A 70,399-nucleotide genomic window follows, 5' to 3' on the forward strand; every position below is an offset into this window, starting at 1 on the left:
TCGTATTTACTGTTGTCCTGTTCTGATTGGCTATCCAACTTGTTGGCTGACGAGAAAGGGCATGTCGTCTGGATGTCCGGATGGACGCGCGTGTCCGGACACCCGCGTAGCCCTTCCCGTCCTCCACCGCCATGTCCCCACTCGCCTTCGCCCTGTCCATGAGTGCTCTCTGGCTCTCCGCCCTGTCTCTGTGTTCGCCGGTCCTCCCCCTGACCCCCTCCTCTCTCTAACTCTCCACGTGAGTGACACACGGGAACCGGGATGAGCGGATAAGGACGAGCACGCCCCCAACGCGCCCCGACCTGCAGCACCCCCGTCCGTCGCCCCCCCCCCCCCCCCCCCCCCCCTCGACGCGCCGTGTGCCCCGTCTGACTGCCACTGGCTCGCGCCCCCGGCCGAACAACAAAAACACTTGCAACATGAATGCAACGTAAGACTGAAAACAAATGAAACATTTAGAAACATGCTCTTGCAATATATGTGTGAAACACATGAAACATAAAAAAACACTTAGAACTTGCAACATGAAGCCACCTGCAGCAACATATAGGACTGAAACAACTAAAACATTTAGAACATACTGTTGCAACATATGCGACATCCATATAAACAACGATTGCAATATACGTCTGAAACACTTGCAACATGTGCAACATCCCCGTTCTACTTTTGCAACGTCAAGATGAAACAATTGCAACATACATATAAAATGACTAAGACACTTGAAACATACATATGCAATATAGTGAAGGGGAAGGCTAGGTCGGTCGATTACGCCCGTCGGGGTCGGAGCCGTCGGCGAGCCGCGGCACGCGAGCACCACCGGCGCCGTCCGCGCTCGTGGGTGCCCTTGGCTCGGCCAGGGAAGACCTAAGCGCCACGACACATGCGCCCCAGCGACCATTGCGGGGTCAGCGGCGTGCGCGATATTGATGGGAGACGGACGGATGGACGACGAGGGAGCGAGCGGCACAGCTGTCTGGGATGGGCGCGCGGCGCGGCCGACGATGGGGGTGTTGCCGCGCGGGGCGGTGGGGCATGGTGCGGCATCCAATGAGTGCGCGGTAGGGGAAGAGGCGCGATCAATGAGCGGACACGTTGCTTTGGGGTCGGGCGGATAAGTACGAAGGAGTGTGGTGGGGGTGGGTAAGCACGAGGGAGTAGGAATTTTGTTTTTTTATTTGAGGCCCGCTCCTGGGGAGCCGCGTTCGGACGGGAGTCACGGACGAACGCTCGAGTTGGATCATTATCCGAGGAGAAAATGGAGTTCAGGTCCGGTTCTAATGCAAGATAGAAACTGTCTATAGGCTCCACTCCTGAGTTCGGAGCTCGAAGTCATCTGTTTTGACAAGCTTTATGCCCTCTGTATCTGAAGGACAAAAAAGAAGTCCGTTTTGACAAGCTCAGGTCCCATTTTAGGGGCAGAAATATTTATACAATATATACAACTCAATCGATTGAAAGGTTAATTCTTGCCCACTCGCTCTGATCTAAGATATGTACAAAATAAACGTCAGCTCATATGCGATAATTTGGTCAATAATCGATGTCCTACAAATTATATAACCCACCTTCTCTGATGTCATTGATGGTTTAACTCAGTCTCCCCTTGCTTCTCTCCAATTTGTGTCATTTTCAGTGTGGCAAACTGGCAATCATATGCGCATAGCCTCGTAGAGTCTAGCGTCGCAAGGCAAGGAAGGAACGAGGGATTCGTGGAGCAAAAGGTCTTCCAACGTTTGCTCAGGCATGCGTTATCACACCCGGGATCGCGTATCGATCGGCCGGCGTATTCGAAACGCATCGTCTCCTTGGGGTCCTTGCTCCCTTGCGGTTCTGGACCGCACCTCTGCCGTCGTGTTCACCCGGCGCCGTTTTCGTTTGGCGTCAGGGAAAGCTGTGGGGACATCGCCGCGTCCCTATTGATGAAAACGACTTTCTGATCATCAAAGGATTGCTTCTTTCAGTCACCAGTGACACCGACACGGCGACACTGACATTTCTTTTTTTCTTTTTTTACTTGACAACCACCGCCTTCACGTCCCAGTTCTCCGTTTACAATTCGCTCGCTTGCTTAGGGCTATACCAGCCGTCATTAATCAGTGCAGCTATTTTGGGATCATTAAGAGGTATGCATCTTGGTTTGTTACGTCAGTTTTTCTCTCTATGGAAAAACACATCTCCGGTAGGATCTTACTTCCTCTGGTCACAACTCAGTTAATTTGGTTACACTGGGTCAATTTTTTGTTGAAAAGTACCTTTTGTGCTGATCTTTAGGTAGTAGAAATGGTGCCACTAGATTTGCATCAAGAGACAAGAACTAACTACATAAAAGTATAACTTGTTATGCTTCTTAAATATATGTACAACGAAAAAGCACTAGTAGGAAAATTTTGTTTCGGAGACCGGTTGATACCCAAAAGATCAAGAACTTCTATCCTGCAAACAGAATCGGTAATGCTCGGTTGAAGGCGTCCGTCCAGACGGATAGATCCCAACCCGCCCGCGCCGCCCGTCCACGTTGCGCGCCACGTGCCCCACCTGCACCGCCCGGAAGCGCAATTCGCCGCCACAGCCTGGCACTAGACGCTGTCTCCCCACGTCAAGCGGCTCACGCCCCTCCCAATCCGTTCTCCTTCCCCGTCAGTTGAGTGCCAGGTGCGGCGGCCGGCGGGGCCTATCGAAACATGGCGCCGCGGGCAGGATCTAATTATCCGAGGTCATAGTCGAGGTCCGTGCCACCGATGAGCTCCACACCGGCGACCTCTGCGCCACTCCGTGGTATCGAGCTCTGTGCCCGAATTTTTTACTATTTGGCCCTTTTTTCAAAAGTTTCTCTCAAATAGACCCCTGGCGGAAACAATTCCAGAAATGGACCCTTGGCTCGGCGCCAGTCGGCGCCACGGTCACTGGCGCCGAGCCCCTAAATATCTATCGGCCGACCCTTCTTCTTCCCCATCTCACCCTAGCCGTCCCTGCCCGCGTCGTCGCCGCTCCACCGCTGCGCCCACGCCCACGCCCGCTCGCGCCCGCGCCCGCCCGCGCGCGCCACGCCGCGCCGCGCGCGCCACGCCTGCCCGCCCGCCCGCGTCGCTGCTGCTCCGGCGGCCGAGCACGCGCCGCGCCGCTGCCTCCGCTCCCTCGCCCGAGCCCGCACCACGCCGCTGTGCCCTCGCACTGTTGCCCGTTGGTTGGCTGCAGCGCCGAGCCGCCACGCCCTCCACCGCCGTCCTCGCCTTTGTCTCCACTGGCGGCCTCGGCCTCGCCCCGCCTTGCCCCCTCCACCGCCGGCCTCGCCCCGCCTTGCCGACGTCCACCGCCGCCCTCGCCTCGCCCCGCCTCCCGCGCCCGTCGAGCCGGTCTCGCCGCGCGGAGCGCCGGGCACCCCGCGACCGCCGCGCGCCACCTCTGTCGTTGGCAGTGCCACCGCAGGCCCGGATCTTCGCCTTGACCTACGCCCATCGTCCGTCGACCCGAAAATGTAAAAAATATGAATATGCAATGTACCTATTTAGTTGGTGTTTGTTATTTACTAGTTATACTGTGATGACTTAGTTAGTTGATTTAGTGAGATATATATGTAGATAGATAGAAACATAGATACATTAGTAAATAGATATAGTTAGATAGCTACTTAGATATGTAGTTATATTTGTAGTTAACTACATATGATCTTGCTATTTAGTGAGTATACTATAAATATATACGTAGTTATTATCATGATTACTTAGTTTGTAGTTAGAAAGTACTTGTTAGGTACTATCTATTGTCTAATTTGGACTAAAGGACATGCGTTTTGTTACGTTTTTGAAATAGATGGACAACCTAGTGACCATATATCATGGAGGCACGGTTGAAAGCGATCGTTATGGATATGTTGAGTTTCTTGACATGCAAAGCGTGCCTGTGCTATTCAATGATAGGCTTTCATTTAGTGATATGGTTGCAAGGGCTCGGGAGGAGCTGCATTGCTTTGGAGATGATGATATTGCAGTTGATGGTGTACTGCACCTAGGTTGTCCTCCAAACATCTTCAGGCGAATGATTTCAATTGGTTGTGCGGATCAGTGGGATAACTATGTGAGATCGGCTATGAAGAGCCAGCTGCAATGTTTGGACGTGGTTGTTCGTCGGGTGTTAGTTGATCCAATCCCTCATGGGTTTACCCCAGTAATGGATCATCCGGCACACATCGACCCTCCCATTCCGGAACCTTACCTGCATGTGCAGATTGCGCCTACGGTTCCTGATGCTCAATCTGCCCCCAATGCGTTATTTGAAGATGGTTGTCATACTCATGTTTTCGTGGCAGATCCTCCTTATGAGATCCCTTTGACACAGAATCATCCGAGTAAGTGTCTTAACCGTATGGTTTTTGGGAGCTTATCCCGTTCCTTACATCTATTTGTTTTATTCTTTTCTCATTTCTGTAATGACGTTGCAGGAGAAATTCCTGAGAATATGGATGTGCCCCATGTTGCTGCGCAAGTGCACTTTTCAGATGGATTTTGTGGCTCCAATAATGTTGAAATTATGAATGATTCGGAGCCATATGAGATGGCTAGGGCTCTTGATTCTGATGATGATCGTCCTGTTGGAGAGCTGACGGAGAGTGATGTTGAGATGATGAGGCGTATCTTTCCCGACCGCCGTGATCCTAGAGTTCATGAGTTTAGTGATCTTGCTCATTCTGATCTGGTGTTTGTAGAAGGACGTGATGATGAGCTCCTAGAAGCTCCTGAGGCTGGTACTAACATGGTAATTGAGGAGGGGAGGGTGTTCAGTGACCTCCCTGCTTTGAAGAGGTGGTTGCAGGCTTTTGCAGTGATACGAAAGAGGCCTTACAGGGTATTGCATTCATATGTGGAGCGCCGTTACACAGTTGTGTGTGACAAGGAACGCTGCCCATGGAGGGTTTGTGCAAGGAAGCAACAGGTGACCGGAAAATGGAAGATCATAAAAGTTATTGGGCCACACAATTGTGCTGACCATAAGCTGACACTGAGGCATCGACAGTTGACATCTACCCTCATTGCTAAGCGGTTGATGGGAATTTTGCAGAGAGAACCCAACATAAAGGTGAGAACAATTATCAGGACCGTTGAGGCGTTGTATGAAGGATATGTGATAACTTATGGTAAAGCATGGAAGGCTAAGCAGCGAGCGTGGAAGATGATATATGGGGACTGGGAGGATGGGTATGAGCAGCTGCCAGTTCTTTTCAATGCAATCAAAGCGATGAATCCAGGCATGCATTATGAGTACATCCCAAAACCTAATGCATGGAAGGATGGGAGGCAGATATTTTTTCGTGCCTTCTAGTGCTTTCCTCAGTGTGTCGAGGCCTTTAGGCACTGTCGTCCCGTCTTCTCCATTGATGGTACGTTCTTGATTGGCAAATACCAGGGCACACTTTTTATAGCCATATCCTGTGATGCGAACAACAAGTTGGTTCCTTTGGCATTTGCTTTGGTTGAGAAGGAGAACAATGACAGTTGGGGATGGTTCTTGAGGCTAGTCCGGATACACATGGTTGGCCCTGGCAGGGAGGTTGACGTCATATCTGATAGGCATCAGGGCATACTTAATGTTGTGCGAGAGCAGTTAGAGGGGTATGCACCTTTGCACCATCGTTGGTGTACTCGACACCTTGCCGAGAATCTACTACGGAAGGACGGTGTCAAGAAAAACTTTGATCTGTTCCAGGAGGCTGCTCGACAGCTTGAGGACAAGTACTTTAGGGAAAACTTGGAGCAGGTCAGAACCGCATCAAATGCAGAAGGTAGACAATGGCTCACAGGTTTGATGAGGGATTTGGAGAAATGGACAAGAGCTCATGACGACGGTGGCTGGAGGTACGAGTTTCAGTGCAGCAACATGGCAGAGTCATTCAATAAGTTGCTATTAGAGATACGTGGTATGCCCATGAATGCAATTATTCAATTCACCTTCTATAAGCTTGTTGCCTGGTTCAACGATAGACACGCCCATGCATTGCAGTTGAGGAGTGATGAAGAGATATGGGCTCCGAAACCAAAGGCGCACCTAGAGAAGGTAAGAGAAAGGGCTGGCACACATGAGGTTGCATGCTTTCACCACGCCATAGGAACTTATCAGGTCAAGCATAGGGGTGGTACAACGTCCGATGGTGAGGTCTGAGAGTCGAGGATACATGTGGTTGTCCTCTAAGATTTCAAGTGCACTTATGGTAAACCAAGGCAATACCACTTTGTATGTTCGTATTTGGTGGCAGCAGCTAGGCATCGCAACTATAATATCGAGAGGAGGATACCTCACAAATTCAGTGTCAACACGCTTGTGAACACATGGAGCCCTCGCTTCGTGCCTTTTCGAGACCCTGGAGAGTGGCCTCCATATGATGGGCCGAAGTACATTGCGGATCCAGCTTATCGTTGGAACAAGCGTGGATCAAGGCAGAGGACGAGGCATAGGATGGTTATGGATTAGATACCCAGAAGAACTAGGCGTGGGAGAGAAACTCCATTTGTTACTGATCCCGAGCAGCACGAGTGCAGCAAGTGCGGTAGACTTGGCCACAACTCACGAAGTTGCCATTGGCAGATTAGTGAGGTAGGACTATTGGTTTATAGTATTATTTTATATTTGTCGTATCATATATTTAATTATGCATGTCTCAATTTATGCTTGTATTTGTGTCAATTACCTATACATTTATAAGTTCATGTTTCATTGTACATTGCAATTCTAATTCATTCACTTTTTTTGTAGGATGGAGCAATTCCACCTGCTCGACCCGACGTATGAGGAGACCCACCGAGGACGTCTCGTTGCGCTGGGGCAGGTAATAATCTATAAGTTTTATTCGTACATGTGTTCGTGAAGTAACATGTGACTATGTTATATTCGATGCAGGACCTTCCGCACCTTTGTTCTAGGACCCACAGTGGGTTCTTGGACATTCGGTACGACGATAGGTACACTTCTTTCCTGCAAAGAGCTAGCCTGGATGTCATCTCCTTTTAGGTTCGTCGTGGGTTGCCCAAGTTCAACTCAGCGGCGATAACTGCATTGGTAGACAGGTATTAAAGTGAATCATTGCCTCTATTCATTGCCATTTGTTCATGCGATTGACTTTTTGACAAGTAATCTTGCTTGGTCTTAAATATAGGTGGCGGCCGGAGACTCACAGCTTCCACCTACCTTTCGGGGAGATGACAGTCTCGCTTCAGGACTGTTAGAAGATGCTAGGCCTAAGGATTCATGGGAACCCAGTCACCGGGCAGTGCAGGTCAGAGGGATGGAGAGCACGAGTGGAGGCCTTCCTTGGGCGTGAGCTTGGCGAGCAAGGGGCTCGCACTTCTGGAGTTCCCATCTCATGGCTACGTACAGAGTTCGCACAGTGCCCCGAGGAGGCAGATGAGGAGACGGTTGGGTACTACTGCGGGGCATGGATCCTACACCTTTTTGCTTGCGTTCTCTTTCCCGACGCGATGGGTGACAATGCGTCCTGGATGTGGATCCACTGTCTCAGTAACTAGGACCAGACGGGTCAGTACAGCTGGGGCTCTACAGTCTTGTATTTTCTATACCGGCAGCTGTGCGAGGGGTGTCGTCGGTCTACGACGAACCTGTCACTTGGTGGATGCGTGTACCTGTTACAGCTGTGGATGTGGGCTTGTTTTCTAGTTGGTCGTCCAGAGGTACTGGCTCATCGTGAGTGGTTCTAAGGTCAGCCTCCAAGTCGCTAGCCGACGTGGGCATACCTTTGGGACCAGGTCAGGGTTTCGCACACGAGGATAGACCGGGCGTACATTGAGTACATGAACGAGCTAGATTCGCTGACAGCGTCTAGTGTAAGTAAATTTTATTTTCTATGCTGCTTTTAAAAGGATTAGTATACCATCTAACATCTTATTTGGACATGATGCATGTGGAGTGGGAGCCATATGGTGGAGAGGACACACTTCCTTTTCAGCTGAGCAACGTATGTGGGGCCGATGACTACTTCTATAGGATGAGGTGCCCTCTAATCTGCTTCTATGCTATCGAGTACCACCTGCCAGATAGGGTTGCACGCCAATTTGGAGTGAGACAGCTTTGGCCTATGCCTCTGTTCTCGACTGGCGTTGACTTACACAAGTAAGTGTTTTGATATTTCAAATGTCTCATGATGATGGTCCATTTCTTATAATATGGTGCCACGTACGTGGATTAATGTAACGATGACATACGTGCAGGTTGGATCGTCAGAGGAACAAGAAGATTTTTGACTGGGAGAGGCACCACCAGTCCTACATTGAGGAATAGGAGGAGATGCACGACAACCTGGACGACAACAACGAGCCGCACATGAACCGTGAGTTCAGGTGGTACCAAGCTTGGTACCAGCGTTCGACAAGGTGCAGGCTCAGGCTATAGTGGACCGAAACTGACTACGCCGACATCGAGTCCTCCGACGATGAGGACACGACGTACGACCGGTCCACTCGTGTAGGAAGGCAGGTGGAGGCAGGACCGATCTTGGACAGAGTGGTAAGCCAATCGACTTATTATGTTACATTTAGTTACATAAGAAAATAAAACTAAATGATATTTGTTCAGAAGTCTTATTATTGAAAACTTTGTTGCAGGGCAATACACTGAGAAGCTCAGTTGAAGAGATTGAGCGCGTTCGGCCTAGAGTCAATGATGACTACATACTTGGCTTCGTAGATGTAAGATTAAAAATATTCTTTCAAATAAATCATTAATATGTTATATTCTTTCAGTTAACATAGTTTTGTACAACAGAGGCTGTCACATCATCTACGTCATGCGGCTGATCGTTGTGGTTGCAGGACAAACACGACGCATGACGTGTACAATCCTTCCGCAGAAAGAGGAGCCTTGGGTTCCTCTAGTCAAGCAGCTACAGGGGACAAGGAGGAGGACGAGGAGGCCGACGACGACGATGACATGGACAAAAGGCACGATGAGCTTGGGCCCTCTCAGCTCCATGACCCTCCATCGACTCATCCTACACCGCCTCTAGGCACTAGGCGATGCTGTCCGCGTGACCCTTACACTCCAAGCACCAGCGCTCTGGGTCACAAGGGTAGGGGCAAGAGTAGGAGACAGTGAGGGACGTGATAGGTGTTACTATGAACTCGGCGCCAGTGACCGTGGCGCCGAGCTCGGCGCCAGTCACTCTGGCGCCGAGCCAAGGGTCTATTTCTGGAATTGTTTCCGCCAGGAGTCTATTTGAGAGAAACTTTCGAAAAAAGGGCCAAATAGTAAAAAATTCGGGCTCTGCACTGGCGTCGAGCTCAGTATGTTTTATGTGTTTCAGATGTATGTTTCAAATGTTCCAGATCTATGTTGCAAGTGTTTCATATGGATGTTGCAAAAGTAGATCGTGATATTGTATATGTTGCAATGGTTATACATGTATGTTGCAAGCTTCCGTTTTCAATGTTTCACCTGTTTTTCCAGACGTATGTTGCAAGTATGTTTATTTGGATGTTGCATATGTTTCACACATATGTTACAAGTGTTTTATCTGGATATTGCGTATGTTTTTACAATGATTTTAAGTGTTTTTTCATGTGTTTTTACAAGTGTTTCAGATGCATGTTTTAAATGTTTCATCCGTCTTCAGACGTATATTGCAAGTGTTGCATCCGGATATTTCAAAAGTAGATCAGTTGTTGTATGTCCCTCCTCACCTTCTGCTGCCTCGTCTCGGTGCCGGCTGGGCATTCGCCACCCCTCCCCCTATTCTCAATGCTGGTGATGTTCGAGGCGGCATGGGCCTACGTGGGCACGAGAAACGGGCTACAGGTGCGAGCGCCCTGGACGTCTTATCCTTTCAGATGGACGCTAACAAACCCGAGACAGAATACATGGTTCCTCCTGATGCAAGTAAGGGCCTATTCGGCTGCACTTATTTACAGCGCTCCAGCTGTACCATTTGTTTTCTAACTACTGTTACTGTCTCACGTTTGCTGCGGCTGCGGCTGCAAAAGAGTGCAGCTGAACGGAGCCTAACTTGTCTTGGCATAGCATTTCTGCGGTCCAGGCTGTAAGTGTATTTAATTAATTAGTGCGCAGTTTAGTGGGGGTAAATATGAAAGATTGAAGCAACCATGTACATTTGGGTTATCATAGGCTTAAATTTAGGATCAAAGGAAGTAGTGTCGGCTACACTTAAAAGAGACATTTTTATTTGAAGAATCATTAGAATAAAGATCGTTTTCTATATCTTTTCACTTTTCAACCGTCTCTGAAAAAATCGGCGCATCTAAGAACTATTTCCATATTTCAACAGTGGTGAGTTGGTACCCTTAATTGAGGGCCGCCATTCATCTGTACTGGTGTGGTGGAGGTGTCTTGTCCGAGGTACAAGTTAATTACAAATCAAATACAATCACATATGAAATTCTTCTAGTACTTGTATTCGCTAAAATCGGATAACCTAGTTTGACAAAGGGCCCGTGTATCAATTTTTGCCGTCATTCCTCACTTGTTAGGGTTCCACCTGGTAGTTCTAGGGATCTCCCAACACCCAACAGTCTATCTCTCAACAGAACCATTAGTGTGTGTTGTGTGTTCACTAATTGAAACCACCTGCAGTCGACCTCCACTGTAAACACACAATGACTTCGTGCGACTATAGCTGCTGGTCTGGTCATGTGCCCAATTAATATGATGGTCATGCGTGATTACGAAGTTTAACTGTAGTTGTAAGCTCGCCATCTAGTCCTAAGGCGACATTTGGAGCATGCCAGCGACAGCGAGCCCCACGGCTCTGGCGCTTTTCTCTCTACGCCCCTACATACAAATAGAATAATAATAGATTCAACTATCCAAGACCAAGAACGTGCTTAGGGCCTACCTTTGTCGAATTTCATGGGCTCATGGCGCCTGTTGGCATCGTGCCCACTAGTTGAGACTTATTAAAAGAGAAATCCGGTTTGTTTAGACACACACAATAGTTCGTATAACGAAGATGAACTCTGGATAATGGCTATACGTATTTTGTTGTTGGTAGCTCACGCGTTGTCCAGTTTAAACATATCTGATTAGCATAATGGGACAGGGATATCAAGGCCATGTTTGGATCCAAGAAAATAATAGTTAGCTACTAATAATTAGCTTATTGAATCAAAACATGTCTAGTTAATAGTTTAGCCAATTGTTAACTGAATACTCAACTAACAACTATATATTTCACTAGTTAGATCAAACTAGCTAACATCAACTAATATTATGTGACCTATTAGCTAGCTAATTGTTAGCTGAATACTTAACTAACAACTATTTTACTAGTTGGACCAAACTAGCGAATAATAGCTAATATTAGTTGTAACCTATTAGCTAGCTAATTATTAGCAAACACTAATAGCTAATTATTAGCAAACTTGATCCAAACAGGCCCCAAGTCTCACGTGCCACCTAAAAATGGTCTAGTGAGCCATCAATGGCAGTGGTTATTGTAATCTATAAACTGAGATGATGCTAAGCATAGCATCTCTGCTACTACAAAACAAGATATCGCATACTTCATAAAATAAAATAAAATAAAAATTTAGGCAATCTAAATTTAATTACTGGAAGTTATTTTTTCTCAAAAGAACGTGGATTATAAGAAGACACCCACCACTTTACCTACCAAGATCCATCCGAAGAATTCCACGGTGATCTCTGATCTTGATGGAGAATAGCCGTCAATAAGTATATAAAACTTGGGAGCAGCCTCCCACAAATTCCCAAGATTACCTGGATTTCTTTACCAAAACACCATTAAAATTCCTACACACTGAACCATTCGTACAAATACAACACACCATACACCACACGTACACACATATACATACTCCACACGGCCACACGTTATACTCCTACGTACATACGGAGCCCCCCACCCGAAAGGCGCCAACGAGGATATATTTAACCGCCCCAACCACGCACCTTTTCTCCTCGCCTCGTCACCAAACCTCTGCTACCTTCGCTTGGCTTCGCTTCCAACCCCATCGATACTTCCGAACAAGCTACAGCCTACGCTACAAGCTTGACCCGCCACGTCCTTCCATGGCCAATCCCCAGCCCCAGACCGAGGTCCTGACCGAGTCAGTGCGGGTCAACAGCACCGAGGTGGAGGCCACGCTCAGGGGCGGCGAGCTGGCGTGGCGCCCCGCCGCCGGCGGCAACGTAGAGGGGCAGGAGCGGCGGCTGGAGCTGGAGTCGGAGGTGCTCGGGTGCCGGGTGGACGGGAGGAAGCTCAAATTCGCGACCTTTGCCGCGAGCGGCGGCGGTAATGGGAAAAGGGGAGGAGGGGACAGGAATCGGAGGAGAGGGGAGGTCATGGTGGAGATGGAGAACGAGAATGCCGCGTTGCGGTGGGGGGACGTCATCAGGGATCGCCTCGCCTCGCTCGGTAATCAGTATCAGCTGTTACTCTGCTACCTGCAATTCGATTATTTTAATTCAATTCTACTGCATCCTACTATGTTTTTTTTTTAAATCTCCTGCATCTTGGGAATTGTGCTTGGTTCATGATGTGATCGATCTGGTCACACTACGATTGGAGTTTTGGCATTCCCTGGACGCCTGGTTCTTGATCGGGTAGGCGGCGGTAGTTGCGTCATGCGTGGTGGACTTGAGGAGTTCGTTGACTCGATTGGATAGCTGGGAGAGGGGGGGGAAAAATATGCTCCTGATAGTAAGGGGAAAACATCAAAAACAAAACCAGAAGAGAGTGTCCAGCCGCTTTGGTTTGCTTCAACGAAAATAATTTGAAACAATTGGTTCTAGATTGTAATGGTCGTATGCGTGCACAGATCTTTCTTATGCGTGAAACCGTGCGGTTGAATAGCTGTTCTTCTGGGCATGATCTGGTCAAAGCATCAAATGTACAACTGTAGCAGTATGCAAGGTGCCAACTAGTCGAGTCCTACAGAGTTTGAAAATTCTCCATGGATTCTTCTTCAGTATCTGGTCTACTCAATTGCCACGGTTGGCTTCAAATGGGCATGTTGCTGATGGTGCACATCGCACAAAGCTTGCATTTCAATTATTATCACCTCGAACAAGTCAGAATCGTGTATGTCTGTCTAAATGATGCATGTTCATTTTGTACAATGCAGTAGTGATGTTATGCCTGTTCATGTTATGCATACTTTGTGCAACTTTATTTGTTCTTTTGTGAGATTTGGTTAAATGTTCCTCTCAGTATCACCCATTGCCATTTAACATCACCCTTGAATGTTGCATTAGCTATCATATTGTAGGATGCAATGGTGTTTTGTGTGTCAACTAACTTAGTTCATTTCTCCCCTTAAATTAATTACGTCGCATGCTATTCTAGTTCATTTTACCAAGTTCTGGGTCGATCCAATGACTCAGAACATGGGATACTTGCATCTCTAGCTATCAATGCAAAATATCTGAGCTGGCCCTTTTTGCTCAGTTATTCATCATTGATAGTGCTGATCTAGTGCTCTTTTCTCCTGTATATTTATGTTCCATTTCTGGTTGGTACTAGTTCTCTAACTCCTTTGGAAAAGCATAGTAGATTAACAGCTGAATTAGAACACCAGTTTTACCTACTCATGGTCCCTTAGGTATTCCTCCTGCAATATTGCCACAGGCCGGCCGAAGAAATTGTTCATTATAGTGAACCCTTATGGCGGAAAGAGAAGCGGACGGAGTATTTTCCAAAATGAAGTCCTCCCCCTCATTGAAGCTTCTGGCGTGCTTTATACGATGCAAGGTCTGGTGGTCTCTGTTTATTCATCGTATTTTTGGGATTATAAATGTGGTGCCTGTTACTCTGTATCTAATTTCAAATTGTGAAACATGTTTAGAAACCAAGCATCGCCTTCATGCCCAAGAGATTGCACATTCACTTGATCTTAGGAAGTATGACGGCATCATTTGTGTCAGTGGAGATGGTGTGATGGTAGAGGTTAGCAAAGAACAACATTTTTTGTATGCGAATGCAATTCTGTGCAATTTGTTATGCTCTGAAAATTCGCATGTTTTCAGATATTTGAGCACTGTTTGATTCTATTTGTTTTCTTGCTATGTTTTGGTTCTTTCTCTTATTGTTATTTTATTTTGTTTTTAGGTTGTCAATGGTCTCCTGCAAAGGGAGGACTGGGAAACAGCAATAAAAGTGCCCCTTGGGATCATTCCGGCAGGTACATTATCATAGCAGCTCCTTTATCATATGGATGTAATGATGCATATTAGTGAGTAGTACTGTGTCTTCGGTTCATTTTCATATGCAATCATTACAAAAGCTGTTTAACCAAGATTAGTTGTAGCTTCTAGCTTTTTCAGTTTTTGTTCAGATTCTAGCATTTATGTACTTTATTGTCATTAGTGCTCTGGGCAGACTTTTCACACAATACAATGTGCAACAGGTACTGGAAATGGAATGGCACGATCTCTATTGCATGCTGCTGGTGAACCATTCTCTATATCTAATGCTGTGTTTGCAATCATCAGAGGTCAGTATTTTCTCCTCGTTTTTCGACACCTTTCATCTAGCAGCCACATCATCTGTCTTCATTATCTTGCCCATTTATGTGTTTGAACAATTGCTGATGCAGCTTCTATCTATTACACAGGTCATAAACGTGCACTTGATGTTACTTCTGTTGTGCAGGGAAATACAAGGTTCTTTAGTGTCCTGATGCTTACATGGGGTATGCAGCATATAATCTCTCTGCTAATTCTTTGAAAACAACAGCTGAGAACATAGGCCACCTTCCTCAGAGATTGCTCTGTCACTTTTCTTTTGCTGCATTAAAATTTAACTGACAAGCCTGAAAATGATCTACGAACTGCAGGTCTGGTGGCTGATGTTGATATTGAATCAGAGAAGTATAGGTGGATGGGAAGTGCTCGCCTTGAATTTTATGTATACTTTCTACCCTAAAATCTTATATCAAGTAGTTGATTTTCCTTTTTATATCTGTAACTTTGTCTCTTTTTTATATATAACGGACTTAACAGAGAGGTGCTGCAGAAATTAGATGCTCTTTCTGGCTGATCTTGCACCAGCTTGGCAGCATCGAGACAGATGCATCTCTTGCTTTAATACTTAGTTCCAAGCTCTAACTGTGGGAAATAGCTTATAGCTTTATTTACTTAGATGTGTGTGCATGCATTGCAGCCATAATAGATGCTGAGGATAATGATATCGTATTGCATAAGTCGCTGTAGCAGCTTTATGGCTTCATGTTACTCTGTCTCAGGGTGTTTTTGGATCTGTAGAAGCTCACACTGTGCTCTGCCATTTTCAGCTCCTACTCCGCATGCTGAACCTGCGACGGTACAATGGGCGCATCCTTTTTGTTCCAGCACCAGGATATGAAGAAGTTGGTGATCCTGTGGATCAAACTACAAACGGAGTTAGCACGGGCATTCAAGAAGATGGAGCAACAGACAGTAATGGTGAAACGTGTGGCTATGTTGGCCCGTCCATCAAAGAAGCTGATCTTAGATGGAGATCGCTGAATGGTCCATTCGTTTCAGTCTGGCTCGGCAATGTTCCTTTCGCCAGCGAGGATGCCATGGCAGCACCAAAAGCAGAGGTCAGTCTCTCGCCGTTTCGGGCCTTGGGGTTCCTCTGTGCTCCATAGCTTGATTCTTTCTTGTTTGTTGCCATGCAGTTTGCGGATGGCTACTTGGATGCCGCTATAATCAAGGATTGCCCGCGGTGGGATGTTGTCGGGCTTGTGTTCCAGACGAAGGATGGCACCTACGTGAACTCGCCATGCGTGGAGTACTTCAAGGTGCGTTGCTTAGTCCATGTCCATGCGTTCTACTCTACCCACCCTGTCCCTGAACTCTGTCATCAAAACATAACGAGGTGTGCTGGGCAACTACAGGTGAAGGCGATCCGGATCGAGCCGGGCCTGCGCGTGGGCAGCAGCACCAAGGGCGGTATCATCGACTCGGACGGGGAGGTGATTGCGAGGGGCGATGATGGTCCCCACTCCCGCGCCGGCGACGAGCCGGGGCACCTGATGGCGTACGGTCCACCCATCCAGCTGACGGTGGACCAGGGGCTGGCCACCATCTTCTCCCCGAGATGACGATTCTTCTCTCTGTTCAACACCGTCTGCGTGTAATTTGCTCCGTTAGCCCTCCCATTTTCCCGTGTAGAATCATGTGCTTCTACTGTACATGTAAATATACTCACAGTCACACACCCCACCCCAGTGGAGAGCGATGAGCCAAGAGGGACGGATACTGGATCTCCGTCGAGCGTCGAGAGGTTGTTTTCTTTTCATGGCCACAGTCCACATAGCTGCCGCTGCTTTTAGTGCTAGCGTGACAAATGAGAAGTGGTCAGTTCATAATCTTTTTTTCGGGTGTTGTTGATTATCACTTGTACAAGCAGTTGGACTGATCTCCTGCAAACTTGGTGTTAAATCCACCTTAAAAATTTGTACATCCATATAAAAAAACTTGACATAAGTCGAACTATCTTTGATCAAGCCTATATAAAACCAATGTTATGTTTATATCGTGAAATAAGTATCATTAAATTTATCATTAAACATATTCTCAAAAAATACCTATTTGATGTCATAAATATTGATAGTCTTATACTCCTTCTGTTTTAAATTATAAGTCGCTTTGACTTTTTTTATATAGATTTTGCTATGTATGTAGACATATATTATATCAAGATACATACTAAATTTAATGTATAAAAAATCAAAGCGATTTATAATTTAGAACAAAGTGAGTATAAATTTGGTCAAAGTGTAAATCACTTTGATGACCTAAAATGACTTTTTTTAAAACGGGGATACTACTACCTCCACCCTAAATAGAATGACATTTTTGGACTAAGTCGAAAAATATTATTAATAATTGTATCTCTAATGACACATATTACAAGTCATAAATAGTAGTAGATTTATATATATATTTGATCAAATTTGACATCAATTAATTACTCAAAAAATAAGATTGCTATATTTTTTTTAGGATAGATGAGTCTGATTCCAATAGATATTGGAATATACGACGTGGCCGTATATATTTCCAAACCACAAGTCATTTAGTAGCCGTACAACAAGATGTAACATGTATGTTTCGTTGCAACATACATATTTACTAGCTAGGAAGTCTCTCGTCACTCTTATGTTGTTGGGGCCAAAGTTGATGAGATGGGAACAGTGGCAAGTAGGACTACAGGAGCAAAGAGGAAGGCAATCGTGGCGCCTCACTAGTCCCTATCAGCTCTGTGCTATGACTATCGCATCAAATTGATCTACAACAGTTGTTGGGCTCTATTGTTGGATGTGCTTTTTAGCCTCAGATTGGGCTGGATCTTAGACTAGCCCAGTGGCCTATCGCCTCCTCTCCCTGTCTTCGCTCTTGCCTCGTCATCTTCGACTCATAGTCGTAGTGCCTCCATTCCTCTGTCTGTCTCGTGTCCCGACGCCAGGTTCATGTGTTCTGGTGGCGAACATTCATGGCAGGGCAGTCTGCCTCTTCTGGCCCCGTTCGTTTAGAGGAATTCTAGAAAAATCTGGAGAAATCTGTGAGAGGAAAATACTATTCCGAATGAAAAAAGATGCGGATCAAGCCAGATTTAAGACACGCGAACGCTATCTTCTCGCCTTCCGAGGTAACTGGCCCTTTCCCCTCCATGCTCCTCCCTTTCACACTCCACAGGGACTATCTTCAAAGGGAAGTGAAGTGGGATTTTTGTGGCATGTCTATCTGATTATCTGTGTTGTGGTGTGCTGCAGGCGAAGTTCATGGCGGAGGATGAAATCATCATCATCGTTTCCAAACTCCACATGGACGCCCTCAACATGATCTGCATGCACCATTTCCATCTCTTTCAACTCTCAACGTCCCACCTATTCTTATACCTAATACTGTTACCACAGTCTTCGTATAGGCCTTGTTTGAATGCACTTGTATACACCTCAACCAATGTGTGTTTTGGTGGAACTAAACTAAGAGTCGGTTTGGTTCATCTTTGAGCTATGAAAAAATGTTATGGGCTATGTAACATTAAAAGGTTGTAAGTTGCTTCGTTGAAACAACTATGAAACCTACACACTGTGTTTATTTTTGTCAAAATAGTTGTAAAACATTCCTGTATTTTCGCTCATTTGGAAAAGTAGAAAATTGAAAGCCAAAAATAGGATCCAAGAGGTTAAGAAAAATGTACTAAGAAAGGTGAGCGGCTGTTCCTAGAAAATCAGCTTCAGATTCCACCTATTTTATTGGTGTTCTGTTTTTAGAAGTAGAAATATTTTTTAAAAGTGGAACTAAACACAGTCTAAATTCTACTCTGGTCAATTGATATAAATACGAGTCTCGTATGGAGATTTTGGACCCCCTCTTCCCACAACAGATTCCCCATCAAGGTGCCGTCCGGCTCGCCGTCGCGATCAAGAAGCGTAGCAAGTGCACCATCCTCCACATGTTTTTTTTTTTCTTTTGATTTGAAAAAAGGAAGCGCCGTTTTCCGAACGAAGAAAAGAAAAGATAAGGTATAGGGAACGAGTGACCGCGCGAGGCAGCGCGGGTGGAGTGGGCCCCAGGGCAGGGTAGCCGCCAAGGCAGGGTGTTCGTAGGCGCTACGAAAGCTGGAGGAGTTCCTGTTCGCAGGATGACAAATCGCATGGCCACGGTAAACCCTAGCCGCCGGGCCGGTCGGTCCCCGCGCGGGGGGGCGGCGGCGCGAGGCGTGCGCTATGCGGCTATATAAACAGAGAGCCATCCATCCGATGCCTCCAACCCTCACACCTGGTCACCTTTGATCCCCTCCCCTGTCGGCTCTGTCTGTTGACTTCCCCCCATCGAGGTAAGGGACTAGCTCGATTCCTCTTCCGTCCTCCGATCCCGGCGGGGTGCTTGATTTGTTATCATTCACGGTTCTGATTCGATTGTTACTATTCAAGTTTTGTCTGAATTCTTCGATGCTTGATTCATTATTAGTCTTCAAATTTCTCTGAATTGTTCCCTAGCTTTTATCCTCCACGCATATACTAGTATACTAGATTACTAGCAGAATTGTTCCCTAGCTTTTGTCCTCCACGCATATACTAGTATACGGAGTACTAGCAGAATTGTTCCCTAGCTGTTGTCCTCCACGCATATACTGCTATGCTGGCCGATCGCTCTTATGTCCCGCAACTATCAATCATTCAATCGTTTTTCTTTCTTTTACTTTTCTAATAATAAAGCCGATAGATCAAATCAAATAGTTACAATATATGGCATCGTCCACTTATTAAATCCAAACTCAAACTGGTACTGGAGATGCGACTAGTGTGCCCATTGTCTAATGGAAAAGACAGAGGGTCTCGTCTCCTATCTCCTCGAAAGGGGCCGGGCCTTCTGATATAGGTTCGAATCCTATTGGGTGCTTCAGTTCTAGTTTCTGCATCTCCAGTTTCATTTGCTCTACTGCTAGATCAGATTGCCACGCCAAGCACTCGCTCACATAGCCTGCTAGCTAATATCCGTCTGTGTATTCTTGGATTAGATAAATCATGCTTGCCTGCTTATATTTATTAACATGGCATCTTGATTTTTGTTTGCGGTATATTATTATTTGTTCTTGCTGCATGTATCTTTACATATTCATTTGGCAATTGTGTTGAATCTTATTTATCTTGCTTGGTTGCTCTTTATTCTGTATGAATTACTAAATGCAGATGGATGAATACTGACTGCATGGTCTCTGTTTTCTCATGGTTGCTCTTCATTCTGTATGAATTATTACTAACTACAGATGGATGAATACTGACTCCATGGTCTCTGTTTTCTTATGGTTGCTCTTCATTCTGTATGAATTACTAATTACAGATGGATGAATACTGACTGCGTGGTCTCTGTTTTCTTATGACTATGTTGTCTTTGCTATTTCTAAACAAAAGAACAATTAAGTCGGCTTATATATATGTCCTTTTAATTTGCTGCTAGTCAATGAATGGCCACAACTGTTCTGTTAAAAAAAATTCAATCTCTCAACTACTAATTGTATACTGTTAAAAAAATCAATCTCTACTAGTTGCAGTATATCTTAACTTTTGCATAACTCCGTACTATATGTATCCTTCTGCTAACTCAATCTCTCAACTACTAATTGTACTGTTAAAAAAATTCAATCTGAGCTACTGATTGTAGTATATCTTAACTTTTGCGTAACTGTGTGCTATATCCTTGTGCTGATGTTTGTGAATACAGCTAACTAGCCAGCTGCTCCCGTTGCCATGGGGAAGGAGAAGGTTCACATCAACATTGTGGTCATTGGCCACGTCGACTCCGGCAAGTCCACCACCACCGGCCACCTCATCTACAAGCTTGGAGGCATTGACAAGCGTGTTATTGAGAGGTTTGAGAAGGAGGCAGCCGAGATGAACAAGAGGTCCTTCAAGTACGCCTGGGTGCTTGACAAGCTCAAGGCCGAGCGCGAGAGGGGCATCACCATTGACATTGCCCTGTGGAAGTTTGAGACCACGAAGTACTACTGCACTGTGATTGACGCTCCTGGGCACCGTGACTTCATCAAGAACATGATCACCGGCACCTCCCAGGCTGATTGTGCGGTGCTCATCATTGACTCCACCACTGGTGGCTTTGAGGCTGGTATCTCCAAGGACGGCCAGACCCGTGAGCACGCACTCCTAGCCTTCACTCTTGGTGTGAGGCAGATGATCTGCTGCTGCAACAAGGTACTTTTGAAAGTTTGATTGATGCATCTACCTGCCGATTGTTGCATGTATATACTATCTGTTTATCTGTATATACTGCAAGTATTATCTGTTCATAATTATCTGTATATACTGCAAACTAAATGAACTACTGCTGAATCAGATGGACGCCACCACCCCCAAGTACTCCAAGGCTCGATACGACGAGATCGTCAAGGAAGTGGGTTCCTACCTGAAGAAGGTGGGGTACAACCCGGACAAGATCCCCTTCGTGCCCATCTCTGGATTCGAGGGTGACAATATGATCGAGAGGTCGACGAACCTGGACTGGTACAAGGGCCCCACCCTCCTTGAGGCGCTGGATCAGATCAATGAGCCCAAGCGGCCCTCGGACAAGCCCCTGCGCCTTCCCCTGCAGGACGTGTACAAGATCGGCGGCATCGGCACCGTCCCGGTGGGCCGCGTGGAGACCGGCCTCATTAAGCCCGGCATGGTGGTCACCTTTGGGCCCACAGGCCTGACGACTGAGGTCAAGTCGGTGGAGATGCACCATGAGTCGATGCAGGAGGCGCTGCCTGGCGACAACGTCGGCTTCAACGTCAAGAACGTGGCGGTCAAGGACCTGAAGCGCGGCTACGTGGCCTCCAACTCCAAGGACGACCCCGCCAAGGAGGCTGCCAGCTTCACCGCGCAGGTGATCATCATGAACCACCCCGGGCAGATCGGCAACGGCTACGCCCCGGTGCTGGACTGCCACACGTCCCACATCGCCGTCAAGTTTTCTGAGCTGCTCACCAAGATCGACCGGCGGTCGGGCAAGGAGCTGGAGAGCGCCCCCAAGTTTCTCAAGAACGGCGACGCCGGCTTCGTCAAGATGATCCCTACAAAGCCCATGGTGGTGGAGACCTTCTCGGAGTACCCTCCACTGGGGCGCTTCGCGGTTCGCGACATGAGGCAGACGGTTGCTGTCGGCGTGATAAAGAGCGTGGAGAAGAAGGACCCGACGGGAGCCAAGGTGACCAAGGCGGCTGCCAAGAAGAAATGACTGATGATCCTTCATGTATCCATGGTTCCTGGTCTCTTGCTGGTTACAGTATCATGTATGTTATTATTAAATAAGTACTATTTTGTTGGGTGGTGCTAGTAGTAGTTACAAAAGAACAATTTTGCTGGTTCAGTGTGTTCACAGTGTGTGGACGGTTGTGTTCGTGATTGCGTACCATAATAATATGCCTATATATGTGTGGTGTGCCTGTCCTCTCATGTTGATTGATTGCCTTTTGGCTAATGGCTATACATAGATGCCGATTGCTTGCCTTTTGGCTAATGGCTACACATATGAACGGCCAGCAGTTGACCACTTGTTTTGGTACTCTGCCATTCTGTCGTTGTTGATCTTGGACTCTCGGATATGATATGGTGGTCTAACCGGTGTTTACCTTGATAGTATAATCATTTCTGGTGTGCTTGCTAATTCTTCATCGCTTTTTAGCAGTATAACGACCTAAGTTCCAAGTACTAGCACGTAGTGTATACACTTGGTTCTTCAAAAAGAGTTGTATACACTTCACTCGGTCTAACCCGTTTTGCATAATCACACTCACTCATTAGGCCTAGTTTGGATCCATATGTATCCACCTCAATCTACATGTGTTAAAGTATTGAAGTGGCAATCCAACTCGATTTGGATAAACTTGCATCAAACAAAGCCTTAGTATCTGCTCACACACAAATATGTTGTCAATCTTTTGATGAATATCAATCATTCTATCTGCTGCCGCAGCCTTGCTGCTGCCCTCTACTCTGCTAGTCTGCTGTGCTGCGTCTTCACTCTTCAGCTTCACCACATAACCCGAATGAATTGGCCCAGCATGCATCTTTGTTTACTGGAAGTCAGCCCTGACTAAAATAATAACAACTCTCTGGTATTATCTGGAAAGTGAGAAATGATACTCGCTTTCAAAACAAAAAATGGTCCGTTTTGCAGGTTCATTACGCGGTGGCAGCAGACATCAAAATATCTACAACCACGGACAACTCAAATGCTGATCACAGCCAGCACGACAATGACAACACAATAATATCAGGTAATGGATCTTCTAATGCAGGAAGGCGAAACATACCAGGCGGTATTCGAAATAGCTCACAGGACTAGCGAATCTTCCATCTCCACTATATCAGGTGACTTTCCCAGCCCTTCTACCAGGCGCAAGATGCTATACTGATGCAGCAAGAACTCCACATCAATTTGATCAACAGATAAGAAAAAGCAGGTCTCGGTATCTTCATCCTGGATCCCAGGAGAAGATCAATGATCCACGTCAAAGCATTAGCCAACACTGTCTCCTCTGTCCTCATGGCAGAAGCTGCTGCTCTCACTCTTGCAGGCATTATCACTTCTGCATTGCAGATTCAGAATATTTTCTTCCTCACCGACAGCCAACAAATGGTGAACTTCTTCAATGGACAGGATCACTCAAGTCCACCTCAATGGGAGATCAAGCCGCTCACTCAAAAGTTCATAAATATAACAGCTGGTACAAACTCGAAGGTGGCGAAAATTACTAGAAATCTAAATGCAACTGCACACAGCTTAGCCACTCAAGCTTTCAGATCAACATCTAGTGAGCACAATCATGTAAACATTATTTGTTCTAATTGTTATCATGTTTCCAGTTGCCCTATTAGAGAGGCACTGCAATCTGTAATCTGGGAAGCCTTATATTCCACTTGCAACGATGTGCTGCTAATAAAGTTTGCCATTTATCAAAAAAAAAAAATGAATTCACTCATTATCAAAAAGTCTGCAGCAGCCTCACTACTAGTGGTCAGTTGCTATATTAATTTCTTTCTTTTCCTTTTTTTTTCCCTAAATCAATTTCTTTCTTTTTCATTTTTTAGCTGAATATCATGCTGCAGTCAGGTCATGTACTCATGTCAGGGATGAAATAGCTTCAGTTAAAGCAAGTTAACTTATAAGAGCTAAGTTATATAATAGTTATTTTTTATTTATCTATAATTTTTTAATTATTTGCCAACTGTTTTTTTATGGGAACACCAATCTCTGCTGCCACTGCAGTCTGCAAGTCTGCAACTAATATTTTTCATCTCCAGCCGCCACTTCTCCACCTCCTCCCTACTGTTCGTCCTCCTCGCCGCCCACCATCTTACCACGCCACGCGCATCCAGCAGCACCGCGGAGGACGCGTGGCGGCGACGCGTCTCTGCCTCCCACGCGTCGAAGAAGGTGCCGGTCTTCCACGCTCATCCAGCGGCACCACGGAGGGGCGCGGCGGCGGCGCGTCTCCGCCTCCCGCGCGTCGAAGACGGCGCCGGCGTGCGGCGTGGTATGCCTGTCTAAATCTGATGCCTGTTCATTTCATGCAATGCAGCTGATAGCAGTAGTAATGTTATGCTTACCTGCTCTGTAGGCCCAATTTTTTTTTTCTTTTGTGAGATTTGGTTGAATGTTCCTTTCAGTGTCATCATTGCCATTTAACAACACCCTTGAGTGTTGTATTAGCTATCAATTAGGATGTAGTAAATGGGTACCCAATGGTGTTTTATCTGTTAGCTAACTAAGTTCATTTTTCTCCCTAAATTAATTACGTAGCATGCCATTCTAGTTCATTTTATCAAGTTTTGGGTCGATCCAATTGACTTAAAACATGGCAGACTTGCATCCATAGCTATCAATGGAAAATATCTGAGCAGACCTTATTTGTTGATTTATTTATCATTGATAGTGCCTCTTTTGTCCTGCACATTTCTGTTTCGTTTCTAGTTGGTTGGTAGTACTAGTTCAAGCTTCTCTAACTCCTTCAGAAAAGCATAGTAAATTAACAACTGAATTAAAATACTAGTTTTACCTACTCATGGCCCTTTAGGTATTCCTCCTGCAACATTGTCACATGCCTGCCAAAGAGATTGTTCATTATAGTGAACCCTTATGGCGGAAAAGGAAGCAGGACAGAGTATTTTCCAGAATGAAGTCCTCCCTCTCACTGAAACTGCTGGTGTGCTTTATACGATGCAAGGTTTGGTGGTCTATGTTTATTCATCGTGTTTTTGGAATTATAGTTGTGATGCCTGTTGCTTTGTATCTAATTTCAAAATGTGAAACATGTTTAGAAACCAAGCATCGCCTTCATGCTTAGGCCTCGTTCAGGTTAGGGCATTTTGATGCCAGGAATTGTTCCTGGATAACGAAAACTTATATAAATTAAGTAATGGTTCCTGGCCGAGAATTATTCCTGGTGTCCATTCTCCGGAAACGAATGGGGCCTTAAGAGATTGCACATTCACTTGATCTTAGGAAGGATGATGGCATCATTTGTGTCAGTGGAGATGGTGTGTTGGTAGAGGTTAGCAAAGAACAACGTTTTCCGTATGCGAATGCAATTCTATGCAAGTTGTTACACTCTGAAAATTCTCGTGTTTTCAGATATTTGAGCACTGTTGATTTTTATTTGCTTGCTTGCTATGTTTTGGTTCTTTCTCTTATTGTTATTTTGTTTTGTTTTTAGGTTGTCAATGGTCTCCTGCGAAGGGAGGACTGGGAAACAGCAATAAAACTACCCCTTGGGATCATTCTGGCAGGTACATCATCATAGCAGCTCCTTTATCATATTTATGTAATGATGCACATTAGTGAGTAGTACTATGTCTTAGGTTCATTCCATATGCAATCATTACAAAAGCCTGTTTAATCAAGGTTAGTTGTAGCTTGTAGCTTTTTCAGTTTTTGTTCACATTCTAACATTTGTACACTTTGTTGTTGTTTGTGCTCTAGGCAGACACTTTCACGCACTACAATGTGCAACGGGTACTGGAAATGGAATGGCACGCTCTCTATTGCATGCTGCTGGTGAACCATTCTCTATATCTAATGCCGGGTTTGCAATCATCAGAAGTCAGTATTTTTTTTCCTCGTTTTTTGTCACCTTTCACTAGCAGCCCCGTCATCTCTCTTCATTATCTCGCCCATTTATGTGTTTGAACAATTGCTGATGCAGCTTCTTTCTGTTACACAGGTCATAAACGTGCACTTGATGTTACTTCTGTTATGCAGGGAAACTGGGAAAGACAAGGTTCTTTAGTGTCCTGATGCTTACACGGGGTATGCAGCATATAATCTCTATGCTAACTCTTTGCAAACAACAGTTGAGAACTTAGGCCACCTTTCTCAGAGATTGCTCTGTCACTTTCTGTTTTGCTACAGTAAAATGTAATTGACAAGCCTGAAAATGATCTATGAACTGCAGGTCTGGTGGCTGATATTGATATTGGATCAAAGAAGTATAGGTGGATGGGAAGTGCTTGCCTTGAATTTTATGTGTACTTTCTACCCTGAAATCTTATATCATGTACTTGATTTTATTTTTCAATCTGTATGTTTCTGTCTTTTTTTTATATAATGGACTTAACAAAGAGGTGCTGCAGAAATTAGATGCTCATCATCGAGACAGATGCATCTCTTTCTTTACTACTTAGTTCCAAGTTCAAACTGTTGGAAATGTCTTTTTATTATTGTAAATGTTGTATAGCTTTATGTAGATGTGTGTGCATGCATTGTAGCCATAAAAGAAAAGATCATGGTTAACATACTACATACCTGAAAGAATGAAACTTCCACAATATGATGGTTGCGCTCTAGTGCACATAATAGATGCAGAGGATATTGATATCGTATTGCATAAGTCGTTGTAGCACCTTTATGGCTTTATGTTACTCTTTCTCTGAGTATTTTTGGATCTTTAAAAGCTCACACTGTGTTCTGCCATGTACAATGCAACTTCTTTTCAGCTCCTACTCCGCATGCTGAACCTGCGATGGTACAATGGGCTTGCCCTTTTTGTTCTAGGACCAGAATCTAAAGAAGTTGGTGATCCTGTGGAGCAAACTACCAGTTATGAAACAAACGGAGTTAGCAAAGTATTTCGAGAAGACAGAGCAACTGACAGCAATTGTGAAAGGTGTGACTGTAGGCCCATCGATCAAAGAAGCTGATCATGCATGGAGATCACTGAATGGTCCATTCGTTTCAGTTTGTCTTGGCTATATTCCTTTCGCTAACGAAGATGCCATGGCAGCACCAAAGGCAAAGGTCAGTCTCTCGCCATTTAGTGCATTGAGGTTCCGCTGTGCTCTGTAGCTTGATTCGTTCTTGTTTGTTGCCATGCAGTTTGCGGATGGCTACATGGATGCTGCTATAATCAAAGATTGCCCCCGGTGGGATGTTCTCGGGCTCGTGTTCCAGATGAAGGACGGCGCCTACATCAACTCACCATGCGTGGAGTACTTCAAGGTGCGTTGACTACTACTCACCGTGTCCCTGAAGTCTGTCAAACATAACGAGGTGTGCTGGGCAATTCTGACGAACAACAGGTGAAGGCGATCCGGGTGGAGCGTATCATCGACTCAGACGGGGAGGTACTCGTGAGAGGCCATGGGACCCGCTCCCATGCCAGCGACGAGCTGCCCATCCAGCTGACGGTGGACCAGGGGCTGAGGAAGTACAGTTGGATTGCACGCTACTCCCTCCATTCGAAATTAAAGTTTTTTTAAAAATCTTGAGAGTCAAAGCATCTTAAATTTGACTAAAATTATAAAAAAAAACTATAAAAATTTATGACATCAAATAAATATTCTATGAAAATATAATTAATGAAGAATCTAATAATACTTAGTTTACATCATAAATGTTATTATCTTATTATATAAATTTGGTCAAACTTGAGATACTTTGATTCTCCAAGATTCTTAGAATGACTTATAATTTGAGATGGAGTGGCTCTGTTCGCTTGAACTGAAATTTGGCTTAGAACAAGATCAATAATAGAGCCAAGTATTTGCTTTAAGTCAAGTTAGAGCCAAATCATACAACGGTGGTCTCCTATTTGTCTATAAAAAAGTTTTTTATTATTATGAGATACCATGTCTTATTTTCGCTTTCCTACTTCTCACATACACTCAGCCTGTTCGGTAGTCTATAACTGCCTGTATCTGGCTTGGCTTATCAGTCAGCCAACAGTATTTTTCTCTCACACCAAACCAGTCAGCGGTACTTTTAGCCCATGGCTTATAAGCCAATCCAGCCGAAACGAACAGGCTGACTATTGTTTGGGTTCACAGATGTCTATGCTTCCTGTGCCCAGCTTGATGCTAAAATAAGAGCCAAGCTCTCTTCTCTCTCCTCTCTTCTCTCATCCACGTCAATAAAAATACTGACTAGCTTGGCTATAAGTCCATTACTATACCTACTCTTATATTGATGCTTATGCTGATTTATTATAAGAGATAAATATTGTTTGTTCGTTGAAAAATATTGTTGAAGTACTTGAAACGAACCGGGCCAAGCTACTGCATTGGCACGTGAATTGAGGGTCAACTGCATGTTAACTGAATCAGATGAGCATGTACTACGAATATCTTGAAAGCGTAACATGTGAAATGCCTATAGTATAGGTAATCATTTTTAGGAGATAATATGTGGTAACTGTCATATAGATCAGTGGTCCACTGTTGCTTCGGAGTAACTTTGTAGCAAAGCCTCTGTAGTCTGGAAAAATGGGCCTCATGTGACGGTGTGTTTGGTTGGTGCCCTGGCAGCTCGTCTTCTGTCTCTGTCTCTGCCGCATATAATATACCGATAAAATTTTTCTAAAGCCAAAATTGTTCACTACAGCCATTAAGTCTTCTAAGTACACCTAAAAAAATAAACCCAAAACCAACCAAACTTTGAAATGAAGGGACGAGATCCATTCTCACCTCTTCTTTCTCTTAGTCATTCAAATCCAACGGATCATAATGCTCGATCAAACCTCATCACTCATCCCTCATTTCCCTCCCGCGTACACCCCACGCGCGACGGCGCGACTCTCCCTCTCCCCAACGCCCGCTCTCCCTCTCCCCGAGGCCACGCTCCCTCTCCTCGACGCCTCTCTCCCGCACCATCACGCCGGCAGGGACGCGCGCCGCAAGGGCTGCGCGCCGGCAGGGAGGGGCGCCGCCAGGGACGCGTGCTGCGGCTGGTCGGCCGCCGCAGGGCCGGCCTGCTGCTGCTGCCCGCCGTCGCGGCCGCCGCCGTCTTCTGCTCCCTCTTCGCCGTCGTAGGGACGCGCGCCGGCAGGGACTCGCGCAGGCAGGGACGCGCGCCGAAGTGCCGCACGCGTGCTGCGGCTGGTCGGCCACCGCAGGGACGGCGTGCTGCTGCTGTTCGCCGTCGCGGATGCCACCGTCTTCTGCTCCCACCACAAGCAGCAGCAGGTGCTCCTGATGCAGCAGGCACTGCAGCAGCCGTACCAGTCCGGCTTCCTCGCCGCCACGGCAGCGGCGGCCATGAGCCAGGTCGTCCCCTCGATCCTCGCCTGTGGATTTACTATACATTTTTTTTTGGTGATTGGGTTCTCACTCCCTTCATGCTTTTAGCTAAAGGGATGTTATTTTTCTTTTGGTACTGGCTTAGAAGATAACGATGCTCTCTGTTTTACTAGCTCGTACATGATAGTGCATATATGGTTACTAAATTGAAATTTGCTCCTGTAGGATGCTTGGCTCAGTCAACAGTACAAGTTAGTCACTGCCCTCCCTCTCCCAGGCTCCTCTTATTTGATCCTTGATGTCTGGCATGCTGATTTTTCTATAGATGCATAATGGAGTAGTAGTTTGGCTCAAAAATTAATAGTATTTTTAATTTCATTTCCCCCTATTGTGTTGATCGCAGATGAAGATTTTAATTTCATTAGTTGATCAAGAGCATAGTAGTAGCCTTGCTTGTATACCCTCAAGCCAGTCCCACTCATGAAGGGGAGATATCTCAGTAGCGCACAATCTGGAGGTGAGTTTCATCCATTTGAAATTGGTACATGACATTATGTAGAAAATGCGTTTGATCATAATGTGTCTGATATATGTATTCTTGTTGACTAAAAATATTTACTTTCATCTAAAATATTCTTGGCTGAGCTGCCATGGTTTCAGCTTGTCCGGCTGGTGGACTGTTGGGCAGGTGTTCAGGTATGCAGATATAATCAGCGGCAAAACAATACTCATTTTACAGTTCATTTCTATACAACCATAACATCAAAATTTAAAAAGCATTGGTGTCTAGAAATTGCAGCATCAGAGTATGAACTGTGACATGGGATGCACTTCACACCCATCTTACTAGAGGAGTGAGGGAAAGATTAAAGAGGTATTTACAAATCTCACATTTTCGCTAATAATGATTCCTATCACATTATACGTATACTCTGACCCATACTTTATATTTCCCTTATTTTTAGCCTTGGAAAAGGTGGAGTTTCTTTTCATTAGTGACAATGGGTGACAATCTGTCAGTATGGATCCGGTGGGAATTGCATGCTTATTTGATAACTCGGCCAAGTAAGCAGACTAAACATATTACACTTGCAGACATATTTCATAAAAAGTCTTCAGCCTCAAAATGCTCCTCGTGCTTCTCTATTTCTAACATTTACCACAACATTCATTTGTGAAAAAAGTACGCAGTCTAAGTTTGTTAGAAAATCATAAATGATAGGACCTAGGATGCCAAGTTAGAGATAAATTTAAACTTTGTGCTGTATGGGCATTTTGTTGACAGATAGCATCAATATATCTAAACATTGAATTGCATGATACAGGCAGTAAGACATTATGTTGATGTCTACAGTAGTTCTGAATGTGTACTTCATTTACGGATGGGAATGGTTTGGCACAGGCAGTAAGACAGTATGTTGATATCTACAGTAGTTCTGAATGTGTACTTTATTTACGGATGGGAATGGTTTGGCACGGCGCAGGAGGCGAAGGCGGTGGTCAGCGTGACCGTGGAGGGGAGCGTCGGCCTGGTGAAGGCCATGGTCAGGCTGGGCGCCAGCGTCGGAGAGGCCATTGCTTCCGTGGTTGAGAGGTACGCTAGGGAGGGGAGAAGCCCGTGCCTGGACCCGGCTGCAGCCTGCAGCCGAGACCTTCCAACTTCACCACTCTCATTTGAGCCTTCAGAGTAAGCCACCACACCAGTACGCTTTATTTTTGCAAAGAAATTTCCTTTCCTTTGACAATTAGTGTCACCGGGTATCATCTTTTCTTCTCAAGGATTACTAAGCATTATTTTGGTGTAAGAACTGCCGTCCAAACATTTTGGTGGTTCTGTGTGTATTTTCCATGTTAGTTGTGGACACTGGAATTCAGATTAAGGTTTCTGATTTAGTTCCTGGGACATAATAAACTTATTATCCTTTTTTTGAAGGGATATTGAACTGAGATTAAGGCAACCTTAGCTTACTGATCTTGTGATCCACATGTCTAGATATTCTCAAGTTGTTTTAACTCATAGATACACCATTTTTTTCTTCCCTCCTTTTGCTTCCGTTGTCATGGACTTTTATATGCTTGCTTGGTCAGCGTTGTTTTCTGAATTGCCCGGAAGAATTTCCCATGCTTTAATTTCGCTTCCTGCACAAATTTTCTTGACAGTGAAACTTTTTCAGCTCAATATTATTCTCCCAGTTACATTATCATCTTTGGTGGCTAGCTAATTCCTGCTCTTGTCTTGCTCCAGGAGTTCATGTACAGCAGGCTTCAGCTCAGGTGACCTTGTGACTGCACTACAATGCATGCACGCCTCCATCTGTACCACCTGCAAGAAGTGCAAGTGATCACTTGCTGCTACGCGTTTCTGAATTGTTTCGCCGTGTGCCTGCAGCTCAGGCGCTCAGCTGGTACTTTACATTTGTGCAGGGGTTTCCGTGAAGCAGATGGTGAACCCGGCTCTCGGACGTGCTCATGGGCTCCAATGGCCTCACCAAGGCCTCACTCCCCTTCCTCAATTACCCTGCGTAAATCAACCAAGGTAAAATTGGCCCCTTCTTTTTTTTCACTGTTCCCCATACGCTAGAAAATATAATACTCTAAAAAATGTTGGAAGAACAATGCCCAATGTCTTTTTCAGCTGGCAATTTGAGTAGCATTGTAGCAGCAAAGTTCCTGGGTTCATGATTTCTTTTTCATCTGTACCTTCTGTACAGGGTCTTTTGTTTTTGTTTTAGCAGAAATACAGTTCCTTTTTTGTGAGGAAAAAGAAAAAGAAATATAGTTCTTGTGATATTACAATGCAGTCTGAATGACTGAAACATCAAACACAGTTAGCCCAAGCAGTAGGGAAAAAAACAAATACGCCATGCTCTTTTATTGGTATATATCCTTCAAGGAATCCCTCTTTGCAATTCTTTATTGAGAAACAATATCAAGGTCTGAACACTGCATTCCACATCCTGATGACGAGGATCAGATCCACTCAAAAAGTGTTGCTACTTGCTAGCTATGTAGCTTGAGTTTATATGCAACTATTTTGGTTTATATCCACTCAAAAGGAGCTGGGAAACATGAAGTTGATTTGAATACAACTATTTTGGTTTATATGCATTTTGACTTGCCTTGGTGCCTCCCATTTTAGACTTCAATATAAATATTTTGTTGAGTCACTATTATAAATTTATAATGAACTAAAGTTCCACATGTCTATGCAACAACGCAAAATTTTCTTGTTTGAGATAGTCTGCATAGGATTCATAAGTTAACTTTGGATTTAATGTGGCAGCTCTGCGGGTGGCTTCTGAATGTAGGGATGTACATATTGACTACTACCATTGAGATCAGGTTTCTCTATTTTTATTCCTACCATTGAAGTCAAATGAGGTTGTGATGTATAATTGTATATATTGAACTGTTATTTCTATAATATTGTAGAACTGACTCTGTTGATTCCAACAAAGCATAAGTGTCCCTGTCTAGATGATCTTGCACTTTTAAGTTAAAAGACATAATACCTTGGTTAGAATAAGATGAAGGTGTGGGATAATCTATTGTTCTGTCTGAACTGGGCTTCAATTCTTGGAGCAAGCTCTAATGGCAATTCATTTCTCTAAGTCCATAAGAATACTTAAATTATTATTGAGTTTGAGAACTTGTCCACTTCTAGAGATGTTAGCATTTAACAAACACAGTATTAGATTTGGCACCATCTTCCATTTTATTACTTATACAAATGCCTTCCTTTTCTTATATCCTGTAGATCGGTACAACAAATTATTGATGCTATTTTGGTTCTGGACATTGGTGATCCTCCCTGCGCTATTGCTGCAGGAGCTCTTTTATTTGTTTTGGCAAGTGATATGAGTACCTCTTAAATCAGAGAAGAGAAGCACTTAGTGGCAAAATCGCATGTCCTTGTTGGGCTTCTGTGCAATAGAAAACGAAGTTCTCATGACAAATACCTTCCAGTTTAATTTTGATATTATTTTCTGCCACAACCCACTGCATTTGTTGTAGGCTTTTAAAGTCAGATCGTTGAGGTTGGTTGGTAGCTATTTTTAAGTTCAACATTCATCTGTCCTCAAGGCGTTTATAGTGCAAAACTGCTATTTCTATAATTCCCACCTCCAGAAATGACATCCATTAAGTTATCCAACCACATGATCTGATGCCTTTCTCTGAATTCTGTTTCCTTTATCGTCTGAATCAGATAAATGATAAGGGTCCACTCCGGCTAAGTTCTCGAGCTTTGCTTCCTGACGCAGATTCAGAATTCAATAGCGGTTCAACAAAAGAAAAGGCGCCACAGAAAGATGATGTCATCAAGATGACAACAAAGAGACCCAGGTGCAAGAAACTGTTTGAGCCATCTCTCATAACTTGTGCATTGGGATCATGTGAATTGTACTGTAATTTAGTTTGAGTAATTTTGTAATTTAGTTTACATGAATCTTTTTTGCTATTTAAAACTAAAGGTGTCTGGTTCAGTGACACTAACGTGTGTTTCAACAGTTCCAAATTTGTAGAGAAGACTGCACCTATATACATCTGGCAAAGGGTCATCTGCAGCTCGTCTTACAGCATCTGTAACTCGAGATGGTAGCTTGCTAGATTAACATTGAATTAATGTGACCCGTAGCATTAGCACGGGCACTATACTAGTATATATAATAGCTCAATCCCAGCTGCCAGGCGACTGAAATCGACGGCCTGGGCTACAGTGATTAACAGATGGCATTGGACAGCAGTGATAGGCTTTTGTGTTGAACTAGATGTAACAGATGGCATTGGAGTGACAATGTGATTCTCAATTCTTGATTCTTGCACCAAATTCTAGAAATGAAACAAAATCCTTTGATTCACAACATTGCCAAATGAGACAAAAAGCTTTCTATTTGTCTTTGAGCTCACTGCAATATCAAATTCTGGCATCATTATGCTTGTATTAAGGCACTTTTGTTTAACGTATTGTAGATAGCAGATAAATGCAATCGATCAGATAGTAAAGGCTGATAAAAGTAGAACTATTAATCCCTGTTCTAGACGGGGACCAATTGAGTTACATTCCTCACAAGATGTTAAAAAATACTCCCTCCGTTGCCAAAACGTCTATAGTTTGGAACGGAGAGAGTACTTAATTAATCGGTGAAGCCTTTCAAACAAACTCCTCGAGTGTGAGGTTACAAACTCTTCGTGCAAAAATAACCAAGGGCTCGAGTAGAGGCAGGCATCAAATCAGCGATGACCACTGCCTAAAATGCACAACCATTTTCTCTTCACTCTGTTTTGTAAAGTGGTTTACTTTCTAGGTAGGTGAGTACCACCTCTGTTTCAAGTTATAGGTTGTTTTGGATTTTTTTTTCTAGATATAGCTTTTGCTATGCACCTAGATATATGTTATGTCTAGATACATAACAAAAACTATGTATCTAAAAATGTCAAAATGGCTTATAATTTGGAACGTAAAGAATATTTCATAGCATCTCATGTTCAAAAAAAAAAGTGTGAGCTAGGAGTAATCCTCTACCTTGAGATAAAACAATGTCTGAAGATTAACCGTTGATGCATGATATCTACTTCCGCTTTTAGGTGTTTATTTAAACCATCCAAATCATCTGTGACATGTACCAAATAAACAGACCCTGAATACGCGTTTGCGAGGCTTGTGAAAGAAGACAGACGACTTTCGCCTGCTCGGGACTGGGCGACTGGCCGACTGGGAAGCGAGGCGACTCCTTTTTACCTTGGTGCAGGGGGCACGTGAGCGGCCATTGGAAGACCGGAAGCAAGCGGAATTTGCCGTGCCAGGACGACGCAGCGCATCGGCTGCCCGTGCCCAGTCCTGCCTGACCTCTCCCCCTGCCTGTCTGCCTGCGGGCAGCGTGCTCCGCTGCCGAGCGTGACTGCCTTTGGCTTTCTCGCACACGCGAGCTGATCCGGTGACCGGTGTGCTTCTGGTGCTGGGGACTGAAATTGAACTCGGCACGGGGAGGATTCGGCTTGCCTTGGCGGATGCGGATGCATGCGGCCGCGGGGGTGCTGGTCCTGGTCGTAAAGAAAGAAAAGGCCCGCCTTGATTGACGTATACTACTCCGTAGTGGCCACTGGCCAGTGGCGGTGGCCTCCGCAACGTGTGCTTGAGTACGTGCATGCGGGGCGCTAACGCCATTATTTTCTGGGGGATGCTCGCCCGCCCGCAACCGCGCAAGCGACTGATGAGTGCGGCTGCGGCACGGGCCTTTAATTTCCTTGGGTTTGGGCATACGTGTCGGCAGATAATTGTCGGTACTGGACCCGACTTCTCATGCTAATCCGATCCTAGTACTTTCTTTTGTCTGTGTTGCAGAGGCTTATATACTAGTACGTATATAGCATACTTGTATATTTGATGAAGAACAGAAACGGAGAGATTATGTGTTAGGTAAGTTCGTTGTACAGATTCGGAACTGAGCTCATGATTTATCAACTACCGGGAGAGCGTGAGTTGAGAGTTGAGCAGCCCGTTCATTTACTCGTATATGATCGTGGATTATAAGCTGGAATAATATTTTCTCTCACACCAAATCAGCCAGCAGTAGGATCGTTTTACGCCTGCCGAACAGGCTGGAGACGCATGCGGTCCATCTGGCATCTGTATACCTTTCGCACATCGATCTGTTGCCTGCCGCCATATGAACGGGCTGTCCCTTATCAAAAAAGAAAAGAAATTCTTTTTTGCGCGTACCGATGGCTGGCTGCATGAAACGCATGGTCGCATGGAGTGATGGGAGAGAGGCCATGGTACTACTGCTGTAGCGACAATGCATGGTAGTACTACGACGAGAGGGCTAGCTGGCACATGCATGCATGCATGCCTCGTTTCAAAAGGAAAAGGGCCAAAGGGGGCCCTGCGTGACATGCATGCACCATGCATGAGGAAGAGCTGCCGTGCCAGGGTCCTCCTCTGTAGTCTGTACGTACTCCTGTCCTCTCTCCCGCTGCGCCACTGATCTTCTGCTCTGCTCTGCTCTCAAGGGAGGCCGGGAGCGAGAGGGGACCGTGATGGATGGCCGGATACATATCTTGGCTACCCGATGGGCGATGGATGCCGAATTGCCGATGCGATCCAGCTCTCCAGTCCAGCCCCCATCGATTGCTTGTCCAGCTGGTCGATCCATCCATCCATCCGTTCCTATCCTATCTCTTTTGTACTCTATACTCCGTACAATACGTTATTATAGGCTGAGCCTTGCGGGCTGCAGAGAGACGACCGTGATATCTAGTAATTCTTTGCATATCAGCGAGGAGAGAGTTGGCGGAATGGGCTGATGAGCGAGTGCTGCGGGTTGAATACTCGTTTACTTCACAGAGGAGCAAAAGCTAAAATTAGATCATGTCTGTTAGGATACCTGGTTCCCAAGAACATGGATCCAAAATCGAAGGAGGCCTACTACACTAGAGGGTACCATATGAATTATGCAACCTCTTGTTGTGTGGCCATTTGAAATAAAGTTATATTTATGACTATATTATAAATTTATACCACCACACTGAATTTTTTATGTAAAATAATTGAAATAATAATTGGCCCTAGCCTCCAATAGACCTCCGTTTCCATCCCAGTCTCCCAGACGTGGGCGCAATAAGAAATTCCATTTTTATATAAAAAATATATTTTTCCCTTTCTCTGGATCAAACTGTGGAGATCCAATCGATAATCACACGTCCAGCCAGTGGTGCTACAGGTACCTCTGTTTGAGCCGCCTTAGCCGTCGCTGCCCTCACCCACCAGGCTACACAATAAAAAAACTGAAAAATGAAAAAAAAAACAATTTCTATGTGATGGCAAGTCAAGGCAACCCAACCAAGCCAGTCACGCACACAGCCTCACAGTCACAGGCGTGGCAACAGAGACTCCGGCCGTCGAACATCCCGTGGCTCTAGCGCACACGCATGCATGCGTCTTTTGCGGGCCATGCATGCACCGATCCACGCACAGGCACGGCACCCGCCGTCCTCTTGTTTATCGATCGATCGATGTCGTTTTTTGTTTTCCTCTCGTTTAACAGCTCTGCGTTTTTCTTCATAATATATCATATGATTCGTCCTTTTGGCATATCTGATGGTGACAAGTAAACAGGCTACCTTTTCTTTCGATAAAATAATTGGACACGCGAATCTGAGCGACCGGGCGAGTGAGGTTGCTGATGTTTGCACGCACAAACTCTTTTGTAATTTTATCCAATCCATTAATTAATCAATCGTTGAACTTTCCAAACGGTGATTCACTTTGCTGTGGGTGCACTTGCATGCATATTTAAGGGGGTAGATTCGTACCCCCTCTGATCCTGAGTAGTTTCGTGCTAGTTCTTTAAGTAATCCATTAATTAGTACGAAGTAGTACGTCTTCTCTCCTTCTCACGGGACTAACCCTAAGCGCCGCCGTCTACCACCGCGTCCCCCTCCCTTTCCCTCCGATATCTCGTCGGAAGCCGGAGGGAGTGGGAATTCATCGTTTTTATAAGTTTTCTAGTAGATCGAATCCTTAGGGTTAGGGTCTCTTCATGCCAAATTTTTTGGTACTAGGGATCTATCTCCTCCTCCTCCTCTCCTGCGACGGCGAGGGGACATGGTGAAATCGTTTTCTCCATGGCGACTCTATTGAAGATTAGGACGACAACTACAGCGTCATCAACTTCACCGACATGACGATATGGAGACTTTTCTTCTCGGGCGGCGACATCAAGGCGGAGATGACGTCGCCGCCATAGAATAAATTTCTTCGGTCTCTTCTCCATTTTGTTGTGGTTAGATCTGGCCATGATGAAGGACTAGGGAGAATAAGTTTCAGATCAGTCTTCCTCATTTTTCGGTGGCAAAAAGAAGAAGAAGGATGACATAAGAAAGAAGAAGTTTCTCAACTCCGCCTGCATGGATGTTGGTCGTCGTTCGATGGGCATCTATTTCTCAGGCCTGTTGTTGAGTGTTTGCCTTTTCGGTCATCCATACAAAGCGTCAAATAATAGGTTTGGTTTTGAGATTTGGAGCTATTCACAATGTGGGTACAATTTAGATGAAAATCAGTTTATGTATATATACGGTGTATTCCAGAGTGCTTGTAATGTGTTGATGTACCCAACTATTATCTAATATAATTTTCTTTCGTCGCAAAAAAAAATAGCACTCAAGATAGTAGATTCGTGGTTCTTTAAGTTCATGTGTTGTTCTTGGAGTATATAAAATTTCTCAATAATGGATTTTGTGTCACAGCGATTTGTAGTATTTAGTATCGCAAAGGAGGCTCCTCTATTCAGTTAAGAGTCCCGACAAGCTGTTTTAGCTATAAATACATGCATATATTTGCTTCATACAAATACAATCTCTCAAAGTCCTATTTTACCCCATGTAAAAACCGGTCGATATAAATGAAAAATCACCGTTTTTGTATGCTAAGCACTATTGATACCTTCCTAAATAAAATCTATGTTTTCAGTTATATAATTTTTGACATCACATAAATATTATTGACCATTTCAGTTGTTTGTCTTGCTGAACAAAATCATGTGTGGTACACAATGGAAGTTGGAAACACACAGAAGCAAAACAACACCTATAGGGGAGCATTACTTGCTCACAACATAGAAAAGCATGAAAATCAATGTTATTTCATATTTTAAGAGTGGATGTTATACTTTGTCCATAATTTATTTGGAATACCTCTACTTTACATAGAATGCCTGAAACCCACCTATTCTACAATAGATATGTTTCTATTGAACCAATCACTTTAGATAGTTCACATTAGGATGTGTGTCGTTCACTCCAAATAATAACTCAATAAACAACTTCAATTACTAATGAATGATGCAAGATTTCCAAGGTTGGTGTGTATATATAGTCTTTCTACACTTATAACTTTCATAGCCAAAACAATAGATGTAAATGGTATTAACTCCAATACTTCCGAAGACAGGATACATTGAAGCACTAGCTATCAAGTGCTATCTATAACTTCTACACAAACCTATATGACTTAAAAGATAAGGGGTGCATTTCCATTGCTAGGCCTCTCAAAAACCACACGACTCACAAAATGGAAACCGCATCTGATAAAACCAACCTACGCGGAAAGGACATGGTTTAGAACAGTATAACATCTATTTCTCCGTATAGCTCATTTGCTCTCATGCATAACACTCGAATTAAGATATCTCGTGCGACATCAATATACTTCGATGCAAATTATCGTTTTGGATATTTTTTTAATCAAGCTATCTCTCGCAAAATTGATATACTTTGATGCAAATGATCGCTTTGGATGCTTGGGTCTTTGTTCACTGTGAAGAGTGGAATTTGGTCATTCTTTTCATAATCTTCTGATATGTTTGACTTGTCTTCAATTCCGACGATGTTTCTTTTCCCTAAAAGAACTATGTGGCGCTTTGGCTCATTGATTGGGTCGTTGTTGTTTTTCTCTCTCTTCGGTTTTGTAGACATGTCCTTGACATATAACACCTGATTCATATCCTTGGCAAGTACGAACGGTTCGTCTTTGTACCCAATATTGTTGAGGTCCATGGTTGTCATTTCATACTGGTTGTCGATTGCTACCCCGCCTCCAGTCACCTTTATCCATTGGCACTTGAACAAAGGTACCTTAAAAGTAGGTGCATAGTTTAGTTCACATATCTCCTCTATGCGCCATAATATATTTGCTTATTTTCATTAGGGTCAGTGGCATCTATGCGGTCACCACTATTTTGATTGGTGCTCCTTTTATCTTAGGGTACTGTGTAAAATGTATTCACATTTATCTCGTACCCTTTGTATGTGAGGATATGCCACGATGGCTGTCTAGCCAACAAATACAGTTGCTCATCAATACTCTCATCACCCTGACATTCTTTTCGCAACCAGTCGCTGAAAGTTTCCATGTGCTGACACGTAATCCAAGCTTCAGACTTTCTTGGAAACTCGGATCGGAGCAACTCTTTATGTGTCTCGATATACGGATCCACTAAGAAGAAGTTTTGCAGAACTATATAGTGTGCTTTATTAAAATAATTGCCCTGCATATCAATATATGTTTTCTTCCCTAGTGTCCCCTTTCCACTTAGTCTCCCCTCGTGTCGCGATTCAGGAACACCAATCGGGTCAAGGTCGAGAATAAAGTCAATACAAAACTCAATGACCTCTTCTGTTCCATAGCCCTTGGCGATGCTTCTTTCTGGCCGAGCACGGTTGTGAACATATTTCTTTAGGACTCCCATGAATCTCTCAAAGGGGAACATGTTGTGTAGGAACACAGGACCGAGAATGCTAATCTCCTTGACTAGGTGAACTAGGAGTGTGTCATGATATTAAAGAAGGAAGGAGGGAACACCAACTCAAAGCTGACAAGATATTGAACCACACCATTATGTAGTTTAGCTAGATCCATTGGATCGATTGTCTTCTGAGAAATTATATTGAGGAATGCACATAGCTTCACGATGGCTAGACGTACATTTAGAGGTAGAATTCCTCTTAATGCAACTAGAAGCAATTGCGTCATGAGCACATGGCAGTCATGGGACTTTAAGTTTAGGAATTTCTTCTCTGGCACATTTATTATACCCTTTATATTCGAGGAGAATCCAGATGGTACCTTGATGATTGCTAGGCATTCAAACATGCTTTCCTTTTCTTCTTTGCTAAGAGTGTAGCTGGCAGGACTTAAGTAATAGCGTCCATCATCTGTCTTCTCTGGATATATGTTGTCTCGTTCTTTCAAACACCGTAGGTCCTGTCATGCTTCAAGTGTGTCCTTAGGCTTCCCATACACACCCATAAAGCCTAGCAGGTTCACACAAAGATTCTTTGTTAGGTGCATCACGTCGATCGCGCTATGGACCTCTAGGACTTGTCAATAGGGTAGCTCCCAAAATATTGACTTCTTCCACATAGGTGCGTGACCGTCGGTGTCGTTCAGAACAGGTTCGCTGCTATGTGCCTTTCCAAATATTACTTTCACATCCTTGACCATATTGAGTATATCCTCACCAGTTCGGTTGCCCGGCTTGGTCTGGTGGTCTGCCTTACCTTTAAAATGCTTGCCTTTCTTTCTTAGAGGGTGATTCGTATGAAGAAATCGACGATGACCAAGGTACATGACCTTTCAACATTTTTTCAAGAATATACTTTTAATGTTATCGAAACAGTGCGTGCATGCATTATATCCCTTGTTTGATTGTCCTGAAAGATTACTTAGAGCAGACCAATCATTGATTGTTACGAACAACAATGCTCGTAGGTCAAAGTGCTCCTGTTTGTGCTCATCCCACACACGTACACCTGGTTTGTTCCACAAAAGTAGAAGTTCTTCAACTAGTGGCCTCAGGTGCACATCGATGTTGTTGCCAGGTTGCCTTAGGCCTTGGATGAGCACTGGCATCATAATAAACTTACGCTTCATGTATAACCAGGGAGGAAGGTTGTAGATACATAGAGTAACAGGGCAAGTGCTATGACTACTGCTCTGCTCCTCGAAAGGATTCATACCATCCGTACTTAAAGCTAACCTTAAGTTTCTTACGTCATTTGCAAACTCTGGGAATTCTCTATCGATTGCTCTTCACTGGGACCCATCAACAGGGTGTCTCAACATATTGTCTACCTTACAGTCTTCCTTGTGCCATCGCAACAACTTTGCATGGTCTTTGTTTCTGAACAGACCTTTCAAGCATGGTATTATATGATCATACCACATAATCTTGGCAGGGATTTTCTTCGTGGGACGTTCGCTCTCAACATCACTAGGGTCATCTCGCCTAATCTTATATTGTGATGCATGACATACCGGGTATGCATCTAACTTCTCGTACTTCTCGCCACGGTAGAGGATGTAGTTATTAGGACATGCATGTATCTTCTGGATTTCTAATCCCAAAGGGCAGACTACCTATTTTGCTTCGTACGTAGTGGCGGGCAATTCATTATCCTTCGGAAGCATCTTCTTTTGGATTTTCAGTAACTCCCTAAATCCCTTGTCAGATACACCATTCTTTGTCTTCCATTGCAGCAATTCCAGTGTGGTACCTAACTTTTTTTTGCCCCGCATCACAAGTTGGGTATAGCAATTTCTTGTGATCCTCTAGCATGCGCTCGAACTTGATCTTCTCCTTTTCACTTTTGCATTCTCTTTGTGCGTCACAAATGGCCTGACCAAGATCATCAGTAGGCTCATCTTCTGCCCCTACCTCTTCTTCAGCTTTCCCCATTGCAGTATCATTGAAGGCACCATATTCAGCAATTATGTCATCATCGTTCCATTGTTCTTCTTCACATTCTTCTATTACAACCCCGGTTTCTCCGTGCTTCGTCCAATAAATATAGTTTGGCATGAAACCCGACTTCAATAAGTGTGAATGAAGACTCCTTGAGCTAGCATATTCCTTCAAATTCTTACATATGGCACATGGGCAGCACATGAAACCATCGCGTTTGTTTGCCTCGGCCACACATAAGAAAGAATGCACATCCTCAATGAACTCTTGGGAGTGGCGATCAGCATTGTACATCCAATATCGGCTCATCTACATTACATGACATACATATCATATTAAAATTTAGAACATAATTAGTTAATTATACGACATGCATGCCATCATACGAGGTATTAATTTATGAAAGTCTCGCTATAATGTAGACAATCCCAACTACCACTAAAAACTAAAGCTAAAATGCACTTCAGCAGCATAAGGATTTCGCGACCAATCCCAACTAAAACAGACAGATCATGCGTTTGTTCAACATCTATGAGCTTCTTCCGCAGGATCACTGCCTCATCAGCCGTCGTAGCCGCCTGTGCAAGAGAGTTTTGCACGTGTTCAACATACTCTTCCTCCCAGTACTGGCCTGAACATCCAGTGCCATCCCACTGAAATAAAAATAAAAAATTAGAACTTTAATCACAATCATCATGAAAATAATTATAAATTAATCATAATCATCAAATGCGACAAAATAACTCACATTGTGATCCGGACACTTATAGAAGATACGGCCCTTGTTGGGACACTTCTTCTTCACCCGGTACTCCATCACAATCTTCTCCTCACACTTACTGCATGCAATGAGAGGGAGGTCCGGCCTCAGTCGCTTTGGAACCTGATGAGAGGCCGAGGACCCGGAAGCAGTTGCCATCTACTCTCTATACTCATTTTTAATATAATATAAATTTCTCATTTTATAAACAAATAAAATTAAAAAAACTCTAAAATTCTCTATATCTCTAAACCATGAAGTGTGCTATGCATGCTAGAAATGAAAGCTGAATACTAGTTTTGAATAATTACTTTAACCTTCCTTCATCCAAATATGTAAACTTTAAAGTGATTTTGAGCTTCAATGGCTTATAAAAAAAATCCACCATAAAAAACCACATATATCGAGTCCACAAAATGAGATATGCTACTGATGAAACATGAGAGTATAAAGTTGGTAACCTTTACAACCGAAGAATCGATGGAGGAATCGAAAAAAATCTTGTGATTACCGACGACGAGGAAGAAGAGAGGCCGACGATGAAGCAAGAACACTGAGGTCGAAGTGGCTCGGGCTTGGAAAGAAAGAAGGGGTATATAGGAGGGGACCTTTAGTCCCGGTTGGAGACAAAAACCGGGACTAAAGGTCCCTTTCTAGTCCCGAACGGAGCCTCCAGCCGGGAGTAGACTTTTACTCCCGGTTGGAGGGACCAATCAGGAGTAAAAGTTAACCTTTAGTCCCGATTGGTAGATCCAATCGGAACTAAAGGTCCCCTGCAGCAAAAGCCTGCCGCAGTAGCCGTTGGGCAGGGACCTTTAGTCCCGGTTGAAGCTACAAACCGGGACTAAAGATCTCTCTAGTCCCGGGCGCGAAAAATATCAGAACTAAAGCCAAATTTCGAAGTGGATCAAAAGCCGTTTCTCTATTAGTGTATGACATCTGAAGAAACGGAAGGAGGAGCTGATCTTCAATTCATGCTAAGTACAGACAAAGCATTGCCTACACATTCTTAAATGCAAGCCATGCCTTGTGACACACGATATGATATGTTAGGAATGGCACAGACCATTTTATAGGGTGTTTGGTTTGAAGAATCAAGTCATTCTATATGAGGTGGTGCATCACATGAGTCCCTTCTTCAAATCTGATAGAATGACTCTATTTTTCGTAGCAGTACTAATCATTAGCCTACGAGAAATAAGATAACGATGGTTCAATTCATTCTATTCCGTGAACCAAACAAAAAATGAAGATTGAGAAAACGATGGACTAACTCATTCCTTAAACCAATCTTCCTATTAACCTTAAAAAAGAACATATGTGATCCCCGAAACGGAAATCACCAGACGCTACGAAAACCAACCACTATGGAGAGGACACATGGAGATCTCAAGCACTATTAAAAAATGGACGTAGTTCGCTGCAAACGATCAATACGATACTTTTACATCAGGCACTGCCTACGCATTGTTAAACACTAGCCGCATCTCTCCTTAATTAATCACACAATGAGATGGTTGTCCTATTCACTTGGTGATAAGCCACGACTAAAAGTACTGTTAGCTGATTTATTATTTAAGAAAAATATTATTCGTTGATTAAAAAAAATACGACTTATAAGACAAACGAACCGAAGGGATATCTTACTAGTACCGCAGAAACGTTTACGTCGCTGGACCACGCAAACCAATGTATGTATTCCACAAAATGGAAACCACACGCCAAGCCTCACAGGATGAATAATCAACCACTACGGAAAACGACCTGGCTGGATCTGGCGTTGTATTGTCATATATCTAATTTGTACTACCATAGAGAGCACGCACACGTACGTACGGACCGTTTCCACGTCCAATCGCATTCTCGTCCCCACAATGGGAATTGGCACGGTGAGACGTAACTGCTCACGTACAGGTTACGCCGTTGGATCGATCTGGACGCGCGCGCGCACCATGGATCTATCCGTCCAATCCATCGGTCGACCGCCGGCCGCATCGCATGCGGCGTGCGCGCCCTCGGGGAGTCGGACAGGTGGTGCCCACTCTCCCTAGCCAACTAACCCTCTTCGTGCGTAGACGCGTACACCCTGCGCGTCGATCCTGTGCGCCGCCCTGCGGCCACGATCGCGACGTCCCGGGCCAGGCCCGGGCTCTCACTCATCGTCCTCAACCTCAAAGCATTAGCACGACACGTAGTTTCGTTCACTAACCCCGCGCGCGGTCCCACCACTAGCTAGTTTGAGCGGACGAAGCTGCAGGCGGAGCGCGCGAAGACACTTTTACCTGTGCGCCTTTAATTTATTTTTTGGAATTACGTACAAACCATTAAAAAAAGTTAAGCTCTCACGAATACCATCTTTCTAAACTTCTTTACTCTCCAAGCCATTCCGTCCATTTTTCTATTTAACAGAATCAAATAGACTGGTGAAATGACCATTTTACCCTACGATGAGGTCCGTTTGTCAGCTACTCAAAATTTCTCTTTCTCTTCGCTTTCCTATGTACACGAAGGGCGAGGGAGCTTAGCATTGCGGCATGGTTCTCTGCCCTCGTTGCCGTCCCGAGTGCTCGAGGTGGTACGGCCATAGGCTCGAACGTCGGCTTGACGAGGTCATAGACGGTGGGGTTGGCTCTCGGCTTGGCGTGGTGGCGAGCCTCAGCGGTGCAGGAGGCCAAGGGCGAGGTCGATGGAGACGCAGAGACGCCAACGCCCAGAGCGATGAGCCCCGGCTCGCGTCCCCTCAACTAGCGATCGCGGGACACGGTGAGCACGAACACGAGAAGGCATCGCGCCGCTGCCAACGCCATTGCCGAAGCGCATGTTAATTGCTTCACGCTGCCTTGCGCCGACGCGGCCGCTGCCGAGCATCGCATCGTGCCCGACTATGCTACCGCTACCGCCCTGGATGGCCCTCCACAGGCGCAGCTGTTAGCTGTGCTCGAGGCGGCCATCCTCTTGCACGCGTCCCGGTAGAGCTCGCCGTAGCCACCGTCTCGCGAGCCCGGTGGAGATCACCCGCGCGTCGCGGATGCCACCTCCCCACGCCCTCCTCCACTGCGGCTCCTCGGCGCAGCTCAAGCGACTAAAGCCCCCTGTACCTGATGCTCCGGTCGCGCGCGGTGTACCTAGTGGACTTCGCGTGCTTTCGCACCAAACCCAACTGCCGCATCCCGTTCGCGATGTTCTTGGAGCACTCCCGTATGTGGCCGGGCTTCGACGAGCGTAGTGTCCGGTTCATGACGTGGCTGTTGGAGCGGTCCGGGCTCGGGGAGGAGACGTGCCTGCCGTACGTGCAGCACTACATCCCGCCATTGCGTGACCTCGAGTCCTCCCGCGCCGATGCCGAGCTCGTCATCTTCTCCGCCATCGACGACCTGCTCGCCAAGACCGGTCGCCGCGAGCGCGCTCACGGGGGAGCTCCGCCCCAGCCGCCACGGGTGCGCGCGGGCTGGGGCGCGGGCGCAGGCGAGCTCTGCCCGGCCGTCGCGAGCGCGAGCGCGGGCGAGCGAGCTCCGTCCCGGTGCAGGTGCAGGCGCGGGCAAGCGAGCTCCACCCCGGCATCGGCGCAGCACGAGGCTGGCGCGCGGCGAGGAGGAAGGTAGAGCCGGGTCGCTGATAGTTTGGTCCCACTAGACAGAGAGAGAAAGAAGCAAGAGGATATGACAAGAGAAGGATATTTTGGACGTTTACACTGACCGGGTCCATATGTATGGGTTGTCAAACGGTAACAAATAAACATAACACAGACGGAATGACTTGTAAAGCAATGAAGTTCAGAACAATAGTACTCGTAGGAGCCTAATTTTTTTAATGGTTTATACATAATTGTAAACTTTTTTTTAATAGCACGTAAGTAAAAGTCTCAATAAACAAGGGTTTCGTCGCGAACCACCACAATGCTTGGTTTCGTTGGGACGTGGGTATGTGTAAAAGAACGGAAAGGAAAGGAGGACCGGCGCGCCTATCGCTGCTACGGCGGCGAGCCAGCAGCCCGTCCGCGGGCGGGGCACGAGGGGGTGGGTGTGCCACCAGGCGAGCGCACCGTTCACCGGCGCGCCTCCATGCCGTTGCCGTCCGTCCCGTCCGACTCTGGCCCCTCCCTACAAGCCATACGCGTACGGCGGTACCGCGCCTTTGCCTCGCATCGATTGGTCCGCTCGTCCGAGCCTGATCGCCTCGTCCCGACGCCGGGGCCGGGGGCGTAAAACAACTCCGCTATTGCGTTGTAAGCTAGCGTGCGTGCGTAACCAGGTACGTCCTCTTCTACAGCATGATTGTGGTGTACTAGTACTGTGGATTTTTATTCATTCGCCAGGGCTACGTCGATCATCAGCATCCAGCAAATATAAAATATAAAATTTCCTACGCCATCACGTTGGTGTTCGATGTGGCTTGCATCGAGACTATACGACAGGGGGTTGTCCTTTTCGCTAGTTTATTTTACAGCCGCATGCAGCCGTGTTAGAACAGGGGGCCCGGGACGACGGGAGGGCTTGGGATTGAACGTGCATGGGTGGATCCAGGCGGGGATTGTTCTATATGGATCCACAGCGGCGTATTCGCCCTGGAGCCGCCATGAATTTTTAGGTAAAGTTCTATTATGTAGGTGGGGCTGAGACTTAAATCGAGCAGCCGTCAGTGCTAATTGACAAGTCTTATAACTTTAAAAAGAAATTGATAAGTCTTATTAGAAGAGGGCATTGTCAAGAAATCTTTTTTTTATTTTCGGTGTTTCGGCGATTTTATTTTATTGACTTAAATGACGGTGATATTAATAATAAGGACCCGTTTGGCAGGGCTTCACTTCACTAGTGAAGTCATTTTTTTTGGCTTCAGCTCCACGAATAGTTCCACCGGTGGAGCTGAAGCGGTTTTGGTAAACCGTTTGGCAAAATAGCTTCCCTGTGAGAACATGTTTTTAGGGGCCTGGAGGAGGAGGAAGCCACTTTTTTTTTTGGCTCCATCCCACCCCAAATCACTGTGAGAGCATGTTTTTAGGGGTTCACAAGTGAAGCTATTTTACTTTATCCCATTTGATAGAAAACGACTCCAAACAACTCCCGATGCCGGTGAAAAAACCCTAATATTTCTATGCATGCACGATTCTCGCGGGGCGAAAGGGGAGATGAAAAAAGCCGCTACGGCGACCCAGACACGTCGCCTACAAGCTGTGGATAATAACAGGATATAAAGTGGTTGGGTTTCTCGGTTGCTCTCGGCGAACAACGCCGTCACGTTGACGATTTAGGTTAGTGTGATGTGATAATAAACCTAGAAGAAAACAGAGCAGGTTTAGTGAACAAAAGGTGCAGACTAGGTTTAGGAACAAAAAGGTAAAGGGAAATGATTCGAATTACGAGTGCAGATATTCGATATACACAGTCCTGGCAGTGGCGTGGTGAGACCTAGGCGAGGCGGTGTACACGTAGCAGCAGCAGCGACGGTAGTAGTACTACTACTGCCGCTGCTTTTCCTGCGGCCCGCTTTAAAAGCCTTCTCCTCACCTCCTCCTCCGTCTCCCGTCTCGTCCTCTGCCCATCGTCGTCTTTCCTATCGCCCCCACGATTCCCACGCCCCCTCCCCAAACCCCCCTCTCGCCTCACAGCGCGGCCGCCGGCTTGGTGTGGCGCCCGACCATGTCGTCCCCGGCGCCGCCACAGCAGGCGCCGACGGCGCAGCCTCCCCCGCCGCCGGCCGCCGCGCCCCCCACCGCTGCGCCCGCCACGGTCGTCTCCGCGACCCCCATCTCGGTGCAGCTGCCGCCTATCCAGCCAAAACCGCCGCCGCCACAGCCGCAGGCGCAGGCGCAGACGCCGCCGGGTCCCGCTTCCGGCCCGCAACCGCCGACGCCGGCGCAGCTCTTGAATCTGGGCCCGCAGCCGCCGCTGTACCGGGGCCCGATCTGCTGGAACTCCTATTGCAAGGACCCCGACCCCAACTCCTTCGGCCGCCGCGGGTGGAAGGTCCGCTCGGGCCCGCCCTACTCCGTGTACGCCGACCTCTGCGGGAGATGCTAGTACGTGCCCTCCCCCCTTAACCACCTTCCTCTCCCTCTCCCCGTCCCTCTCCGCTCAATCGCGCCGTCGGCGAGCCGTCGCGCATGCTCGAATCGTGCCGGGGAAGCTCGCGCCGTCGGGGGCGGATTCGCCTATGGCGCCCACCGGATCTACGTGGAGTGATCGCCACGTCGTTGCGATTTCGCGGGATACGCGGGGGTTTTATGTAAAGTTGGTGTGCTTTGACTTGCGTGCGACTCTTATTCGTGATGCATGCATGCATGTGGCTTACTGCTGCTCTCCGCTCTCTGCTCTGTGGCCAGTTCTCAGTTTGAACAGGGGATATACTGCGAAACGTTCCATTCCGAAGAGGGCGGCTGGAGGAACTGTGAATCCTGCGGGAGGGTACGTGTTTTCTCTTGCATGCTGATTATGCCTACTGGTGGTCACTCTGCTTTTGTACCTGCTGATTGCAAGGGGTTTGTGTTTTGATTGAGCAGAGGGTACATTGTGGCTGCATCGTGTCCATCCACAAGTATCAGCTCCGTGACGCTGGTGGGGTTGACTGCGCCAAGTGTGCTCGGAGCACCCGTGCTGCCATGGTATGTCTTTCAACTGTCAAGAGGATTTACTATTATTGGGGATTGGGGACGATGGGATGGGGGTGTTAAGTGCATGCAACATGAGCCACTTGTACCCATGGCTGCGTGCTGGCTTTTTGAGGTTTCAAACATGCTGCTATTTGGTTGGCAGCATTAGTTAGGTGGATACCTATGTTGATAATATCCTGCTTCTACATGCTAGTGCCATTAATTAACTTGTTTAGTCATGTTAATATGTCAAGGATGTCACATATTTATTGAGACTATGCCAATGCTATTTAGTGAAGCTGACAATTATTTACATTGAGGATGTTGATTTTGCATTTTGAAGAGGCTTCCATAGTTCCATTTATTATATTAACTGAATAGTGGGAGTTTAATCATATGTTCTCTTCAAATTTAGTTCATGTTTTGATCCCTGATTGACCACCATTGGTGCTTGTGCTTCGTAGGCACCACCAAGTCCAGCATGGACTGCCCCTATTCATAGTTCTCAAAATGTATCTGACAGAAGAGACATTCCTGTGAAGAGCTGGAGGCCTCCTTCCGGGCAAATTTCAAGTCAGTGGAGACAGACTAATCTGTGGAGCATGTCCAGTGTACAGTCAGATTTGCAGCAGCGTCTAGCTTTTGAGTTTGATAGGCCTAGTGGTAGTGAAAAGTTACTTCCTGGGCGCACTTTTATTCATGCCCAGGAAAGGAAATTTGATGACATGCATGACAGACCAACAACTCCTGCGGGCATGAACCACATTATGAGGGAGAGAGATCCCAATGGGCACGGTCAGCCCACCAATATGGATCCAGCATACTCTTATACCCTCTATCACAGAGATGGATCACATCCAAATAATCTTCATGATCCTAGCCACCATGGTGGAGAAAACGACTCTTTGTCTTCCAGGAAAGTGGCGATGCCAGAAGCTTCTACAAGTGCAGATGCTGGCTTCAAGCTTGATTCACATCATCCGTCTAATTTAAAGGATGATCCACCATCCCTTTCAGTTGGACTGGCATTCTAGTTTTGCATCACAGAATGGACAGAAAGACCATATCAGAATTGCACCTACTCAGCAGCAAGCACAAATGGCTTCCTCCTCATTGCAGAAACAATTCTATTCTCACACTGTAACTGGATATAATGAATTCCAAGCACAATTGCGCAATGGAAGACCCAGAATGGATGCAAAGGCGAGATCACAGTTACTTCCCCGCTATTGGCCTAGAATAACAGATCAAGAGCTACAGCACTTATCTAGCGAGTATCCGACATATTCTACTTACATTAATGAGTAATTTTCCTTAAAGATATTACTTTCTCTAGTCATAATTCTCAACTTTCATAGACATGTTATTTATTTGAATTCTATTGAGTTTTCCCTTAACTTTCAAACAGTTCAAATTCTGTTATTACTCCTTTGTTTGAAAAGATGTTGAGTGCTAGTGATGCTGGGCGGATTGGTCGTTTAGTTTTGCCAAAGAAGTGTGCTGAGGTGAGTTATTAATTTGATTGCCATTTTTTTATTTTGAAAATTCCCTGTGATTATCCTATGGCGTATTGTTATTGAGCATGGAAAATTGCCTTCTTTTGCTACTAGTTTGTTTGTATATTGATGTGTGTTTTTTAATAAAAAAATAGGTTTGCCATATATCTTGTGCCATGTCAGAAAGTTTAGTTTTTTGAACCTATGAGCTAAAATTTATCTTTGTTTGTTATCCTGGGCCATGACATAAATTGTTAATAGTTATTGAATTAAATTTTGTCAGATGCATGACTAAATCGCATAGTATCTATAGAAAGCAGCACTTGTCTAAGATAACTCTGTTGGGAGTTCTTTTCGTGGGGTACAATCATATTATACACTAATTAAAGCAGTACTTGGTTAAGGTTTTTTTTTTTTTTTTTGTGTGCCTTATCCCAAAAAAGTTCCCTAATGGGAAAAGAACATTTTGGACAGGCATACTTCCCTCCGATCTCCCAACCTGAAGGGCTCCCTTTAAAGGTTCAGGATGCCAGTGGTAAAGAATGGATATTCCAATTCCGTTTCTGGCCAAATAACAATAGCAGGATGTATGTATTGGAGGGTGTCACACCTTGCATTCAGGCAATGCAGTTACAAGCAGGCGACACAGGTACATATCTTTTCTTAGACAAATAGATACTGTAGTAGGTACTAGGTAGTATATAGTGTCACATACATAAACAAAATGTCTTCCTTCCATTACTTGGGGTTCAGCTTGCCCATTTTAGAGGCACATGTCTAAATTGTTCTCTTGTACACGAGATGAGATAAACATTTGTTTTAGTTATGTATTCCCATCACACTGCATGTCTTAAATATAAATATGTTACCTGACTGATCTTTTGCTGCAATGCTAATCTTTTTACTGTATGATCTTCCAAGTATGTTTTGCTTTATCTTTCCATACTTCTATTGTTATCCTTGTAGTTATCACGTTTTTCTAGTTTTATTAACCCTATGCTATTTTTTTTTTCTGTAGTAACCTTCAGTCGAATAGATCCAGAAGGGAAATTGATCATGGGCTTCAGGAAGGCAACTAATAATTCTTCTGAACATGTATGCACATTGAAATACTTAGTTACATCTGATTGTTCCTCCAAAATAAAAAGGGCTTTAAAAAATTAAACCTCTAGCACATTGATTGCACACACTTATACTGTTTTTGAACTGACAAGTCAGATGCATCGAATTTTATAAGTGTTTGCTTATGCCAGATGAAATATTATTTTATTGTCCATACCTGTTTAATCTTTGCAATTGGTTTGTATGCTGTATCTCTACTATTCTAATTTCAAGATTCAAGTTCCCCTATGATTCCAGAAGATTTTTTTTGTCAATTGGAAACAGATAGTAATAGAAAAGATTGTTCTGAATTGTTTCCTAAGCAAATTTATACCCTACTATATGGTGGTTATACATTCCTGATTACTAAATTTATTGTTTCTGTAATGTTCTTGTGCAGTTCTTTTCCCTTCAATGGTGGTTACACATTCCTGATTGCTAAATTTATTTTTTCTGCAATATTCTTGAGCTTCCCTTCAATTTCGAATACATGCTGTATTACAATGGCAGATATTTTTAAAAAAACTGACCCCTTCAACTATATTAGTTGACTACAGGCTGTTAAAGTTTTAATCTAAAAATAATTTTTGTCCATTGTCTCATTTTAACAGGAGCAAATTACAAAGCCTGCCAATGGTGCCCCAGCAACTTCAGAAGCAAATGGTAAAGTTTCTGGTCCAGATTCCAGTCCAAATGCTGCAGTTTCCCGTCAAAACAAGTTCAACACAGAGACCAAAGGTTCTAGTCCTGTGGAACAAGCCACTGCATCGAAAATGGATAGGGATGGATTAACACAGAAGGAAGGGCCAGGAACTGCTAGTTCTTCCCCAGGTTCTGTCAAGAGAAAAACAACTAATCTTGGCCAAAAGAATAAAAGATTACGGATGGATAATGAGGAATCAATGGAGTTGAAGATAACATGGGAGGAAGCTCAAGAATTGCTTCGCCCTCCTCCTAAGGCCCCGTCCATTGTTATTGTTGATGGTCATGAGTTCGAGGAATATGAGGTATAACAATTCTTTCAACACTTTACTTACTGTGGATTTGCATCCTGAAATTGAAACTTGTTTCTGAGAATCTGTCTCAAGGACAATATTTGCATGCTTGGCTTCTTTTGCTGTTTATTCTTACTGCTTAATACAGAAGAATAAAGCACACATGTTTCTGTATTGAAATTCTGTGTTTTTTAGGAGCCACCGATACTTGGAAGGAAGACTTACTTTGCACCAGATAAATCAGGGTATTTTTTTTTGAACTCAAAAGCTTCTAAGTGTGACTTTTCTATTAATCTAAAATGGGTGTGATGAACGTTAACTGCTTTTGTTGATGTTCATGCTAATACCATTTGTTTTCCTCACCATACGTATCAAGCTATCTTCTATTTGTTTGTGTTTTTACATAGAAAGTGGTTCAAATTCAATGTGTAATAGCTGTTAATGCTTCCTAGATATGAGTTATGAAGTGAATCAGTGGCACTAATTTAAATTAACAACACTTTAACAGTTCGAACCATCAATGGGCCCAATGTGAGGATTGTTCCAAATGGAGGAAACTCCCAATAGATGCCCTGTTGCCCTCCAAATGGACCTGCTCTGACAATAAATGGGATCCAGAAAGGTGATCTTCTCTCATTGTTCCTTTAAGACAATTTGTGCCCATTTTATTTTTTGTGGCATATGAAAACATGATGAATCATATTTGCATCCATGGGTCCCACAAGGCAGCAAAGTATTTTTTTCCGTTCAAAGCATTTCATTCAAAGTGGTGTACTTGGAAATAAATCTTAACCCAAAAGCCAGTCTGGTGATCTGGTCTTTATGTATATGCTGTATTGATTGTAATAATAATTTTATTCCATGTACGTGTAATCAAAATCTGTAGCAAAATGTTAGACAAAGAATCACTTGATATTGTTTAATCTGAATTCTGAAGCTTGCTATATAAAAAGAGGCATCACATAGAATTTCATCATTGAACATGTTCTATGAAGTATATGATGCCTGTAGCCTCGTATGTACTACATAATCCAGTTGCACATGTACTAGATAGAATGTCTGTTCAGAACACCACATTACAGTTTTCACTGACTTGATGCAACTATACTTGCATGTGCACATATATTTTATTCCTTCAAAATTAATCCCACCTATATGTTCAAGAACTCTCTTGTCCAGCAAATGTTTTCTCTAATCCATAGAATACAATTCATGGATATGTTATATTTGATTATAAGCTGCTGAATTCGTGTAAGTTTTGAAGTATCACCTATGTACCTTGCAGTAGTAAGGTGTGACTTTTTTCTTGTTTACTTCAACCATATGATAGCACCTAGTCAGTATTCTTTTATGTGATTATTTATGCATAGGGACACATTAGTTTGCACCCAGTGCTAAACACATTACATCAATCAGTTCAGTTCCCAGACTAGTTTTACCTAGCCGCCTGCACGAGCGAGCTCACTTTGCCAGCTCGGGTGAGCTAAAATCGCTCTCCCACCATAGCAAGCAAAAAGCTTGCTAGCGTAGACTCCAAGGACGACTTGCCTGGAATCCAAAGACCTTCCTTCGGTCACCTAGCTTAGGTCAAGGCGAGGCAAGGATTCATCCAAGAACCAAACGTTAGATGCATTTTTCTGTGATGGATTTGGAAAATTTTATGCGAGTCTGTATGTAAAGTGCATGCTGAAGAATGCTGATAGCTTTCTATGAATGAGTAAACCTAGGATTAAAGTATCACTATTGAAATTGAGCACTGGAGCTGCTTAGGATTGTATGGAATTATTTCCGTTAGATGCATTTTTCTGTGATGGATTTGGAAAATTTTTATGCGAGTCTGTATGTAAAGTGCATGCTGAAGAATGCTGATAGCTTTCTATGAATGAGTAAACCTAGGATTAAAGTATCACTATTGAAATTGAGCACTGGAGCTGCTTAGGATTGTACTGGAATTATTATTTCCAGCTGTTAAACTGTGTTTAGCACTGGGTGGAAAGTATTAATTTTGTTTCTCGGGTGTTCTAGAAGATATGCATGTATGGTGATATGCTAATTACTCCCTCTATCCCAGAAAAATTGATGGTCTAGGATTAAAAAAAATGTCCAAAAAGAACTTGATGTTTTACCTCTTGGACAATAGGTTTGACCATATCAGTTTGAGATTGCAGTCATGTTTATCTTCAATAAATAGGGGTATATGGGTAATTTCCTTAGAGCATTAATCTGTCCTAAAAATTCTATATCTATATGGTAACAGAATTGCATGACCTTTCTATATTAAATAGGCAACATAACTGAAAACTGGACATGTTTTTAAAAATAATAGTGTTTTCCCCCCATCATGAGAACATCATACACAATTGTGACAACCATGTATCTAAATGAGCAGTTAGTTGTATGTTATGTCAAGACAGCTAAATATTCTCCCTCCCTTCCAAATTATAAGCTGTTTTGGCTTTTTTAGATACATAGTTTTTGTTATGTATACACTATGTCTAGATACAAAGTAAAACGACATATCTAGAAAAGCCAAAACGTCTTATAATTTGGAACGGATGGAGTAGTTATTTTGCTAACTGCTTGGTTTACTCATCACTACATCTTAGTTATTCAGTTAAACACCTGTATTTTTTTTCTAGGTCTTCTTGCGAACCTGCACAGGAAATAAGTATGGAGGAGCTTGCAGAACTCATTCCTATAAAACATGGTATGGTACACATGCCCTCTGTAGATTTTATATATGCTTCTGTAGAATTAGCATTTTCATTAGTGTCTCTTTCCAAATAAAAATGCCAAAGATGCATTTCAGACAGAAAAAGTGGATCGATCCACTATGAACTTTGTACTCTGCATAGAGCTGTAACACAAGAAAAAGTTTAGACCATGAAAGATGGCTGATCGCTACTGGTAACGAGGCATGCCACAGTCCTAGTGCATGCTATAGCTAGGTACTTAGCTGCATTAAAAGGAAATCCAAGCTCATCTTGTGTTTTCAGAAAAATGCATGGTGGAGCTTGCCCAACCCATTACATAATGGGCTATGTTTGTTTTCGTTCTATTGGGTCCTTTTGTTGGTAGCGGTATTGGGATTTCTTGCATTGTAGTTCCTCTGTAATATGTGGTGTTTAGGACAAGCTAGCTAGTCAAAGAATGCACTAATCAGCTTGTCCTAAAGGTCACATATTTAGAAATGAAGGGAGTGGGAGTCATGCATTTTAAAGGTAGGCCCAATTTGCATAACATCCCTTCATTATTCTATGTAAGATAGTTTGTGTGATGTCTACTACCCCGTTCCAAATTGCAAGTCGTTCTGGCTTTTACATAGCTTCTGCTACATACCTCGATATACATTATGTTTAGATACGTAGTAAAGCCTACTTCGTTTGTGTAATGTCTGCTACTATGTAAGATAGTGGTATGTCTACTAGCTTCTGCTACATACCTAGATATACACTATGTAAGATAGTTTGTGTAATGTCTACTACTCCGTTCCAATTTGCTACAAACCATTATGTTTAGATACGTAGTAAGCCAAAATGACTTACAATTTGGAACGGAGTATGTTCGAAGTTTCATTTACCTGTACGATAATCTATAACTGTATTTAATGGTTTGTTGTAGCCAAAAAGCCCAAATTGAGGATGGAATCTGATGCTATTGATGCTTCAGATGGGCTGGACACACTTGCAAACCTTGCAATTCTTGGCGAAGGTGAAGCTCTTCCTTCGCAGCCAACAACAAAACATCCTCGTCATCGTCCCGGCTGTTCATGCATCGTTTGCATCCAACCGCCAAGCGGGAAGGGTCCAAAGCACAAGCAGACATGCACCTGTAACGTTTGTATGACAGTTCGCCGCCGCTTCAGGACGCTCATGCTTCGACGTGAGAAGAAGGCGGCAACAGATACGCCTCGCAAGAAAGAGACTGGCCAATCCAGTGAGAAGGTCACACAAGCTGTGTCCGTCCCGCCAATAGCCAGTGCCACTGCAACCACCAGCTCCCCTCGGAAAGCAGATGGAATTGCCGATGGGCCCGAAGACATGGCCGTGGATCACAAGGTGACATCCTCTCCCGTCAAGAACCATATTGACCTGAACATCCAACCTGATCGGGATGATGAGCAATCACCAAAATCTGGTGCGGCTGGTTTGTTGAGCCGAGACAATCCAAGTTAAGAGAGTGGATCGTGTGGATTGCCTGATCATTCCGGTGAGTCGACATAGATAACCGATCGAACCTATCCTTCCGAATGTCTATACCCATTTTTTAAGAAGGATGTGGCGTGAGCCGTGAGGTGTTAGTGTAGCTGTTACCTGTTACCTTCCCATACCATAGAGCCGGTTTCCTTTTTCCCTCAGACTCCAGTGGTAATGTTTATCGTGTATACCATAGGGCAGGATACCCGTAGGTGTTGCATGGGGCCTTGCATACCCCTGTATGCATGTATGTATTGCAAGACTAGCTCGTTTCGGCTGAATGTAAACCATAAGTTGCTAATGTACCCTGCACATATTTCTCCCGGAGTTGGCAGGAATTGCCACATTCGTATGTGTGTTCAGGATGAATGAGCTTTGTCTTCGAGTTTGCTCCATTGTTTATGTAAGAATGATTTATGACAGGGATGCCATTTGCTGGCTGCCTGTAAAGATTCGCGTCTAATGGGGTGATTGGTTGCCCTGCTCGCGCTGTCTGGAGCCCCATCCGGCACCGAATGGTGCACTGTGGTGGTTCCCCTCCTCGTATGTTTTGCCTGTTTCGTTCCATTCATCCGTCCTCCTCTATCCCCTACGTCTCTGTCTTCTCAATTTCACATTCCCTCATGAGCTGGGATGGCTTCATACACGCATGGTGCAGAAGTCATGTGTCAGACATTTAAAACTTTGATGCATGTATGCAACCAAATACGATCTTATCTTGTACTGAACCAACGACAAAGACAACCAAACATAGCAAAGTGCATAGTGTCATCATCATGGCTGGAAAGAACTCCATCCCGACTCGCTGACCCTTGTGCAACCCAATCACCCCTAAAGTAGACTAAACGAGCAGCGCCAGTCCGCCACACCGGTACGCGTGTTTTCGGTCAGCAGAGTAGACTGGGATAACACCACGGTTTGCGCAAACTTCAGGAAAATATCCTAACCAGACTGGTTAAACCAGTATACTTCAAAAATCAAAATACATGGCCCGTGGCTGAATGACGCGATTACGGCCCAAGTGCGACGTTAGTTGGTGAACCGATTGCGTTGTGTGAGGTCAGGTCAACTCAGATGGCCAAATCCTCCCCCCTCCAGTGCAGGACTGCAGGCGACTGTGGGACAGAACCTGCTCTTGCCGGGCAGTAGGAGGTCCGCGTCCGCGCTGATTGCACAAGTGTAAGAACAACGCAGAATGAGCAAAGAACCAACGAAATGGGATGCGATGAGCAGCAACTGAGAGTACCCAAAACGAATTTTGGGGATGTTCAGGGCATCAGTAACCAGCACCTGTCACTGCTACCAAGTACGATCGAACATGTCCTTTCTCTTGTGCAAAATCTATCACTATCCCTTGTTACTTGACAAAACCATTTACGTTACCTGACAAAACCATATCTTACAGAGACCAAGAACCAAAATCGATGACGATCACGGAACAAAAAACCAGAACCCTTCTTGCGAGGCGCAGCTATATTTGCAGCAAGTCTTTCAGTAACGGCTGCCCCTGCCAAGCATGTCGTTGTAGTGCTTGAGCGACTCCTGCCGCTGCAGCCGCATCTCCATGTTGAACTTGTGGATGAACGCCTCCACGCGGCGGTTCAGCTCGTCCTGCCCCAGCGACGGCTCCCGCCGCACCGGCGCGGGAGGCACCGCCTTGCTCCTTCCGGCGCCACCGTCGTTGAAAGCCTCGGCCTTCCGCATCGCCGCCCCCGCCGGGGCGACGGCCGCTGGATCGACCTCCCCGCTGCTGCCGCCGCCGGACGGACGTCGCCCAGGGCGGGTGTCCCAGGTGTCGGACTTGTGATGCCGAGCTAGCGGCGGGCCCCGGCCCTCCGTGATGGCCTTCCACGTGCTCTCCAGCGTGTCCTCCTTCCGCGGCCGCGCTACGCGCAGAGCCCGGCTACCTGCAATGCCCAGAATTCCAGTTGGTACCAAACGAACAAACATTTGTATCTATATCTTCGTTGAATTCGACAAAAAAAAGGGCGCAATTCCTAGTAGAAAACATAATTGCCAAAGCTTAAGCTTCCGAAGACTTTTCAATCGTGCTGAGGATTGCAAAAGTGCCTGACCAACGTTGTTACCTTCGGGGCTTGGTTTGGCCGCCTTCCTGCTGAACCTCGCCGAGACCAGCGGCTTCTCCCTGGAGTTGGTCAGGTCCGCGAACGGCGGCACCTCAGTAGTCTCCACATCTGCCGCCACCCCCGGCTGCGCGCCCCTCCGACGCGGCGTCCAGGTCGACCTCGAAATCGAAAAGTCCTCGTCCACCTCGTCTTCCGGCGCCACCGCTACAGTGTGGATCTCCACCACAGGCTCCTTGAAAGCAGCGACCTCCGCGGCCTTCACTGCCACCACGGGCACCTGCAACGCAACCGCCTGCTGGATCCCATCCTGCACCATCTCCTCGCCCGCTACTCCTCCTCCTCCGATGGCGTCGGCGGCATACGAAGGGGCCGGCGGACGTCCGCCGCCGCCGCCGCCGGGCTGGAAGCGCGACGAGGCGGCGATGGAGATGATGATGGCGTTGATGACGAGGTACAGGTACGGCGGAGTGAGCCAGGTGGTGGCTGTTGATTTTCAGTGGATCAACTAGAGTAGATCTAGGCCGGTGAACTCATAGAACCGTGAAAGCACATGCACATTTAGACCTAGAATACTACACCGAGAGGGAGATAGGGGAGAGAGAGGGCTGGTGATGAACCTGAGCCTCCAGATGATGTCGCGGTTGTGCTAGCCATCGCGGGTTCGGTGATGGAGGCAGCACACGGGCAGCGACGGGTGGAGTAGAGGTTGCACGGACGTCGATGCAGTGAGGTCGGGCGTAGCAGTGGCGACGGCGAGGATCAGCGGAGCTTCCCGTCGCTGGCTGCGCGCCCTCGTAGATCGGTCTAGGGTTTTGTCGGTGGGTTTGCGGCTCACGGCGAACCTCGTACTTTGAGCCGCCGGCCCCCACCTCTCTATATAGCGCAGTGCGACGGGGGCCCACCAACCATGTAGGGTTGGGCGCCCCCGATCAGGGCGCGAGACCAAGGCCCAATAGGCCGTTGGGCCTACTGGTCAAGAGATCAATCTAACATTCTCCCCCTTGATCTCACTATTACTTTTATCTTTAAACTTTAAACTTCAATCCTTTAAACCTTACTCATTTCTTCACAGATGATGCATAGAGCATGTTTCATCGTCTCGGTCAATCGCCGATAGATTTGACAGCTACAATGCACGTCTCTGATCTGAAATAGTTACTTTAACTTTTGGGCCCTTTATAGTCCAGGAATTATAGGCTTTCCCTTAAACCCATGCCGGCTACATGTTCTCTGAACACGTTGGGTGGTAAGCCTTTTGTAAGCGGATCCGCGAGCATCTTTTCGGTACTTATATGCTCAAGACTTATCATCTGATCCCGGACTTTATCCTTCACAACATAATACTTTATGTCAATGTGTTTGGCAGCACCACTTGATCTATTGTTGTGAGCATACTGTACTGCTGGATTATTATCGCAGTATAATTTCAGTGGTCTATTGATGTCGTCAACCACCTTCAAACCGGGTATGAACTTCTTTAGCCAGTTCACCTGCCCCGTTGCCTCATAACATGCTACAAACTCGGCATACATTGTGGACGATGTAGTGACGGTTTGCTTTGAGCTTTTCCATGAAATAGCTCCCCCTGCGAGAGTAAACACATATCCAGACGTGGATTTTCTATTATCTCCCGCATAATCAGAATCTGAATATCCCACTATATGGAGTGAATCAGATCTTCTATACGTCATCATGAGGCCTTTCGTTCCTTGCAAATAACGCAAGACTTTCTTTACCAATTTCTAATGTTCTATTCCAGGATTGCTCTGGAATCTGCCAAGTAACCCGGTAACAAATGCCAAGTCAGGGCGCGTACACACTTGAGCATATTGCAAGCTTCCGACAGCTGAAGCATATGGAACCACTTTCATTTGATCGATCTCATATTGGTTCCTGGGGCATTGAAAATCCCCATATCTGTCGCCCTTGACTATAGGAGCAGGTGAGGAACTACATTTGTGCATACTAAATTTCTTTAAGACTTTTTCTATGTATGCCTTTTGTGACAGTCCTAATACCCCTTTACTTCTATCTCGATGAATCTCGATCCCTAGAACGAACGAAGCTTCACCAAGATCTTTCATATCAAACTTTGAGGACAAAAACTTCTTTGTTTCCAGTAGTAGACTGACATCACTACTAGCAAGTAAGATATCATCCACATACAGGACAAGGAAGATAAACTTCCCATTCTTAAACTTTGCGTAGACACAATTGTCCTCAACATTATCTTTAAACCCAAAATTCTTTATTGTCTGATCAAACTTCAAGTACCACTGTCTTGAAGCTTGTTTTAATCCATAAATAGATTTCTTTAGGCGGCATCCCAAACGTTCTTTTCCTTCTATGACAAAACCTTTCGGTTGTGCCATGTAAACATTTTCCTCTAAGTCTCCGTTGAGAAATGCCGTCTTTACATCCATCTGGTGTAATTCCAAATCGTAATGTGCCGCTAATGCCATTATGATTCTGAAGGAATCCTTACATGAGACTGGAGAAAAGGTCTCATTGTAATCAATCCCTTCTCTTTGTGTAAAGCCTTTTGCCACAAGTCGGGCTTTATATCTCTCTATATTCCCTTGAGAGTCAAGTTTTGTTTTGTAGACCCATTTACAGCCTACTGTTTTGGCTCCTTTAGGAATTATCTCCAAATCCCAAACTTTATTTGCATTCATTGATCTCATCTCATCTTCCATGGCCTCAAGCCACTTTGATGAATGGTCACTTTTCATGGCTTCTTCAAATGAGGTGGGATCATCCTCCATTTGAAATTCTTCAGTGTTGTACACTTCATAATCAGCAGGAATAGCTGATTTTCTAACTCTTTGAGACCTTCTAGGGGCCTCCTCAATTGGCACATTTTCTGTTTGAGGCTGTTGTTGCTCCCCCTCATGTGTGGCAATAGGTTCTATAGGATCCTGAGCCACAGGTTCCTCATCATCATTCATTGTTGCCACAGGCGGGATAACAACAGGTGCTGGCACCACAGTGTCTTGTCCTGTTGGTGCAGCAACAGCAGGTAGTGAGAAAAATGGCTCATGAATGATCGGAGTGGGTGCAAACACCCGCTTCTCTTCAAGGTCAATTTCTCGAGCTACCATGCTTCCCCTTATCATTTCATCCTCTAGGAAGACAGCGTGTCTCGTTTCCACAAACTTTGTATGTCTGTTAGGACAGTAGAAACGAAAACCTTTTGACTTTTCTGGGTAGCCAATGAAATGACAACTCACTGTTTTGGGATCTAGCTTCCCAATGTTTGGGTTAAAAACTTTAGCCTCAGCAGGGCTCCCCCACACACGCAAGTGGTTAAGCGAGGGTACTCTTCCTGTCCATAACTCATACGGTGTTTTGGGCACCGACTTACTTGGTACTCTATTGAGAATATGAATGGCGGTTTTTAACGCCTCCATCCACAGACTCGTGGGTAAAGTGGAGTAACTTATCATACTACGCACCATATCCATCAGGGTACGGTTACGCCTTTCAGCTACTCCATTCTGCTGAGGTTCGCCCGGTGTTGAATACTGGGCGACTATACCATTCTCCTGTAAGAACCTTGCAAAAGGTCCAGGAACTTGTCCATATGGGGTATGCCGACCGTAGTACTCTCCTCCACGGTCAGACCTGACTATCTTAATCTTTAAATCATGCTGATTTTCAACTTCTACTTTAAATATTTTAAATTTATCCAACGCTTCTGTTCTTTCTTTAATTGGATAAATGTAGCCAAACCGAGAGTAATCGTCTGTGAATGTTATGAATGAATCATAACCATCCACACTTTTCACAGGAAAAGGACCACATATGTCTGTGTGAATAATCTGTAGAATTCCTGTGCTTCGTTTGGCATCTTTCTTAATTTTCTTTACATACTTTCCTTTTATGCAATCTCTACATTGTTCTAACTCTGAGAGCTCTAATGGAGGAAGAATATCATTCTTAACTAGTCTTTCTATTCTCCCCCTCGAAATATGGCCTAAACGACAGTGCCATAATTTCGACAACGCATCTTGAGCTCTCTTTCGTTTTCTATTTCCATTGTTCGATGAGGATACATTTTCATTCACATCACATACGGAATTAACATTTTCACGAAGTGATAACAAATAAAGCTCGTCTTGTCGGAAGGCAAGACCAATACATTTATTATTAAACAATATCTGACATTTGCCATTTCCAAAGTGGCAATCATAACCATCATGGTCCAACTTTGAAACACTAATCAAATTTCTTTGCAAAGAAGGTACATAAAGAACATCTCTAAGAATAATTATGAAGCCATCAGCAAGCTCTAATGGAAGATCACCAACGGCCTCAACATCTGCTTGTTCTCCATTTGCGACTTTAATGAAACTTTCGCTTCTTTGCAAAGTTCTCATCGAACGGAATCCCTGTAATGAATTAGCAACATGAATAGTTGCACCTGAATCAATCCACCAAGTAGATTTTGAAAACTTTACATACAAGGATTCATTTACGAACGTAATAATGTTCTCACCTTTATTCTTCATAATCATCTTTAAGAAATCAGGACAATTCCTTTTATAATGTCCTGTCTTCTTGCAGTGGAGACACTGGTCTTTAGCCACTGGGAATTGCTGGTTCTGAGACTGTTGCATGGGACCTTTTCTAGATGATTTGGAGGAAGAACTGTTATTATAGTTCTTTTTCTTATCTTTTAGGTAGTTCACAGAACCACCTTGTGAAACTTTTATTCTTTCCTCCTCCTGCACACACATGGCTATGAGCTTTTCCAAATCCCATTTTTCAGGCTGTATGTTGTAGTTAACAACAAATGTGTCAAATTCTTTGGGCAAAGAAGCAAAAATCAAATGAATAAGAAACTCATCCTTGAGTGCCAAATCCATTGGTTTGAGCTTAGATGCCAGATTGCTCATTCTCAGTATGTGCTCTCTAATGCCACTGCCGCCACCAGAGTACCTTTCTGTGACCAGCTGCTTGATCAGCTGGGTTGCATATGTCTTTGAAGAGCCAGTGAACTGACTCTTTATTCTGTCTAGGTACTCTGTGACCGTGTCACAGTCTGGAATTGAGCCCACAATAGCAGGCTCAATTGTGTTCTTTATCACTGCCAGACACTTCTTGTTGGCAGTGACCCATTTCCTATGCTCAAGGTCATAGGACATCTTTACGGGAGCAAAATCCCGCTCTCTGTTCTGCCATGCAGCATCAGTCTCATCTGTCTCCCTCACCGGTGCCACAGGTTCTTTAGGGCACGGTGTGGTGACAACCCAGTCCACCTCAGCGAGGATAAAGGCCAGGTCTATCTTTTTCTTTCACTCAATATAGTTATCACCTTTTAGAGTGGGGATTTCTTTGATACAACTCATCAAGTTGTATCCTCCTGAAAACATAATTCAAATAGGGTGAGAACAGAAATAACGACAATAATTGCATGCCTTAGTTTAACGTTGGTCAAAATTAAAACATACAATTATTTTCTACACTAATTCTACATCACCGTTGGGCAGAAATAGAATTAATGTATAACAAAAAACATTATAATATTGTCATTAATCAACGTTGGTCAGAATAATAACAACATTATAATCAATTTAAAACATATCCATTTTCAAAATTAAATTCTCCCGTTGGTTCGAATTTAATAATGAAAATTACATCTTTAAATACGCAGCGGAAACTTTAGCATTTTATAATCTTTTTCCTATTTTCCAGAAGCAAAATTTACTGTTTACTGAACAAAAAATATCGTTGGATAAATTTTGTACAGAAAATTGTCATAAAAATCAATTCAAATCGATCAAACTGTTTTCTGGAAAATAAGAAAAACAAAACTGTTACTTTACTGTTCACTTGGCCATTTCGGCCCAGCCAGCACACGCGCGGCCCACCTTTTCTTCGGCCCATGGCCTTTTTTTTCTCGCGCGCGCGCGCCAGCCAGCACTCCCGGCCCGGCGGCTTGCGACCCAGCCGCGCGCCCCAGCGCTTCCCCGCTATTGCGGCCCAGCCGCGCGCCCCAGCGCTCCCCCGCGCCCAGGCCGCAACCTGGGCCTGGGCCGGGAATTCGGCCGCGCATCCATTCCCGCCTGGGCCTAGAGCCGGCCCGATTGATCGCCACCGTACGTCGCGATCCGACGGTCGTCCGTCGATTTCGCAGGGATAAAAAACCCCGTCGGTCGGCGCCTACCCGAGAAACCCTAGCCTCATTTCTCTGCCTCCCCTTCTCTCTCATTCAACAGCGCAGCTCGGAGAAAAAAAAAACCCGCAGCAGCGGCCGTCCACCGTGGCCGAGGGAGAAGAAGGGCGGCACCGTCCAGCGCCCTCTCGCCGGCGTGCGTGCTCGCCCGAGGCTGAGCACGTCGCCGTCGAGGGGCCGCAGGGTGGTGCCCTGTTGCCGGGACCGCTTGGCGGGGAGCAGCGCGGATCTCGGCCCTGTCCCGCGCGCCGTTCGGGAGCGACGCCGCGGTCTTCTATCCGCGCGGTGGCGATGCCGCCGGCGGTGGGTAAGAGCCCAGGTTGGCTTCTTTTAGGGTTAGGGTTCCTTTTTAGGGTTAGGTTTTGGTTTTTTCCGATTTGAAATCGGTTCCTTTTCTTTTCCCCCGCTCGCCGGCCTGCTCGACGGCGAGGTGACCGAGCCACCCTCTTCCCCTTTCTTTGATTCATTTGTTCGGATTTTTGCCCGATTTGACGATTAGGGTTAGGGTTAGGGTGGAGACGGCACTGTTTTCTTTTCCCCGAATCACCTTCGGGTTTTAGGGTTCGTTCTTTGTAAGAAAAACCGAGCCCTTCTTCTTTTCTCGGATCCGACGGATCGAGTTAGGGTTCAACCGAAAGTCGGGTGACCCCTTTTCTGCTTAGATCCACACTGGATCTAATCAACTTTTCTTTTTCTAATCGGTACCCGTTCTAGATCCACAAGCTAGTATGGCTCTGGTACCATTGTTGATTTTCAGTGGATCAACTAGAGTAGATCTAGGCCGGTGAACTCATAGAACCGTGAAAGCACATGCACATTTAGACCTAGAATACTACACCGAGAGGGAGATAGGGGAGAGAGAGGGCTGGTGATGAACCTGAGCCTCCAGATGATGTCGCGGTTGTGCTAGCCATCGCGGGTTCGGTGATGGAGGCAGCACACGGGCAGCGACGGGTGGAGTAGAGGTTGCACGGACGTCGATGCAGTGAGGTCGGGCGTAGCAGTGGCGACGGCGAGGATCAGCGGAGCTTCCCGTCGCTGGCTGCGCGCCCTCGTAGATCGGTCTAGGGTTTTGTCGGTGGGTTTGCGGCTCACGGCGAACCTCGTACTTTGAGCCGCCGGCCCCCACCTCTCTATATAGCGCAGTGCGACGGGGGCCCACCAACCATGTAGGGTTGGGCGCCCCCGATCAGGGCGCGAGACCAAGGCCCAATAGGCCGTTGGGCCTACTGGTCAAGAGATCAATCTAACAGTGGCCACGGCGCGGGCGCGCGGCAGCTCCTCCGCCACGAACGCCGCCGCGGGGGGGCCCAGGAACCGCACGCCCACGGCCGTCAGCAGCGCCGCCGCCGCCGCCTTCACGGTCAGTGCGTACCCCATCGATCTCCTCCCCGCCGTCTTCTACTTCTCCTCGCCCGCGGTTCCAGCTCCTCCCCCGAACCCAGCACGAGCCAAGCGCCGCGCCCTTGCCGTACCCTCGTCTCCTCGACCGTGTGCGGCGTGCGCGGCAGCTAGCGAAACGGAAGGAAGGGAAGCGAGCGCCGAGCGAGCAGGGAGGTGGGCGTGGTGGGGCGAGGAATTTATAACGAGGGGGGCCGGGCCGATGGCGAGACGCGGGCCATCGGATGAGGCCCGCGTGAACGGTGGGAGATGCGGGTGGTGGCGTACTGGCGTGGTGCAGTGTAGAGCGTCTGCGTGCCTGTGCCTGGGAATGGCTTGCTTCGTTAGAAAGGTCCAGGTCGAGATCAGTGGAGAGAGTGTGACCGTGGGGACGCCAGGGTTTATGGCCGGTGGCGACAGACAAGTGGACGGCGACCTCCCCGGGAGGCAGAGGCTGCGGCTCGAACGCCCACGGGAATTCCGCGCGAGTTTCCCGCATCGGAGGGGGTCGTCCTCGTCCACACGATGGCGTCTGTCCACCGGCCAACGCATTGATCAGACGGCTCGGGACGAGTGAGTGTAGCAGGGTCTCGTTCCGTCGTTCGACAGCGCTGGACCGTGTCATGGCCATTGCATTCGCACAGTTTTGGGCCATGTGGGGTTCATTCACTCCAGCTATCAGCAACCTGTTACCTGTGTGTGTCCCGGACTCTGCAGCCCTGCTGGCTGGTGCGGGACAGAGCTCCGAACGAAACTGACGCGGCGGGGAGCCGAGGTTCAAACGGTCAGAAAAATAACCGTTGGGTGCGATGGGGGAGAGAGCGGGCGCGCGGGCCCCCGCCGCAGGCGGCCACGTTTCTGGTGGGCCTGCCGCGCAGCCACGTATGCCGGGCCCACGAGCCTAAACTAAACGCGGCCTCCCGCTTTCTCTGACTCCCGGGCCGCGGCCGAGCTGGCGACGGGCGCCCGTTCCGCCGTTGCCAAGGCTAGCCTAGGGCCTACGGGAAAGAGTCCAGCCCGGCTGACCTCACCATCGCTACTTCTCTACTGATCGGTGTCACTGTGTCAGTGCTCGTGTCTATCGAGTTCTCCCGCCTGTTCCGGCCGTACCGTACGTGCGCAGGTTCAGGCTTGCAGCCGTCTGCCATATGCCCATTAAAAATGCACACACTACGGCTCGCCAATTAAAGATGGCAACGGAAAAAAAAACAGTGTACCTGTGGGCATCGACCCGGTGGACGTGGATACGGCCGTGAATCTGTGTCCGCGGGTACGGGCGCGGGCATAGAGTTGTGCCCAGCGGGCAAAGGTAAACGGGTAAAAAAAGAGCATGCCCGCATTCGCAAACCCACGAACCCCGCACTGACATGTGGGGCCACTATGTAAGAGCTATATAACCTTCAGATTCTAGGGTTTGAGTTCACTCATCCGTCATCCCAAATTTCCAATCCCATCCCACTCCCACCACCACCACCGGCCGCCGTTACCCACTCACCCTCACGAGCTCATCCACGCGGTGACGCGGCCACGCGACCGCGCGACCCCAAGTTGCGCCTCCGGAGTCTGGCCTCCCCATCGGCGTCGCGCGTCCCCAGACCCCAGCGGCATCGGCACATCGCACCTCCGGGCTCCGGCCTCCCCAGCGCCGTCGCTCCTCCACTCCGGCCTCCCTCAGACGGTCAGACCCCCAGCCCCCAGTTCCCCACTCGCGGCTCCCCACACCGAGGTCCGAGGCTCCTTCGCCGGCCGCCGTCCTCCCTGGTCCGAGGCTCCTTCGCCGGGCGCCATCCTCCCTGCTCCAAAGCTCCGACCCAGGCCTCCCCCCTCCGACGCCGGTCGTCGGACACCGGCCTCCCCACACCGAGGCTCCTTCGCCGGCCGCCGTCCTCCCCGCTCCGAGGCTCAGACGTCGGCCGCCATCCTCCCTGCTCCAAAGCTCTAACCCAGGCCACCATCCTCGCCGCGCAGGCTGCCGTCTCTGTCCCGCCGCCGCGGATATGCGGGCATGCCCACGGGCAAAAACATGCCCGCAGATAGCGGGCGCGGGCACATAGTGCTGCCCGTGGCGGGTGGCGGGCGCTGGCGCGGGCACAAATATATTGTCGCGGGTGCAGGTTTGCGATTTCTATATCCGCGCGGATTTTACCCGTTGTCATTTTTATCGCCAATGTGCAGAAATTTGGGATTAGGTCGATGGATCTTCCGTCCCAGAATTCACGCACGCTTCCTGCGTAATGCTAAAATAAGCAAAGATAGATCTTGGAACAAGAAAGAAATAAGCGAGGTAGGAATAAACCCATTCTCTTATCGCAAGAAAGAGTCACATCCTTCTTGTCACAAAACAGGTCGTTTATATTAGAAGAATATATTTTGTACTTACAGCATGTGCTCTCGCCATGCTACATACCGTATACAAAAAGAAAGGGGTCATCAAAGTCCGTGTCGAAACGTGGCGTACACGTGCGCATCGTGGTGGAAAAAAAATTCAGTGCAAATTATATCATCATGCTTTCCTACATATATGTCATAGATGATTGCCACGTGTCTAGTCAAATTAATTGAACGCGGGTTGTCTCCCACGTCCGCTGCTTTTCTGCTCTACCATGAGCGGGTGGATTATGTTGACCGGACACCTGTATGCAGAGAGGTACGATGTTTGCATCAATTTTTTTTCCCGTCGTGGTGGCACGAAAATACGTGTACGTGGCCGGTACGTACGCGGCGCACGATGACCTCATGCACGGTGGTGACGCGGCTGCAAATATACGTACCGGTGCAGCTCGGAGGGGTCGCCTGCCTACTTGCCCATACAGCCGCGTGCCTCGCCGGATCCGTATTGCTGCATGCATTCGCCTTCGCCGGAAGGTCAGGTTTAGGTGAGCCGGTGGATCGATCGGAGTGGCCTAGTTCGACTCGCCATCATATCTATCCGATCCCTCGCGCACGTATGCCGTATGCCTAGCCTGCCTACCCGCCCGCCTCTTCATCCGCAGCCACAAAACTACGCATGCTATAGCTTGTACTTGTGCGTAGGGGCTAGGACCGGAGGGCGCCGCGCTGATCATCCTCACACGTCTCTCGTGCGTGCCACACGCCGTCGCGCCAGTGCACGGCTGCAATTTCCGTCAAGGTTGATGAGGGGAGCTACCGGCGCCGCGGGAATATAAAAATAATTAGCGGACGACGTACGGGCGTACGTGCTGGCAGCGCAGCGCGGATCGGATCGGAGCCTGGCGAAAGCTTGGCGTTCGGCGGACGCCTACCTGATAGTTCCTGGGCTCTGTGTCGCTGAGATGTACAAGTTGGACTCCCGCGGCGGATCTCCGGGAGAGCGACGGTTCCCGATCGAACCCGGCGACGTCGGCGGCCTCGGGAGCCAGCGCCCAGTGCC

At 46.0% G+C, this 70,399-nt stretch overlaps 5 protein-coding genes and 1 pseudogene across 19 annotated transcripts; 5 read left to right on the top strand and 1 right to left on the bottom strand.

The window, feature by feature from the left end:
- Positions 1-11,922: 11,922 nt before the first annotated feature.
- LOC136552550 (sphingosine kinase 2-like) lies at positions 11,923-16,336 on the top strand. Of its 2 annotated transcripts, none has more exons than XM_066544111.1 (10): positions 11,923-12,397; positions 13,610-13,732; positions 13,827-13,927; positions 14,090-14,162; positions 14,388-14,474; positions 14,595-14,672; positions 14,817-14,887; positions 15,273-15,563; positions 15,642-15,764; positions 15,861-16,336. In XM_066544111.1, the coding sequence occupies exons 1-10, from the start codon at positions 12,052-12,054 to the stop codon at positions 16,065-16,067; spliced, it is 1,500 nt and encodes a 499-aa protein (XP_066400208.1). In that variant the 5' UTR covers positions 11,923-12,051; the 3' UTR covers positions 16,068-16,336. The 2 variants fall into 2 exon arrangements, with proteins under 2 accessions (XP_066400208.1, XP_066400207.1); XM_066544110.1 differs by having other exon boundaries at positions 12,267-12,397; positions 13,584-13,732.
- A 2,257-nt stretch (positions 16,337-18,593) lies between these two features.
- LOC136550279 (elongation factor 1-alpha-like) lies at positions 18,594-21,917 on the top strand. The gene is made up of 3 exons (XM_066541788.1): positions 18,594-18,811; positions 20,200-20,687; positions 20,830-21,917. The coding sequence occupies exons 2-3, from the start codon at positions 20,226-20,228 to the stop codon at positions 21,709-21,711; spliced, it is 1,344 nt and encodes a 447-aa protein (XP_066397885.1). The 5' UTR covers positions 18,594-18,811; positions 20,200-20,225; the 3' UTR covers positions 21,712-21,917.
- Positions 21,918-22,561: 644 nt separating this feature from the next.
- LOC136549049 (sphingosine kinase 2-like) lies at positions 22,562-27,233 on the top strand (annotated as a pseudogene).
- A 2,145-nt stretch (positions 27,234-29,378) lies between these two features.
- LOC136550280 (uncharacterized) lies at positions 29,379-34,034 on the top strand. Of its 14 annotated transcripts, none has more exons than XM_066541792.1 (9): positions 29,379-29,505; positions 29,649-29,684; positions 29,766-29,862; positions 29,954-30,401; positions 30,473-30,675; positions 31,234-31,326; positions 31,413-31,524; positions 33,196-33,332; positions 33,498-34,031. In XM_066541792.1, the coding sequence occupies exons 4-9, from the start codon at positions 30,327-30,329 to the stop codon at positions 33,586-33,588; spliced, it is 711 nt and encodes a 236-aa protein (XP_066397889.1). In that variant the 5' UTR covers positions 29,379-29,505; positions 29,649-29,684; positions 29,766-29,862; positions 29,954-30,326; the 3' UTR covers positions 33,589-34,031. The 14 variants fall into 14 exon arrangements, 11 of the variants coding, with proteins under 11 accessions (XP_066397889.1, XP_066397886.1, XP_066397888.1 ...); XM_066541789.1 differs by having other exon boundaries at positions 29,779-29,862; XM_066541791.1 differs by lacking the exons at positions 29,379-29,505; positions 29,649-29,684 and having other exon boundaries at positions 29,780-29,862; positions 29,954-30,053; positions 30,314-30,401.
- A 14,494-nt stretch (positions 34,035-48,528) lies between these two features.
- On the top strand, positions 48,529-57,664 carry LOC136550281 (B3 domain-containing protein Os07g0563300-like). Its single transcript, XM_066541801.1, is given in 13 exon segments — positions 48,529-49,005; positions 49,309-49,390; positions 49,486-49,587; positions 50,040-50,602; positions 50,604-50,879; positions 50,984-51,080; positions 51,546-51,720; positions 52,090-52,166; positions 52,784-53,179; positions 53,363-53,412; positions 53,676-53,789; positions 55,807-55,874; positions 56,789-57,664. Coding segments are annotated over 13 exon segments (2,934 nt in total). The 5' UTR covers positions 48,529-48,625; the 3' UTR covers positions 57,343-57,664.
- A 223-nt stretch (positions 57,665-57,887) lies between these two features.
- Positions 57,888-67,008, bottom strand: LOC136549050 (uncharacterized). The gene is made up of 4 exons (XM_066540361.1): positions 66,880-67,008; positions 65,324-65,483; positions 59,451-59,933; positions 57,888-59,270 (listed from the first exon to the last, which is right to left on the bottom strand). Exons 1-4 carry the CDS (start codon positions 67,006-67,008, stop codon positions 58,855-58,857), a joined length of 1,188 nt encoding a protein of 395 aa, XP_066396458.1. The 3' UTR covers positions 57,888-58,854.
- Between the last annotated feature and the right edge of the window lie 3,391 nt (positions 67,009-70,399).

This window comes from Miscanthus floridulus, chromosome 4, assembly GCF_019320115.1.
Source record: "Miscanthus floridulus cultivar M001 chromosome 4, ASM1932011v1, whole genome shotgun sequence".
Classification (NCBI taxonomy): Eukaryota; Viridiplantae; Streptophyta; class Magnoliopsida; order Poales; family Poaceae; genus Miscanthus; species Miscanthus floridulus.

Excerpts from the sequence above, each read along its gene's own strand:
- LOC136550280 (XM_066541792.1), top strand. The coding sequence starts at position 30,327 with ATGTTGATGTCTACAGTAGTTCTGAATGTGTACTTCATTTACGGATGG. Across the intron at positions 30,402-30,472 it reads TTGGCACAGGCAGTAAGACA|GAGGCGAAGGCGGTGGTCAG; the intron begins GTATGTTGATAT and ends GGCACGGCGCAG. Across the intron at positions 33,333-33,497 it reads ATGACAACAAAGAGACCCAG|TTCCAAATTTGTAGAGAAGA; the intron begins GTGCAAGAAACT and ends GTGTTTCAACAG.
- LOC136550279 (XM_066541788.1), top strand. The coding sequence starts at position 20,226 with ATGGGGAAGGAGAAGGTTCACATCAACATTGTGGTCATTGGCCACGTC. Across the intron at positions 20,688-20,829 it reads TGATCTGCTGCTGCAACAAG|ATGGACGCCACCACCCCCAA; the intron begins GTACTTTTGAAA and ends CTGCTGAATCAG.
- LOC136552550 (XM_066544111.1), top strand. The coding sequence starts at position 12,052 with ATGGCCAATCCCCAGCCCCAGACCGAGGTCCTGACCGAGTCAGTGCGG. Across the intron at positions 14,888-15,272 it reads GTGCTCGCCTTGAATTTTAT|CTCCTACTCCGCATGCTGAA; the intron begins GTATACTTTCTA and ends TGCCATTTTCAG. Across the intron at positions 15,564-15,641 it reads TGGCAGCACCAAAAGCAGAG|TTTGCGGATGGCTACTTGGA; the intron begins GTCAGTCTCTCG and ends GTTGCCATGCAG.
- LOC136549050 (XM_066540361.1), bottom strand. The coding sequence starts at position 67,008 with ATGGGGTACGCACTGACCGTGAAGGCGGCGGCGGCGGCGCTGCTGACG. Across the intron at positions 59,934-65,323 it reads GGCCATGGGCCGAAGAAAAG|CCACCACCTGGCTCACTCCG; the intron begins GTGGGCCGCGCG and ends GAAAATCAACAG. Across the intron at positions 59,271-59,450 it reads GGCCAAACCAAGCCCCGAAG|GTAGCCGGGCTCTGCGCGTA; the intron begins GTAACAACGTTG and ends TGGGCATTGCAG.